At 26.8% G+C, this 54,633-nt stretch overlaps 7 protein-coding genes across 11 annotated transcripts; 6 read left to right on the top strand and 1 right to left on the bottom strand.

Annotated features, from left to right (window-relative positions):
- The first annotated feature begins 1,286 nt into the window (after nucleotides 1-1,286).
- LOC141528573 (clavesin-1) lies at nucleotides 1,287-10,102 on the top strand. Of its 4 annotated transcripts, none has more exons than XM_074244695.1 (5): nucleotides 1,287-1,415; nucleotides 6,860-7,251; nucleotides 8,258-8,568; nucleotides 8,899-8,992; nucleotides 9,407-10,102. In XM_074244695.1, exons 2-5 carry the CDS (start codon nucleotides 6,867-6,869, stop codon nucleotides 9,556-9,558), a joined length of 942 nt encoding a protein of 313 aa, XP_074100796.1. In that variant the 5' UTR covers nucleotides 1,287-1,415; nucleotides 6,860-6,866; the 3' UTR covers nucleotides 9,559-10,102. The 4 variants fall into 4 exon arrangements, with proteins under 4 accessions (XP_074100796.1, XP_074100795.1, XP_074100797.1 ...); XM_074244694.1 differs by lacking the exon at nucleotides 1,287-1,415 and adding an exon at nucleotides 4,122-4,277; XM_074244696.1 differs by lacking the exon at nucleotides 1,287-1,415 and adding an exon at nucleotides 4,129-4,268.
- Nucleotides 10,103-10,353: 251 nt separating this feature from the next.
- Nucleotides 10,354-13,537, top strand: LOC141528761 (clavesin-1-like). The gene is made up of 5 exons (XM_074244976.1): nucleotides 10,354-10,519; nucleotides 11,241-11,632; nucleotides 11,722-12,032; nucleotides 12,922-13,015; nucleotides 13,091-13,537. Exons 2-5 carry the CDS (start codon nucleotides 11,248-11,250, stop codon nucleotides 13,240-13,242), a joined length of 942 nt encoding a protein of 313 aa, XP_074101077.1. The 5' UTR covers nucleotides 10,354-10,519; nucleotides 11,241-11,247; the 3' UTR covers nucleotides 13,243-13,537.
- Nucleotides 13,538-14,169: 632 nt separating this feature from the next.
- On the top strand, nucleotides 14,170-17,286 carry LOC141528656 (clavesin-1-like). The gene is made up of 4 exons (XM_074244815.1): nucleotides 14,170-14,554; nucleotides 15,560-15,870; nucleotides 16,521-16,614; nucleotides 17,037-17,286. Exons 1-4 carry the CDS (start codon nucleotides 14,170-14,172, stop codon nucleotides 17,186-17,188), a joined length of 942 nt encoding a protein of 313 aa, XP_074100916.1. The 3' UTR covers nucleotides 17,189-17,286.
- Nucleotides 17,287-17,984: 698 nt separating this feature from the next.
- LOC141528655 (clavesin-2-like) lies at nucleotides 17,985-20,246 on the top strand. 2 transcript variants are annotated; one of them, XM_074244813.1, is made up of 5 exons: nucleotides 17,985-18,155; nucleotides 18,874-19,265; nucleotides 19,354-19,664; nucleotides 19,745-19,841; nucleotides 19,997-20,246. In XM_074244813.1, exons 2-5 carry the CDS (start codon nucleotides 18,881-18,883, stop codon nucleotides 20,143-20,145), a joined length of 942 nt encoding a protein of 313 aa, XP_074100914.1. In that variant the 5' UTR covers nucleotides 17,985-18,155; nucleotides 18,874-18,880; the 3' UTR covers nucleotides 20,146-20,246. The 2 variants fall into 2 exon arrangements, with proteins under 2 accessions (XP_074100914.1, XP_074100915.1); XM_074244814.1 differs by lacking the exon at nucleotides 17,985-18,155 and having other exon boundaries at nucleotides 18,832-19,265.
- Nucleotides 20,247-22,223: 1,977 nt separating this feature from the next.
- Nucleotides 22,224-24,717, top strand: LOC141528970 (clavesin-1-like). The gene is made up of 4 exons (XM_074245278.1): nucleotides 22,224-22,608; nucleotides 23,422-23,732; nucleotides 23,799-23,892; nucleotides 24,394-24,717. The coding sequence occupies exons 1-4, from the start codon at nucleotides 22,224-22,226 to the stop codon at nucleotides 24,540-24,542; spliced, it is 939 nt and encodes a 312-aa protein (XP_074101379.1). The 3' UTR covers nucleotides 24,543-24,717.
- A 1,194-nt stretch (nucleotides 24,718-25,911) lies between these two features.
- Nucleotides 25,912-31,591, bottom strand: LOC141528739 (sodium/potassium/calcium exchanger 3). Its single transcript, XM_074244944.1, has 8 exons — nucleotides 31,319-31,591; nucleotides 30,831-31,049; nucleotides 29,616-29,803; nucleotides 29,377-29,524; nucleotides 28,795-28,893; nucleotides 28,327-28,587; nucleotides 27,780-27,881; nucleotides 25,912-27,695 (listed from the first exon to the last, which is right to left on the bottom strand). The coding sequence occupies exons 1-8, from the start codon at nucleotides 31,467-31,469 to the stop codon at nucleotides 27,361-27,363; spliced, it is 1,503 nt and encodes a 500-aa protein (XP_074101045.1). The 5' UTR covers nucleotides 31,470-31,591; the 3' UTR covers nucleotides 25,912-27,360.
- A 5,227-nt stretch (nucleotides 31,592-36,818) lies between these two features.
- On the top strand, nucleotides 36,819-51,692 carry Zyd (sodium/potassium/calcium exchanger zydeco). The gene is made up of 8 exons (XM_074244683.1): nucleotides 36,819-37,124; nucleotides 40,021-40,194; nucleotides 42,384-42,571; nucleotides 43,435-43,672; nucleotides 45,887-46,021; nucleotides 47,708-47,923; nucleotides 49,192-49,293; nucleotides 49,362-51,692. The coding sequence occupies exons 1-8, from the start codon at nucleotides 37,100-37,102 to the stop codon at nucleotides 49,703-49,705; spliced, it is 1,422 nt and encodes a 473-aa protein (XP_074100784.1). The 5' UTR covers nucleotides 36,819-37,099; the 3' UTR covers nucleotides 49,706-51,692.
- Nucleotides 51,693-54,633: the final 2,941 nt, after the last annotated feature.

Consider the following 54,633-nt stretch of genomic DNA (forward strand, 5'->3'; position numbering starts at 1 on the left):
TTGGGTTTTAATTTTAATAATTTATCGAGTTTCTGACGGAATAACTTGATGTTACGAAAATTGCCGAATTAATAGAATTAGATCATTTTAAATAAAGCTGAAAAATTTTTCAACTAAAAAATTGTCCTGAGCTTGAGTAAATTTGTCTTAAACTAAGGATTTTTCGTTGTGGTTTAAAAAAGTTCCCGTGATAATAATTCAAACTGAAAAAATATGTTGAAATATAAAAAATACGTTCAAATGATAAATTTTGATGATAAAAAACAACAGTTAAAAATTTGATGCTACTAAAGGGTTAGTAAATATTTTAAAAATTAAAAAAAGACAGCTTTGTACCTAAATTCGTAATCAGTTGGTTAATTTTACTAAAATAATATAAAGCCTTTTAATTTTTTGGTAGTTCAACTTTGACCTCGAGTGACTTTTGAAAAAGAAAATTTATCAAAAAATAATTGACAACCTTTTTTGTCGAGCGTTTAATTTTCTACAAATATATACTTTGCTTTTGTCATAATGATAAGCCGTCAATTAGTGATAAAATTACAAAGATTGGGAAAAAATCTCATTATCCAAAAATAAAATTGAAATTTGCATTGTGGCACTATTTTATATTAGTATTAACAGTTTAAAAAAAAATTTTGTGGATTTTTTTTAACAGTCTAAAAGAAAATTTTCTATGGAAGATAATTTTTTTCTCAAATCTAGTTGATTTTATTTTTCCGTATAGTTTGGTTTAAATTATGACCAATGCTCAAGTCTAACGTAAATACCAAAAATATTCCAGATTACAAAAAATATAAAGGAAATAATTATCGCTACTGATATTAAAACACAAAATATTAAATATAAAATTTTAAATATTAAACCTTGAGAAATAAATTAAATAATTAGTGTAATTATGTGTTATTGTCTTGAGAAGAGTATGTCAGGGATTTTTCTCTTCACTTAATGCATCATTACAATTCTCAATCATTGTGTTGACAAGAAGACTATTTTTCGGTACTATCGTCTTAATTTTAACGAATCAACCTTGATAAATCCAAAAAATGACGAAAAAAATCGAAATTTCGAGATCAGAAAATCTTGTACGCAGATCTACTGCACATGTGTAGGCACGAATTATATAAGTAGAAAATATAGACAACATTGTACACTGACGGAGAATGTAATCTCGCGCTAGTCTACTGCGCATGCGTGGAAGTGGAAAAATGCACACCATAGCAGTTGTGTGTACCTATAGTACATAGTATACAATATATCACATATATAGAAGAAGAATATACTGGCAGAGGATTGCCGAGAGTTTCAACTTGGCGGTCTTTTCAGTCGCGCGCAGGGTTACTCACGGGAAAAGTCCTGCGCGCGTTCAGCCGTTCACATTTTAAATACTTATTAGTATTGACATCTGTTCTAATGTAAGTCTTTTTGGTTTTTATTCATTTACTTTCAAAGCATTCACTGTTAAACGTTAACATTAGACTACACTGAACTATTATTTGCGGGTTTTTTAACAATAAAAATTAAATATAGGTTTGAAAAGTATTAGTTTTTGCAGGTGACTGTCGTTTGAAAGTAGGACACGTCTAACATAATTTTTTTTACCTTCAATTAATGATACTTGCAATTTTTATTGTTACTAAATGTAGTGTGTAGTATATGATTTATTTATATTCTAGTTTTATTTGTATTTTAAATAATTTTTATGGAGGAAATATGGTACTGAAAGTGAAAGTGTTATCGTGAAATCACTTTTTTCTAATTGCTCGTTGTATCGTAAAAATGAAAGCTACTTTCTGAATAAATGTAACAAATTTATTTAGATTTACTAGATTGTTTGTTAGTTTTTTAAGTACGAGCTAATTATTTACTTTAAATTAATGACACTTGTTGTTTATTTTAATATAATAATTTATGATTCTTTTTTAATAATTTGGCGACTTTTTTAATTGCTGATATTTTTTTTATTGTACATTTTTATTTAAAAAAAAAAAAAAAAACAAAAGTAAAATTTCTTTTGATTAAAATTGAAGAAAAAATTTCGTATAATTGACAAAAGTAAAATTATTTAAATAATAATAATTACAATAATAAATTTTAATTTATTTTTATCTTCAGTGAATCTCACCAAATTTGTTTATCCTGATAACTTTGAAGAAAATTTTCAAGTTTTTTCAGTTAACATGAGATCAATTTTAGTTCGTTGTTTTGATTTGAGATATTTTGTAACGTTTTATAATCCTTTTAATCACTTCTTCACACTGTACTATCTAATAAAAAATTAACACTTGATAAAATTACTTAAAAAATTGCTTAAAAAAATTTGTTGAATTTTTGTGGCGTAGTTACAAATTTTTATAATGGAAATTATGTCTAATAATGATAATAAATGATAATAATAAATAGCATAATAGGATTTTCCGTAAAAATAAACTCTCAAAATTTTTAATTAAATATGGAGATAAATAATAAAAATATTGATTATAAAAAAGAATGTGTTGATATAGTAAGGTGGAAGCATAGGTTTATCAATAATTTGTATGTTGAATAATTGTAAAAAATGAGCATTTTAAAAATACTGCGATTCGAGAAGTGAGGCAAGTCCCGTTATACGCTAACCGGCTTCAGTTGAACTTGTAACATCCTGGAACCAGTCCAACACATTTGTATTTCCGTGATAATAGATTTGGTAAATCTCAACACTTTAAATATTGTAATTATTTGCAAATAATGCCTCATTTATTATAATTTGTAGTTTAAAACGGGTCAATTTTGGTAAATTCATTCATATTTCAACATTATGATTTTTAAATTATAAGTATTGCGCAAATTGAGTTAATGATGTGATGAAAAATTCTTAAATAAAAACGCGGAAGTTCAAGAGTAACTTAATAAACAAGCTTTTGATAACGTGTTTGTTGTAAATAATGATGTTGAATCTTCGATAAGGTAAAATTTTTTTTATCATGTATTTTACACTTTAAAAAAGTTGATCATTTTATCTTTATTTTTTAATTCTTTTGCGGGAGTTACAATTTGTGTATTGAAAATTTGGTAATTATTTTGGGCCATAAATAAGTGAAAAATTAACATTTAAAAATTTTCTTTAAATTCTACTTGTTTTCACGGCGGATTTATGATAAAAAATGCTGTGAAAGAAAAAATAAAGATTTCGATAGCTTTTTTGTCTTCAAAAGTTGGAAAAAATCTTGGCTCTTATATTTTTGGATAAAATTTCTACTTTATCTTTTTTTGATATTTTTGATACATATTTTTTTAAAAAGTACATAAAAAAACGAACAATTTATAACTTTTTTTGGAAATTTGTTAAAATTGTGATAATCAAATTTTTTTTTTAATTGTTCATTTTTTAATATATTAAAAAAAAATATATCAATAAAATCAAATAAAAATTTTGTTCAAAAAATGCAAATTAAAATGGTTGACCTCACTTATAAATATTTACCGGAAATTTTCAAATTTTATTACACAAATTTTTGATCATTTGATTCTATATGTTCAAAAAAATAATAAATTCTTAGTAAAATTAGAACTGAATGAATTTAAAATGATAATTGTGACAATATTCACTTGTAAAATATCTATAATGCTAAAAAAAATTTTTTTCAACTTAATTTTTAGAAATAGGTTGAATTAGAATAATTTTGAGCAATAAAAAAATTTTGCGATGAAAACTTAATTTTACAAGCTTGACAAATTTTTTAAAAGTTAAAGTTCTTCCGGAATATAAAAGATAATTATATTACATATAAAAATGAAATTAAAATTAAAATTTCTCTCGGTGTATAAAAGAATAATGGCTTATTCATCCAAGCATCCAAAGAGAGAAAGTAAAATCAAAACACTAAATCACTAATTGTTAATTGTAATCTCAAAGCATGTATACCATAATTTGTACCAAAACGTACAATTAAATCTTCACACTAAATGTAAATATGCACTAAATAAGTAAAAGTTTTATTGACGTGAAAATAATAGATTGTTATCTCAAATATTAAATACATGAACAAGAGGAAGTGATGTTGCTGGACGATGTTTATTATAGAAATAAAAAGTGGGGTAATGGAGATATTGGTCAGCGGCATGCTCAGGGACGAACTCAGTTGAGTAAAAGCTGTCTTATGGTCAAAACTTGTAATTTAGTAGCTAACTGATCGTTGATCATTGAAGTGACTGGTATCCTGACCGATAGTCTAAGCAATCTATTTTTTTTACATACATATTACAAAATCCGTCAGTTGGGATTACAAGTGCGTACGGTGTGTATTGCTAAATATAGTGATTAATTTTTTTTTATCTATTAACAGTTATAGTAATTTTTATTATTTTAACATCGAAATAAAATAACAAGTTAGTAAATAATTTAAAAATCCAATGAAAAGGATAATTATTCATGATAATAAAAAAAAAACCGCGGGTCAAATTTTATTATTATTATTTTATGATTTATGAATTTTATAAATTTTTTCAGTAACATTTTTTAATTAGTTTTCAAACAGAATGTTTTTGTAAAATTTTAGATAAAAAAATTTTTCAATATTTCTAAACTTCGAAGCTTTTAAGTGACAAATAAATTGATGATAATTACGATTTTAAATTAGTGAGTTTAGAAATAAGTGCTGATCATATACATTTTTTGAGATTTAAATCAACCATTATGGACTATAATGACAGATTCTTCGAAAACTAATGAGCAATATTTAAAAAAATAAGAAAGACGATTGATAAATTTATAAATTCATAATCTTATATTTTTTTACACAAACAAACATTATATTCTAAAAATATATACTTAAATTAACAACAAAATTATGAAATTTATTTATTTGATAAATAAAAATAATTTTTAATTTTTACGATCATCAATTAGAATCGAGAACTCGTTAGTTAACGAAAAAACAAATAAATTGAATAAATGAAACATAAAAACAATAACTCCAGTAAAAATTCGATAGATACTTGATTAAAAAAATTTTTTTTAAATATATGAAACAATTATTAAGCTATCGATTATATTATTACACTATTATCCCCTGCGGAAAAATATAAATGTAAACATATAAGTAAAAATATAAAAAATGTAAATGCTACATACATATACGAAAAAAGTTGGCATTTTATGACAAGAAATTAATTTGTTGGAAATTTAAAAAAATTTCATTTCTTAGCTGGAGAAATCAAAATTTGTCTCACAGTTGTTTTTTTTTAAAAAAAGTTTTCCAAATGTGGAAAAAAAATTTTTGTAGGAAAATTCGTAAGTTCTCTCGATAAAATTTTTTTTTTCTACAAAAAAATTACTGTAAGAAAAAATTCGATTTTTTCAATCAAGAAATAAATTTAGTGAAAATTTTTAACGAACTAATTTTTTTTAAAAGAAATTAAAAAAAAAAATTTCAGTGTATAAGTTGTATATATATATGTTTGTAAATTTTTAAAAGTTATCCGATTAAAAAATTAGCATAAAAATCACAACAATCTACAATAAAAAATTGCTATTAATAAATAAACGTATAAATGAATCGATATTATAATTCTTTATTAACCTTGAGTTTTCGGAACGAGCCAGAAATTGCCAAGTATAACTTGTATATTTATAAATTCACCTTTACATGAGCCAGAAAAGTCGTAAATTATTTTCTGCTATTAAGAATTTAAAATAAATATTTGATCAATATTTTCGTCAATAAAAAAACAATAACTCTTTAATGTTTAAGAGTAAAATTACCTAAGAAAGTAAAGTAGAAAGTTTAGTCGAAAATATGAATAAAAATAATAATAATAACACTACTAAAGCATAAGCATTCGCTAAGCATAAACTTTCGTTCAGACTTCTCGAGGCCATGGCCAAATTATTTTGAAATAAATAATTAGCATCGTCACTCACCTCGCCACCTCTAATAAATATAATACAAGTTGTCCGTATCCAAGAAAGAGGATATAATTATAATAATAAATAAATAAAAAGCACCATGCCGTAAATTATCGAGCTGACATAACTCAAAAACTCTATTTCTGTAAAATTACGCAAATCCCAATTATTTGACTAGTTTTAAATTATGATATTTAATTATCAACAACTAATTATTTTCCAAGCAGCTTTAGCCTCTGAATATTTTATTAAAAACATTTGATCACTTTCCTTTTTATGTGACATAAAGTACTTTCTACAACTTATCCAATCGTGGACAGTCTTACCATACATACATAATAAAAGAACAGATAATAACGTAGTCTCAACTTGGAGGTTCTAAGACGCAACTTTGGAAGTGCGCGTCTTGTTCTATAGGTACATAATAATAAGAATAATGATCACTTTCTGGGTTAAAGGACTTCACCAAGTTAACAATTGTTGGACCTCTATCGCTGTGATATAATAAAGTGTGCTTAGATATTCTGGCTGCGTATCTTTGTAACAAATCCGCTGTGCTTAACATGACAACTAGTTTGCCAACGATTACCATAACGTAATAATTCATAATAATGTATATTACATTATACTCATCGCTTTATTTGTTCCTTTTATTTGTATTTATTCTTTAAAAAGATGACAAGTCGTGTTTATTTTGAAAATTATGATGTTAATATTTATGCGATTTGTAAGCAACGTTGTTTAAATATTCAGTTGACATTGAGAATTGAGTTTTTTTATATACGAATTCATTTCACACCGGAGACTCAGTTCTCCTCTTTTAGAGTTATTGCGGAAATTTATTGATAAAAAAATTAGGGCAAATGGCGGTGAAAAAAATTTTTTAAGCGGAAAATGAATAATTTTTGTATAAAAGTATATTTCTTTTGGTGCGTTTGGATGAGAGTGAAATTAGTATTATTTTGATTTTAGATAAAAAATGGGTATGGGCAATGAATTCGATTATAAATGTGGTCTCAGCGAAGATCTACAAACAGTTGCCTTCGAAGAATTGCGTGAAGATGAAAACGTAAGAAGCCAGGCGATGGAGCAATTTCGATCCTGGATACTGAAACACCCTTCAATAAAACGGTGTCGTACTGATCCGATATTTTTGCTCCGATTTTTGAGAACCAAGAAATTCAGTTTACCTATGGCACAAGAAATGCTGGAACGTTACTTAACGATCAGACAACTGTACTCCGACTGGTTCCAAAATCTGGACATCAACGACCCTGACTTGGAAGCTATTATTAACAACGGTTATATCGTCCCGTTGTTAGAGAAAGATGAACATGGAAGACAAGTCATTCTGACTTGTGCTGGTAAGTTTTGTTTGTTTTACACCGAGAAGCTGAAAAAATATGAGTTATGTAATAAATATTAATGACTTTTTCCGTTATTCTCTATTAAACACTTCTTGGCTGTAAGTTACGTTATTATTATTTTTGAAAGCCACGAATGAGTTTTTTTTTAGTTAATTTTTTGTCGAATTATTTTAAGTTTTTAAAAACTAGACGTGTTTTTTTTTTACCATAAATTTTTAGTTATTAAAACAAAAATAATTGTCGCATTTTCTGGAACAAGTAACATTATATAAAAAGTTCAAATTTGTAATTTTGTCAAAACAGCGAAATTTTTTAGTATTGATTACAAACAAAAAATTATTTTTTTTCAAATATTTATAAGATTGGAATATTTCTTTTAAATTATTTTTATAAAAACTGTCAGGTTATTCTTTTTTTTTAAACATTTTCAATTCAAACTTGAATAAAATCATAAAAATACGCATATTTTAAATAAAAATACATGTTATGATAAAATGTAAGATAGACGATAAATGGAAGAAATAATTGAAGATATCCTTCAACTGATAATGTGATCAAGCAAAATATTAAAAAGGAAACACGAGTTTACATTTAAAATAAGAAAGTATTTTATAAACAAATCGAGAACTTGTTAAACAGTCACATTCTATTGATTAATTATTAATATAAAAAAAAATGTTTTTACTGAAGACAATTATCAAAACATGTTAAATATAACTTTATCACTAAACTTGATTTACTTGATAAGAAAGAGCAAAGTTTAATGACTAGTATATCGTAATAAATGTCAAGATATTATAACAGTTTCGATGCTGCTGTGACGCTAGTGCTGCGTCGAACGATTATCGATATGAATTATTGATTCAGGGTACATTTTACCCTGTTACAATATTCAAGAATTATTTTTAAAAGTTGTACAAATTATTTTTATCGTAACCTTTTTTTATGATTACAAGCAAATAATTTTGATGCGTGATTAATTGTTCCATAAATAAAATTATAGGTCGATTTGATCCATACAAGTACACCTCTGCACAAATGGTCCGAGCGCACAGCTTGGTATCCGAAGTATTGATGGACGATGAAGAAAATCAAGTCCGCGGTTACACCCATGTAAATGACGAGTCTGGACTAACCATGGGCCACGTTAGTGCTTTTTCATTTACGGATATTCGGAACTTGCTCAGATGGATACAAAGCAGCACACCGATGCGGCATAAGCAAACGCATTTCATTAATATCCCGAATTATGCCACTAAAGTTATTGATTTTGCGCTGTCGCTTCTTAATGACAAGCTCAGAGCGAGAATTATGGTAAGGATTATTACATATTTTCTTCTTCAAAGGTGTTTTTGTTTGTATGGTAAGATCTTTTTTAATCCCTTACCAACGTTAAAAATTCAAATACCAAGTCAAAGCTCATGTTTTCCTCAATTGGAGAAAAATATGCGAAAAATTGAAGCTTAGAAAATCAAAATTTTTCTCAAAGTAATTTTCTTTTATTATTTGATTGAGATATTATGTGCAATATTTGCACGAATCGACGAGTTAATTATAAATTACGAAGTCACGGTTTTAATTTAGTAACAATTATTTTATTTGAGATTGCGTGTAAATGTTTAATTTTTTTTTCTTCATTATTAGGTTCACACAAGTATGGAAGATTTAAAGGAAGCAATAAATCCTAAAATTCTACCTAAAGAATATGGTGGTAGTGTCCCACTCGCTGATATGATCGGTAATTATTTATGGTAATTATTTACCAGTGGGGTCAAACATATTTTTGGCCATATCTAAATGAAAAATTAACATTTTTTAATTTTTTTTATTCTGCTGATTTTTACGGTGGGTTTATGGTGGTGATATCGAAAATATCAAAAAATTAATAGTTCGATGGCTCACAATTTTTGAGAAATTTCTAAATTTTTTTAATTTGTTAAAATTGTGGTAATCAAATTTTTATTTTTTTATTGTATATTTTTCAACAAAAAAACAATACATTTAAATTAAAAAAAAATTTTGTTCAAAAAAATGAAAATTAAAATTGTAGACCCCACTTGTAAATAATTACCTTATTTATTTATGTATATTTTATATTTTTATGTCTTACTAATCGATAATTAATCTATGAAAATAATTTGTCATTTTTTAGCTGTATTAAAAAAAAAATTGCGTGAAAAGCGTGACGAGATAAAGGCTCTTGATGATATGTACATAGAAGTATCACCAAAAGACACGTGTTCATCAGTTTCAGACGGTCTCTGTGGTATATCTGGATCATTCCGAAAGCTCGAAGTTGATTAAGAATTGTAATTTTGATAAATTTATATGTTCATTTATTCGCGATAGTTTTTTTTATTAAGGATTGTTGTGTTGTTTATACTAATTTTTTAATAGATCAACTTTTACAGATTTATATTGATAAATAGTATTTTTAATGTATAATAATCAGCATATAGTTCAAAACTGTTGCGTTGGTGGTGTCAGTTACCAAGATGACGATGAACAAATAAAATCACAATGATGATTTTTTTTTCCTTTTTTATAATAGTGTTATTACTTAACCGATAGCTTAATAATTGTTTAAAATTTTTCGAAATATTTTTTTCAGTAAAATATCTATCGAATGTATCCTGGAATTATTATTTTAAGATTGTGATAATTAAATAGTTATTTCATTGAATTTATTTTTATTTTTTTGTTACTAACGAGTTATCGATTCTGATTTATGATCGTAAAGATAAAAAGTTCTTTTTATTTATCAAGTATCTCGTAGTTTTATTGTTAATTTAAGTATATATGTTGATAAATATATTTTTAAAATATAATGTTTGTATGTGTAAGAAAATTAAAAATTATGAATTTATAAATTTATTAATCGTTTTTTTTATTTTTTTAACTACCGCTCATAAATTTTTAAGGATCTATCACACTAATCGTTAATTTTTTTTTATTTATTTAATTTGCATAAAAATGTCTATCTAATCTAATCTAATCTAATTTTAAATTCATTCTGGTCAATTGAAATTCTTACATAATAAGAAAGGTATACTGTACAAATAAAAAGTGGGGTAATGAAGATATTGGTCAGCGGTATGCTCAAAAAACGAACTCAGTTGACTAAAAGTCTTAATTTATCATAATAGATTTTAGTTTTAAAAATAAAGTGTTCGTCTATGATTGATCGTGAATCATTGATGAGACTGGTATTCTGATAAATAGTTAACCACACCTTTGTATTCTGAATTGTACTGTAGTGTTAACGGTGAGTATTGTTAAGTAAAGCAATTATCATTAAAAATTTTTAAATTAATCTATTAATTATACAAATTTATTCTGAATTTTAATCATGCGCTTCGAGTGATTAATTATGAATTAAAATTTTTTGAAACAATTTCAACGATTAGAGAACCACGTTGCACGGGTATTTAACAAAAATTTGAAAATATTACATAGCCTATACAGAAATAAAAATGTTCTTGAATCAAGTATATATTTTTGAAGAGCTTAATATTTTTGATTTGAGGAGAAAAATTCTTGATTTAAGGAAATTTTTCTTGATTTAAGGGATTTTTACTTGTTTCAAGAATTTTTCGTCTTGATTGAAGACAATTACTCTCTTCAAAATTATATTTTTGGTTCAAGAATTTTTCTCTTGAATCAAGTTAATTTTTTTTTTCTGTGCATGTCAGCCAGGGATAGTGTGGCTTTCAAACAGTGAAAGAATTTTTCAAATCCGTTAAATAGTTTCGGATCCTATTAAACGCAAACAAACCATCAAATTTTTTTTTCTTTATAATATCAGTATAGATTTGAGTTATATACATTAGAAATAAACTTTCTTTGTTGCTGTAAGATGAACAGCGGAGTTGACGATCTACCTCACTTTAACCCCCTGGTAAACTTATGAAGTTTACCATGTAACATTTGATGGAATTGTTTGAAATAATCTTTTACTTATTTTTCTTCTTAATTACAAATTGCAGATTGAATATGGGCGAGGACAATAAAATAGACTATAAATGTACTCTCAGCAAAGAAACCCAAGCGATTGCCTTGGCAGAATTACGGGAAGATGAGAACATGAGAAGTCAGGCGTTGGAACAATTTCGAGCCTGGATACTGAAGCACCCTTCAATAAAACGGTGTCGTACTGATCCTGAATTTTTGCTCCGATTTTTGAGAACCAATAAGTTTAGTTTGCCCATGGCAGAAGACATGCTGAAATATTACTTACAGTCCAGACAATTATCTTCCGATTGGTTCCAAAATTTGGACATTGATGATCCTGCTATTAAAGCAATTATTGACGGCGGTTATATGCTTCCGTTGCTTGAAAGGGATCAGTACGGAAGACAAGTTATTATGTCGTCTATTGGTAAGCTTCATTCATACTTCATGCATTAAAAAAAAAAAAAAAAAAAAACAACTTAATGCATTTTACTGACAAACAAACGATATAATTAGGTCGATTTGATGCACATAAATACACCGGCTCACAATTGATGAGATCTCAGACTTTAGCATTTGAAGCAGTTATTGACGATGAAGAAAATCAAGTGCGGGGTTACACATATGTGTATGACTTTTCTGGGATGACTATGAACCATTTGGGCTTGTTGTCAATATCGGAGATTCGAAAACTGGTTAGTTGGATTCAAAATGGAATTCCGATGCAGCAGAAAATGGCGTATTTATTCAATGTTCCGAAGAATGCCACTAAAGTTATCGATTTTTGTGTGTCACTTCTTAATGATAAATTCAAGGACAGTATTATGGTAAAGATTATTTTTATAAATGATGAAATTACCCGTAAAAAAATTTTTTAATACGATCTAATCTGACTCTGTAGAATTTAGAATTTTAGAATTTTGTTTATTAATGCCAAAGCTCAGGCCAAATGACAAATTTCATTACATCGTAAATACATTTGTTACATAACTAAACATATTTGTAAGTACATAGAACAATTATACAAGTAAGAATATTTCAAATAAATTTAGGTAAATTTGATTTAGAATTACATCGGTATTCATTTGGTAAATAATTATTTAAAAGGAGAATCAAGGATTTAAGGTCTTAATTTCACTTTTACTTATAATTAGTTCATTTATAATTTTATGTATTACACTAAATTTATCCTTATCACAGTCACATTAAAGATCAATGAATAAAGAAAATCATTTAAAAAAATCTATAAGGCTATAAATAAAAATAAAAAAATAACTTATGACAAATTTTCAAGTTTTTATTTGTCTAGCAATTTTTACATCAGTTATATTATGTCTAGCAATGTTTATAACAATTTAAGAATTGTCTTATTAAGAAAAAAGTAGTTTGGTCGTTGATTAAACAAAATCTAATGTGAGATAAATTTTTTAGAAAATTAAAAAAAAATTATTTTTATTACATGCTCTAACACCTTATAATTAACTCTCTTTAAAGAAGATAATTCTGCGACCATGCGCCCTCCGTTGGAGATTTTCAACACTACATTTGATCAAAAAATTATATATGACCACATTTTACAATTTAATCTTTACATGGCCATCTCAAGTCATGATAGGATATATTAGGCCATATCAAAAAATTTTTTTATGAATATAATCTTAATTTTATTAAAAATCATCTCTCGACTGATATCATTTTATTTTTCATAATTAATAGGTTTATAAAAATATAGAAAAGTTAAAAAAAGTAATCAATCCTAAAATTCTGCCCAAAGAATACGGTGGTGATGTTCCACTTACTGACATGATTGGTACATATTTATTACTTTTTTTTTTTTAGTCACGAAAAATTTACAAGAATAATACATTAGTTTTTTAATTTTTAGCTGCATTTAAGAAAAAATTGCGTGAAAAACATGAAGAGTTAAAAGCCCTTGATGATATGCACATTGAAATATCACCAGAAGAACGTAAGTCTTTACTTACAGATATTTCCGAAGGTGTTTCTGGCTCGTTCCGAAAACTTGAAGATGAATAAAATATCTGTCAACTATTTCTTCTATATCTTGTTTATGCTAAGAAAACCCACTCAAAAAAATTTTTTTGACATCAATAAGTATGTATGTGTCGATTTATATATGTATTAAGTCAATCAATAAATATTAATCTGCATCAAATAGGAAATTGTGTTTATTCCGAATTAAATATGTTAAAAGTGTACATTAATTTCGAGTAGAGTGTTAATGTTCGCTGTAATGGAATAGTATATTACACCCCTTGGGAAGGAAAAGAAGAAAAACCTCAGATCACATGTAATTGTTGGCCGAGGCGAAAATCACGGTCTAAAATTCAATGTAGTTTATTTATAATTAGGAATAAACTAAAAAATCCACTAATCGTTTGCATATCTATATCTATGTAAATAAGGTTCGTTTACAATACATACACAGTACCTTTTCTTTTCTGGGTGGACAATGGAGCAAAAAATTTAAAAGTCCTTTTTGTATTTTATAATAATCAATTTAAAATTATGAGGCGTGCACTTTTGGATTTTCCAAATTTTTTTCATAAACAATAATAAAAATTTTTATGCAAAGCGAAGAAATTAGTAATTGAATTGTGAAAAATATAAATTTTGATACAAATAAAAATCATACTCATTTATTTCCAATTTTGCAAAATTATCAAAAATTCAAAATTTTTAAATCATTAAATTTTAAATACAGCTGAAAGTGTGACAAAAAAAATTTTTTTACTTATCCGTTGAACTCAAACTCGTTTACACATATCATTTGTGTCTTTTTATATCACATTAAAATATTATTTCAAATAATTGATGATAAATTCTTTTAATAGCAATAATTCAGTGAACTGATTCTCAAATACAGTTGTTTAAATTCAAACTTCTGACTGCAAAATTTGCTGATTAAAAAAAGTTTTTTTAACTTGTAACAGTAGATACAAGATGGGTGTGCAAAACGAAATAAATTACAAGTGTAGTCTCAGTAAAGAAACACAAAAAATTGCCATGGAGGAATTGCGCGAAGATGAGAACATTAGAAACCAGGCATTGGAGCAATTTCGAGACTGGATACTGAAGCACCCTTCAATAAAACGGTGTCGTACTGATCCTGGATTTTTGCTCCGATTTTTGAGAACCAAGAAGTTTAGTTTGCCCATAGCACAAGCCATGCTGGAACGCTACTTACACGCCAGACAACTGTACTCTGACTGGTTCCAAAATCTGGACATCAACGACCCTGACATGGAAGCTATTATTGACAACGGTTATATCGTCCCGTTGTTAGAGAAAGATGAACATGGAAGACAAGTCATTCTGACTAGTGCTGGTAAGTATTGTTTGTTTTACAACGAGAAGCTAAAAAAATGTGAGTTATGTAATAAATATTAATGACTTTTTCTGTTATTCTCTATTAAACACTTCTTTGCTGTGAGTTACGTTATTATTATTTTTGAAAGCCACGAATGAGTTTTTTTATTAGTTAATTTTTTGTCGAATTATTTTAAGTTTTTAAAAACTAGACGTGTTTTTTTTACCATAAATTTTTAGTTACTAAAACAAAAATAATTGTCGTATTTTCTGGAACAAGTAACATTATATAAAAAGTTCAAATTTGTAATTTTGTCAAAACAGCGAAATTTTTTAGTATTGATTACAAACAAAAAATTATTTTTTTAAATATTTATAAGATTGGAGTATTTCTTTTAAATTATTTTTATAAAAACTGTCAGGTTATTCTTTTTTTTTAAACATTTTCAATTCAAACTTGAATAAAATCATAAAAATACGCATATTTTAAATAAAAATACATGTTATGATAAAATGTAAGATAGACGATAAATGGAAGAAATAATTGAAGATATCCTTCAACTGATAATGTGATCAAGCAAAATATTAAAAAGGAAACACGAGTTTACATTTAAAATAAGAAAGTATTTTATAAACAAATCGAGAACTTGTTAAACAGTCACATTCTATTGATTAATTATTAATATAAAAAAAAAAATGTTTTTACTGAAGACAATTATCAAAAAATGTTAAATATAACTTTATCACTAAACGTGATTTACTTGAAAAGAAAGAGCAAAGTTTAATGACTAGTATATCGTAATAAATATCAGGATATTGTAACAGTTTCGATGCTGCTGTGACGCTAGTGCTGCGTCGAACGATTATCGATATGAATTATTGATTCAGGGTACATTTTACCCTGTTACAATATTCAAGAATTATTTTTAAAAGTTGTACAAATTATTTTTATCGTAACCTTTTTTTATGATTACAAGCAAATAATTTTGATGCGTGATTAATTGTTCCATAAATAAAATTATAGGTCGATTTGATCCATACAAGTACACCTCTGCACAAATGGTCCGAGCGCACAGCTTGGTATCCGAAGTATTGATGGACGATGAAGAAAATCAAGTCCGCGGTTACACCCATGTAAATGACGAGTCTGGACTAACCATGGGCCACGTTAGTGCTTTTTCATTTACGGATATTCGGAACTTGCTCAGATGGATACAAAGCAGCACACCGATGCGGCATAAGCAAACGCATTTCATTAATATCCCGAATTATGCAACTAAAGTTATTGATTTTGCGTTGTCGCTTCTTAATGACAAGCTCAGAGCGAGAATTATGGTAAGGATTTTTACATATTTTCTTCTTCAAAGGTGTTAAATTTTTTTTTAATCTTTTACCAACTTTAAAAATTCAAATACCAAGTTAAAGCTCATGTTTTTCTCAATTGAAGAAAAATAGACAAAAATTTAAGCTCGAAAAATCAAAATTTTTCTCACAGTAAATTTCTTGTTGAAAAAAAAAAATTATTTTGATTTGGAAAAAAACAATTTTAGATAGACAGCTTGCGAATTTTCATCAAAATCATTTTTTCTCAAACCTTCCCCTTTTTCTTTAACAAAAAAGTTACTTTGAGAAAAATTTTGATTTCTTTAGCTAAGAATTAAAATTATTTAAAATTTTCAACAAATTAATTTTTTATTACAACATTGCTCATTGCTCATATATTTTAAAAGAAATTTTTTCTGCGTGAATTTAACAGGGTTAAAAGTTAATTAAGGAAAAATATTTTATTTATAAAAATTGTAATGAATATCAATTTTATTTTCACTTATAATGTAGCCATTTATTATTTGATCGAGATATTATGTCCAATATTCGCACGAATCGACCAGTTACTTATAAATAACGAAGTCATGGTTTTAATTTATTAAAAATGATTTAATTTCTGATTGCGTGTAAATGTTTAATTTTTTTTTCTTCATTATTAGGTTCACACAAGTACGGAAGATTTAAAGGAAGCAATAAATCCTAAAATTCTACCTAAAGAATATGGTGGTAGTGTCCCACTCGCTGATATGATCGGTAATTATTTATGGTAATTATTTACCAGTGGGGTCAAACATATTTTTGGCCATATCTAAATGAAAAATTAACATTTTTTAGTTTTTTTTATTCTGCTGATTTTTACGGTGGGTTTATGGTGGTGATATCGAAAATATCAAAAAATTAATAGTTCGATGGCTCACAATTTTTTGAGAAATTTCTAAATTTTTTTTTAAATTTGTTAAAATTGTGGTAATCAAATTTTTTAATTTTTTTATTGTATATTTTTCAACAAAAAAACAATACATTTAAATTAAAAAAAAAAATTTTGTTCAAAAAAATGAAAATTAAAATTGTAGACCCCACTTGTAAATAATTACCTTATTTATTTATGTATATTTTATATTTTTATGTCTTACTAATCGATAATTAATCTATGAAAATAATTTGTCATTTTTTAGCTGTATTAAAAAAAAAATTGCGTGAAAAGCGTGACGAGACAAAGGCTCTTGATGATATGTACATAGAAGTATCACCAAAAGACACGTGTTCATCAGTTTCAGACGGTCTCTGTGGTATATCTGGATCATTCCGAAAGCTCGAAGTTGATTAAGAATTGTAATTTTGATAAATTTATATGTTCATTTATTCGCGATAGTTTTTTTTATTAAGGATTGTTGTGTTGTTTATACTAATTTTTTAATAGATCAACTTTTACAGATTTATATTGATAAATAATAGTATTTTTAATGTATAATAATCAGCATATAGTTAAAAACTGTTGCGTTGGTGGTGTCAGTTACCAAGATGACGATGAACAAATAAAATCACAATGATGATTTTTTTTTCCTTTTTTATAATAGTGTTATTACTTAACCGATAGCTTAATGATTGTTTAAAATTTTTCGAAATATTTTTTTCAGTAAAATATCTATCGAATGTATCCTGGAATTATTATTTTAAGATTGTGATAATTAAATAGTTATTTCATTGAATTTATTTTTATTTTTTTGTTACTAACGAGTTATCGATTCTGATTTATGATCGTAAAGATAAAAAGTTCTTTTTATTTATCAAGTATCTCGTAGTTTTATTGTTAATTTAAGTATATATGTTGATAAATATATTTTTAAAATATAATGTTTGTATGTGTAAGAAAATTAAAAATTATGAATTTATAAATTTATTAATCGTTTTTTTTTATTTTTTTAACTACCGCTCATAAATTTTTAAGGATCTATCACACTAATCGTTAATTTTTTTTTTATTTATTTAATTTGCATAAAAAATGTCTATCTAATCTAATCTAATCTAATTTTAAATTCATTCTGGTCAATTGAAATTCTTACATAATAAGAAAGGTATACTGTACAAATAAAAAGTGGGGTAATGAAGATATTGGTCAGCGGTATGCTCAAAAAACGAACTCAGTTGACTAAAAGTCTTAATTTATCATAATAGATTTTAGTTTTAAAAATAAAGTGTTCGTCTATGATTGATCGTGAATCATTGATGAGACTGGTATTCTGATAAATAGTTAACCACACCTTTGTATTCTGAATTGTACTGTAGTGTTAACGGTGAGTATTGTTAAGTAAAGCAATTATCATTAAAAATTTTTAAATTAATCTATTAATTATACAAATTTATTCTGAATTTTAATCATGCGCTTCGAGTGATTAATTATGAATTAAAATTTTTGAAACAATTTCAACGATTAGAGAACCACGTTGCACGGGTATTTAACAAAAATTTGAAAATATTACATAGCCTATACAGAAATAAAAATGTTCTTGAATCAAGTATATATTTTTGAAGAGCTTAATATTTTTGATTTGAGGAGAAAAATTCTTGATTTAAGGAAATTTTTCTTGATTTAAGGGATTTTTACTTGTTTCAAGAATTTTTCGTCTTGATTGAAGACAATTACTCTCTTCAAAATTATATTTTTGGTTCAAGAATTTTCTCTTGAATCAAGTTAATTTTTTTTTCTGTGCATGTCAGCCAGGGATAGTGTGGCTTTCAAACAGTGAAAGAATTTTTCAAATCCGTTAAATAGTTTCGGATCCTATTAAACGCAAACAAACCATCAAATTTTTTTTTCTTTATAATATCAGTATAGATTTGAGTTATATACATTAGAAATAAACTTTCTTTGTTGCTGTAAGATGAACAGCGGAGTTGACGATCTACCTCACTTTAACCCCCTGGTAAACTTATGAAGTTTACCATGTAACATTTGATGGAATTGTTTGAAATAATCTTTTACTTATTTTTCTTCTTAATTACAAATTGCAGATTGAATATGGGCGAGGACAATAAAATAGACTATAAATGTACTCTCAGCAAAGAAACCCAAGCGATTGCCTTGGCAGAATTACGGGAAGATGAGAACATGAGAAGTCAGGCGTTGGAACAATTTCGAGCCTGGATACTGAAGCACCCTTCAATAAAACGGTGTCGTACTGATCCTGAATTTTTGCTCCGATTTTTGAGAACCAATAAGTTTAGTTTGCCCATAGCACAAGCCATGCTGGAACGCTACTTACACGCCAGACAATTGTCCTCCGAATGGTTTCCAAATTTAGATATCAAAGATCCTGTTATGGAAGCGATTATTGACTGCGGATATATCTTTTCGTTGCTCGAAAGGGATCAGTATGGAAGAAAAGTCGTTTTGATGCGTACTGGTAAAGTTAATTTTTGTTTCATACACTGAAAAAGAAACCACTTGATATATTCAGGTATATTTTAATGATAAATAATCAAAATTATCAGCTCAAATTGATCCACACAAATACACGAGTCATCAAGTAGTAAGAGCTCATACTTTGGCATTTGAAGCATTGATAACCGATGAAGAGAATCAAGTACGAGGATACACGTATATTTACGACGATGCTGGAATGACTATGAGCCACGTAACCATGTTATTATTCACAGAGATTCGAAACTTACTTAGCTGGATTCAAAATGGGATTCCCATGCGACACAAAATGTCATGCATGGTCAATGTTCCGAATTACGCCACTAAAGTAACTGAATTTTGTGTGTCGCTTTTCACTAACAAACATCAAGAGAGAATCACGGTAAGAATTATTTTTATAAGGCTGAATAATTAAACTCGTTAGTCTTTATTTTATTTTTATTCTTTTCATTCAATTGCTAGCTTTGTACAGAAGTAGAGGAATTGAAAAAAAAAAAACTCGATCCTAAAATTCTGCCCAAAGAATACGGTGGTGATGTACCAATCGCTGATATGATTGGTGAGTATTTGATACCCTATCTATGATAATTGAACTGAGAAAAAATTTTTCTTTTGAAAAAATGGGGTTTGTTGAGACAAGAAATTAATTTGTTGATAGTTTTTACTAACTTTTTTTTTCTGCTGATTTATAAATAATAATTTACTAATTTTTAGCTGCATTTAAAGTAAAATTGCATGAAAAACGAGAAGAGTTAATAGCTCTTGATGATATGTACATAGATGTGTCACAAAAAAACGCGTGTTCACTTACGGATATTTTCGGCAGTGTCTCTGGCTCATTTCGAAAACTTGAAGTTGATTAGAATATTAATTAACTATGTATTGAATGTTTATGTAAAAAATCTGTTAAAAATTACAAGTGTATATTTAAATTAATGGAAAATAAATTAAAAAATTTATCCAATTTTTTTTCCACATCCTGCTTATTATGTAAATAACTTACTGAAAAATTTTGTTTCAATATCAGTAAGCTTGTATACGTCGATTTATATACTTATTAAATCAATGAATAAACAAATCTGTAATAAATTCGAAATTGTATCAGCTGTATTAAAATTACTTCTCGAATTAAATGTACCGACGGTATACTAAATAACAAATTTGAATGTTTTGAACCGTGATCGAAAGATTATTACATGTGTTTATCATAATACTAGTATCAATATTTTTTGGACAAACGTCACCTACACAAATGCTCAAGTTGTTACTATTAAAATTTGTACACTGATAAAAAATTTAACTTGGTTCAAAAAAAAATTTTTAATTCAAAAATACTATTTTGAAGAAAATAATTTTCTTTAGTCAAGAGGAAAAATTCTTGAATTGAGAATAATATCTTGACTTAGGATTTTTTTCTTGTGACTGAAGAAAATGATTTCCTTAAAAATAGTACTTTTGGTTTAAGATCTTTTTTTTTGAATCAAGTTAAGTTTTTTATCAGTGTGTAGATCAACAGAAAGTATTATTATCATAATTTATAATTATAATCATCAAGACATTCCGGACACTTGCGAATGTTAACGTCCTTCTTCATTACTTCTACTCCATTAATTGTATTTTACATTTATTACTTCCAAGTCTTTTATTGTTATCAATCGCTATTACCTCCAGCGCCTTAGTCTCTTTATCATCTTTAATGTCTAAAGGTATGTTGTAAAATGCATGGTCGTCGAATTTGTCGAGATTTAGCATAACTTTATCAACATTCATCTAAATTACTTCAGTTAATATTTCATGAAAATGTTTCTACAGTTATGTCGAATAAAGTGCGCAGAAAATTTTATGACGTATGTTTTTTTTACCGCAACATTTTGTTGATATATATTCTGTGTACTGCGAAGAAAGTGTTGTAGCTAGTCGTAATTTTATGAAGATATTAAGAAGTGGGGTACTGCATAATGATAACGGGCGAAATCAGTTTAATAAAAGCTGCTTTATGATCGAATCTTGAAATTTAGTCACAAACTGGACGTTCATCATCAAGGTAATGTATTTTGACTAATAATCTAACTACTAATTATTTCTCTTGCGTATCATTTGTATGTTACTTAATATATTGATTATTTTTTTATCGACTTTAAGTTTGATCAATTTAACAATCTGCATGCGTATACTGATAAAACAACTTTTTAACTGATAAATTTGTTTGTTTGGAAACAATTTATTTATTGATTAAATTAAATCAATTATTCAACGTCCATAAATAAATAATAATACAGAATTTTATAAAAATATACAGTACCCTAATAATATTAACTTAAAAAAAAAATTTTGTAATTTATAGCAACTATTATTTGTCAAATTTATGAAATTATAAAAAGTGTCAAAACAAAATTTTTGAACTTACTTTTTATTAAAATATCTAAACAAATATTCACTAACAGTTAATAAATATTTCTTACCACTTAATAAATAATTTAATAACTTTTAATAAATATTTCCTACATAATATAATGTTAAGTAATCATTTATCACTAATTTTTGACTATATGTATATAATAAAATTAAAAAGTGAGATTACATTAATGTCAAAGGTGAACCTGAAATAAAAAACGTTTTAAAAGACATTAAAATAATCATAATTCGTAAATACAGTTGCTTAAATATTAACTTGACATTGGAAAATATATTTAAATAATTTATTTTAGCAACAATATTTAATTTCTTATTATTTACATTTATTGCGAAAATTTTAAATGACCCAAATTTGAGACACTGTGACATAAAAAAGATTTCAATGATACTTAAATTATCATTTACAGAATTTTCGCTAATCAACAAATTTTACTAATACTTGTCATTTCTGTAGAGATGTAAATTTGATAGAACAGATTTAAATCATTTTTTACTTTTTTTTTTAATTAAAAATTGCAGATTGAACATGGGCGTGGACAGTAAAATAGACTACAAATGTACCCTCAGCAAAGAAACCCAAGTGATTGCCTTGACAGAATTAAGGGAAGATGAGAACATGAGAAATCAAGCGTTGGAGAAATTCCGAGCCTGGATACTAAAGCACCCTTTAATAAAAAGTTGTCGTACTGATTCTTTATTTCTGCTCCGATTCTTGAGAACTAAGAAGTTCAGTTTGCCCATGGCGCAAGACATGCTAGTACGTTATTTGCAAGCCAAACAATTGTATCCCGAATGGTTTCAAAATTTGGACTTCGATGATCCTGAAATGCAAGGGATAATTGACAGCGGATTTGTCGTTCCGTTGTTGGAAAAAGATAAGCATGGAAGACAAGTTCTTTTTAGTTTCTATAGTAAGTTTTATTGCCTCTGAATCTTAAATAATTTATATAATTTAGTGAATCGGGAAAATCTCATCTGTTAATTTCTTGATGCAATGACAAAAATTTTTTTTATTTTTTATATCTTACTGTGTTCTGTTTAAATGGATTTCTAAGGAAAATGTAATATTATCAGAGAAGTCGTAACCTTAATTTATATCATTTCACGATTTAATATTTTTTTCAATGATGGAAAATTTATGATCTAAAAAATCAATAGAATAAGCAAAATTTTGTAGCTAACTAATTTTTATTTTCAAATGAATTTTTATATTTAAATTTGTTAACAGAAAAATTTTAACTTAAATTTGTACTTTTTTTTAATTTTCCATTTTTTTTTGTGATTGTTAATTTTTTATGTAACGTTTTTGGAAAAGTTTTTGATACTTTGTTAGTTCTACACGGAAAGAACAAGATGACACTGGATATCATCCCAGATTATACTGAGTGAAAACAAATTTCAGATAGTAACTAGTATAATCCAGATTACAATGAGTATAATCCAGATTACAATGAGTATAATCCAGATTACAATTAGTATAATCCAGATATCACGCAGTGTAACCTGGGTATTTTTAGCTACTATCTGAAAATTTTTTTCACCACAGATATCACTGAATATTATCTGAGATGATATTTATGACATTTTTCATTTAATTATTAATAATTGGTCTAGTTAATGCAACATTACTTTTTAAATTTATATCAATAGAACCCTAACTACAACATTGATTAGAAATAATAATGACTGCAGGTTGCTAGTTAATTTATAACTATGATTAACAGATCGAGTTGACCCATCTAAATATGGATCCAGGGAAGTAAGTCGAGTCTTCGCTTTAACGTTTGAAATGTTAATGGATGATGAAGAGAATCAAGTACGCGGTTACAAGCACGTGACTGACGCTTCTGGTATAAGCTTAGCCCACATGAGTGCTTGGTCATTGACAGATATACGGATATTGTTTAGATGGCTCCAGAATAGCACACCGATGCGACATAGAGAAATGTGTTTCATCGGTGTTCCCAGCTTCGCCTTTAAGCTTTTTGAGTTTGCTTTATCGCTCTTGAGTGAAAAACTCAGGCGTAGAGTATCGGTAATATTTTAAACCATATTTTTTTATCTTCATTACTATTGTAGATTTTTTTTTTATTTTTTTTAGATTTTTAAACATATCGACAATTTCAAGAAAACAATCGATCCTAAAATTCTACCGAAGGAGTACGGTGGTACCGTACCACTTGCTGATATGATTGGTATGTAATTATATCATCACATATCTTATTTATCAAAATTACCCTGATAGCCATGCTAACTAGACGTTGAAAAAATAAAAATTTCACTTAAGTTGGCTGAAAGTTGCTCTGTAATTTGACTTCAAATTAACGTAATTTATATAATATGTTGCAAAATGCCGTAATCAAAAAATAAATGGTCATCCTATAATCTCATTTCAACTTTATGATGTTACTACACTGAAAAAAAAAAAAAATACTTGACTGGAGGGTAAATTTTCTTGGCTCAAAAAAATATTGAGGAAAATTAAAAATTTCGTGCATGAAGTCGAAGTTTCTTGAGCCAAAAAAATTGACTTGAACCAAGAAAATTTCTTCTTTCTCCAAAAAAATTTTTGTCTTCCTTAAAAGTTTTTTTTTTCTATGTATTTGTTATTTAATCATGATAATGTGCCAAATACTCACACAGATCCACTAGCTATTGATAATTTACTTACAACAATTATATGTATGATTTTTTAGCGGTGTACAAAGAGAAGTTGCGTAAAAAAAATGAAGAAATAAAAGCCCTTGATGATATGTTCATCGAAATATCATCAAAAGAAAAGTGTTCAATTTCAGATAACTTCGGCGGCGTTTCTGGCTCGTTCCGAAAACTCGAGATTGATTAGTTGGTTGTAGACTTCTGCATAAGAAGCGCCAGTCATCATGATGGTATGAAAATAAATTAAATGATGAGGTATCGTTTGATTAAGATAAAATGATGGTAACTTATTGTGATTATTTGTGAAAGATAGTTTTTGTAAAAGAAATTTTAAATAGCAAAAATATTTCAATTTGGTGGTATTATAACTAATGTTTTGAATTTTAATTTTAATAAAAGTGACAAACCTCAAAGTGTACTTGTATTCTAGCTGTTTTTCCATGCATCAGATGGCGACATCCTTACTGAAAAACAAACCTACTGAGCAGACGCGGGTTCGAATCCCTGCGACTGCCAAAAAAATTCTTACAGAAAACTACGCTTATTTTTGACTTGATATTATGTTTTTCTTAATCTGTTACAAAGTATTTCTCTACGCAATGAATAAGGAGACGTTGCTAAGTATTTTTAACAATGGTGAACTGAAAAAATTATAAAATAATGTAAAAAAAAAATTAATATGCAAAAACTTCATACAATATTGACTATAATTAAGACAATTCTTAGTTTAAGAATTTTTCTACTCAAATTAAGAACATGAAATTCTTCAAAATTATTTACTTGATTCAAGTAATTTTTTTTCTGTGTAATCACATAAGTACTAAAAACTATTTCAAATTTTCCAGCAACTTTTTCTAAATAATTTCTCGACAAAAATAAATCTCTCTTTATTCATTATATTTCATAAGCTATCGCATGACTCCTTAAAAGAATATACGAATATTATGAATTCTCCACTTTTGTTAAATGTTTATCTGATTGTTTTTTTTAGTTCTATGACAGTATAGAAGACTACAAACAAAATATCGATCCTAAAATTTTGCCTAGAGAGGTGACGTACCTGCCGCTGATATGATTGGTATTTTTCGTTTATTTATTATTATTTGTATACAAATATTGTTAAGCAAAAATTAATTGTATTTATAAAATTGATAAAAAAATTTTTGCAGCTATTTTTAAGAAAAAGTTGCGTAAAAAACGTGAAGCATTACTGGCCCTTGATGAAATGTACATAGGAGTATCGGTAGAAACCAGGGGTTCATTGTCTTCGGATGGTTTCGGTAATGTTTCTGGCTCGTTCCGAAAACTCGAAGTTGATTGAAAATAAGATTTACATACATTTTTTTAGATGATAATTAACATTGATAGCGTGTACTCGTTATTAAAATGTTGATTTTTAATTCTATAAAAATAATTTCTAAAATTCAGAACGTTATAATTTTGTAGTATTTATTTTTTATTAATTAATCAATTAATCAGACATTTTCCTAAACTTATCTACAATTATAAAACAATTATTTATTAAATAACAAAAAATCTGTAAAATATCACAAATGTACATTATTTGTCTATAATTTTAATTTAAAAAATATTTACTCCATTAAAAGTAACAATGCTGATAAGTTAACTCTCCAAGGTAAGATTGATATCAATGATATCTACACTGGAATAAAAATGGTTCTGTTTTTTTCACGAGGTGATAACGCTAATCTCATCTACTAATTCTTATCCCTCATCAGGTGCAAATAAAGATATAATCAACTGTTCATAATAATTAATAATTAATAATGAGTACACAATTTTTACAGCTTGTAAGAAAATTCATTTTTTCTATTAATCAAAATTAAAATATTTTTTGTTTGATTATTACTATTAATATTATTGTACAAAACTTCATAATAAGATAATAAGATAATTATTACTAATTCATGTCACTAATTTAGTACAAAGTTAGTATCGTAAAGAAATAGAATTAGTAATCTTCTTAATATATACTTCTTAATCATGTTAACTATCAAAAACAGTTTGCAAAGTTATACTGATCCAACTTTTAATATCTATTATTTTCGGAAGAAAAGTACATTTATCAACTATTAATAAGTATTTATGAAGAATCAATATCTTGTGTTTAATAAATAAGTTTTTAACTGTTAATCAATATTTTCTAACTATTGAAAAACATTTATTTACTGTTAAAAAATTTTTTTTAAATCATCTAATGCTAAAAAATCATTTATTAACAATTAATTAATTTATTAATTATTAAAAAATTTTTTATCACTATACTTAAAGAAAAAACTAATTTTTTAACTAAAAAAACGCCATTTTCAAGTATAGTCTTAGTGTCGAGTTACTACTGTCACCGTCTGTCGGAAATTTCGAAAAACATTTTGTACGAATTAAGTCGATAAGAAAAATAATAGTTTTCGTAGTGATCTATGATTGGAGATTACTCCATAAGACCAATGTTAAATTGCTCAACTTCAAAGTTAATTATTTATTTAATTAGTTGAGTAATCTTCTTCAAATTTTCGGAATTTATTTAGATATATTTGAACTTCATATTTAAAAAAATCAAGTCTTTTATACAAAGTTGCCTTGGTGCTCGTACTACCTTAAAAAATTTTCATTAAAATTCCTCTAAAACAGTAAAATTTTTCTGCTATTAGATTTTGTATCCTATGAAATCTTACAAAAACTCAAACTTCCTGTGCAAAAAAAAAATTTGATTCCGAATGAATTTAAGATCGGAAGTTCTACAGGTGTGCTAATTTCTGCCTACAAATCAATTTCAAATTTAGATTGATCTCAAAACTAATTCATGTTTGTGTCAAAATCTGAATTTCAATATTAAATTCATATTGAATCAGAATTTTTTTTGTACAAGCTTATTGAATTATGTCTGTTGTACTCACTAACCATGGTTTTACTAATTAATTTCATTAAATACTATAATTAACAATTAGCCTATAGTTTAAAAAGCGGCACTAAGCCGCTTAGATTTGTCAGTGAACACATGTAGGAAGATTTACTTGGAAAAAAACATTGAGTTCAGTGAGTGAAGCTATCACAAGGAAACATGCGTACATGAACAAACAAGTAAAACCAACTTTACGGTCAAGTCTGAATTTGTTGCATGCAAAAGCTACGTAAAGTAAGATTAATGTTGAAAAGAGTGATATTGAACTGTAAACAAGTCCTTCGGAGTTTATTTGAACGTAATGTAGTCCCGGATTCTTTGGTACAAATGCCGCTTTTATAAACCAAGGCAATCCCAGGCATAGAAGTATATCAAAGACATTCGAGCCAATCGAGTTACTGATTCCCATGGTACCGTGTCCTGAAGATTCATTAATCATTTTAAAATTTACTTCTTAGTTATTATAATTAGCTTATTGATTATCGATTATTGATTTCTGATTACCTTGATTTGTTACTATGACGCTGGAAACTGCTTCGGGAACACTCATCCCAGCGGCAAGAAAGGTTAAACCCATTACTGAGTCTGGAATCTCCAGAGTATCGCCTATAATTGACAACGAAGTTAGGTTTTCGCTTTATATTTATTGGGGATTTTATTTCTGTTTTATAGCACGACTTATAATGCTAAGGTCTATGATTAATAAAAAAAAAAAAAAAAAAAATTATATTAATTTGAATTTGAAATTTTTTATAAAAACAAATCATTTCATATTTGATTAGTAATTTGAAAAATAAATTGACTAAATGAGGTCATTTCACTTCTGGATATAAAATGCAATCATAAAAAAAATTTCTTACTGATTGCATTGACAGATTGACCTTCAAGCTCTACCGTCCATCTTACGGCGTTGAACAAATTTTATTATTTTTAGATTTTAAACTTAACGAAAAATCAAATTATGTTTTTCTCTTTTATGCAACTATTTTTATTGGCCAATTTAGTTTAAATAAATTTGTATTTTATTTAAGCAAATGTTTATAATATTTACCTATAATTGTAATATCCCAACCAACGATGAATGACATAGAAGCAATCCATACGATGCACATTAAAAATGTCACAGGATACCAAGATTTAAGCGATTTCCTTCGACAATCTGGGATCGTTATCAACAATACAAAGTTTATCGGCCACGTTAGCATCCACCACAGCTTTTCCCAAAACGAGTCCGGCCAATTGGTCATGCTGACGATTCCAAGATCCTCATCTTCGATTGGCTCGAAACTGTTAACCTTTCCGTTCTCAAAATCTATGAATTGTATTGAAAAAATTTCAATTTATGTACGCAGTAAAAAATTTTAATGTTGAATATTTAACACTTTTTTGTGTTGATTTAACAGATTTTAACATAAAAGTGTTAAATATTTGTCATAAAAATTTTTAACATAAAATTTTTTGACGCAATGACGCAAAATTTTTTACTGTGTAACATTATCAATTTTTGGCAAACACTTACGTTTTGGTAACAAAGGACTGTTATCTAAATTTTTATACTCCTTTCTTTTGGACACCATTGAGCCCATACACTTGCTAATACGTTTGTTGAAGTACATTGCTAATTTATAAGCCAAAAAATTATTAAAGTTTAAATAATCCATCTAACCATTTATTCTCATTGGAATCAATGGTAAAGTCTCGAACCAATGTGACCACAACTCAAAAGCATGTCCTCTATAATGATGCAAAAAGAGACTACATGCTATATCGTCACTCTCAAATGAAACTAATTGAGACTAAACTAACATTTAATGTTGTATGGATCTCTCAAATTACATTCATACAGTAAATGTTGGCTTAGTCCCAATTAGCTTTATCAAAAGCTTGAGTAGCTTTGTAACGTACAAATATAATTATAATTGTAATTAGTAATAATTTATTATAATAATTATTACACTAAAAAAAAAAAATCCTGATTCAAGAGAAATATTTTTGATTCAATATGAAATTACAGATCGAGACTTAAATGATTTCAATAAGAGTCAATCAAAGCTAGAGATAACGTTTTGACTGAAGTAAAAAAAATTCAATTGAAGCTTACTCAAAATATACAACACATAAGTGATAACAAGGATCAACCCTTCATACCATTCGACTCGCCCGTCACGAAACACTAAAATAAGCAAACCAACGGTGATTGCATAAGCCAGAGAATCTCGACTTACTGGCCACCAATCGAGCTCCAGCGCCTGGATAAACCATGCATAAATAAATGTTGAGTTTGTTCGATAAATGGAATTTTTAAAAATAAAATTTTTGCTTGAAAATCATAAATATCACCTGGCTGGCAAAAAGGCCACAGCATGCTGGAACCGCGAGAATATTAAACACCGCAGAGCCAACAATTGTACCAATTCCTATGTCACCTTGAGTTACAAATGTTCCCACGACATTTATAAATAATTCGGGGCTGGATGATGCTGCTGCCATAAATGTTGCGCCAGCTACGTCTTCTGATACATTTAATTCTTTAAAAAGTAAGTAAATAGATCATTTGAACAATTATTTTTCCTTTGAGGGCTTATATTATAAATAATAGAGAAACCTGGGCACGGTCTCTTGGTCTTCCTAAAATTTGAACTCACTATACGACACAGTTCAAACTCAACCTAGCATCTGCTTTTAGAAAAAATCTGAATTCATTTTCATATAAAATTGAATTTGTATTTTTTGAAGTGAAACTTCTTTATCGACGTATGAGAGAAATTTATAACAATGTAAAAAAAAATCGTCACAATTTTCAGTTACGAGCCATCTTGTTTTTTTTTTATATCAAAGTTCAGTGTAGCGACGTAAAGGATAAATCTAGTAAACATTATTAATTCTAAAAACAATGCATAGAAATGATGAAAAAATTTTTTTTCAAATTTGAAGATAACTTTAATCAAAATTTTTTGGAATTTGAAATTTGTGATAATTTTTTTATTTAATTTAAAAAATTTTTCATCATTTCTATGCATTTAACTTATCTATCTAAATACAAAGTAATAAATTATTAATAATTTTCCTTTTAATAAAATAAAATGGATTACTTTCATATTATTGAAATTAACTGACACATAATAATTTTTAAGATTTTTTAAAAATATTTTCATAAAGAAAACTTCTTAAAAAATACTCCGTATTAATTTTTAAAATTTCCAAATACGCATTGTGTAATTTTTTACCGTTCAACAACCTTTTTTTTTTATTTTTATCTAATAAAGAAAAGTAAAAAATTAAATTCGTGAATTTCACTCCGAAAAGCACTCTTAAAAGCTTCGCGTTATTGGTTGTGTAATACTGTAATATTATAACTTTAAAACACCACAAAAATCATGTCCAATAATGGATTCTGATGTTTTGTGATAAAAGCGAGTGCTATGTTAATGGCGCTACAGCAGTACAAATATAAATTGCGTATATAATTAAAATCAACAAGAATAAATTATTCCCGTAAATAATGTCCGCGCCCGAATTTATCTTGGAGGAAAAAAAAAATAAAAAAATACTTACTCTCGCATATTTTCGTAATCGAAGGAACAAAAAAGTCATCACAAACTACTGCTAGCAACAAAAATAAATAAATCGCAAGAACAATATGAATTACTATGAATCCAGAGCGTCTTTGTTCGGCAGTAAAACCGTCCGATGGAAATTCATCGATCGCTGGCGCAATACATTGATTACTTCTGTTTACCTCTGGCTCTTCAACTTGCATTAATTTACGTAATCCTAAAAATAAATCACTTTCAGTCGGACAAAAATTTTAGTCGAAAAAAAAAATTATTTTTTTTTTTTTTTTTTTTTTTTATAAATCTAGTAGAAATAAAAAAAATAAAAACAATATCTACTTAAACACCTTACGTATTCAGATATCAGCGATATTTTTTTTATATCACTTATCGATAAAATTATTTATCTCTATTTAGCATGAAAACAAAACTTTCCGATACTTTTACTGCAGATAAATAAATAAAAAAAAATTAATTTTTTGAACTTACGTATTTCATTTCTGTCAAAAACTTCAGGGTCAAATTCCGTACTTTTGACCTTAAAAAATCCACTGAGACTAATGCATGTAAAATAAATCGTATGAATACCGATAACTAATAGCATGCGGTAGAATATCAAATGTTTATGGCGTTTTGTCATATCTTTCGATGCTTCAGCGGCCCAACAAAGGGAATTTTAAAAATTGAAAAAAAAAAAAATTTACTAATTAAAAATTTTATATTTTTTTTTTTGACTGTCAACACCTTGAAGTTCTAGCAGCTACTGATGGAAGAAGGGAAGTTCGTGAATAATTCTTTTAAATATCGACTCATTATCTTTACGATAAGATAAACCAGAGTAAGAGGCGTCAGACAAACTATCCCTTGATCGATTCTGTCAGAAAAACAATCCTACGTCTGCCGTCTACCGTATCGTTGATTTTTAACATTAAATATTTATCTTCTATCAATACTACGGAAAACAACAATAAATAAATAAATAAGCAAATATCTTGACGGATATATCATTTTTTTTTTTTTTAAATAATATATATTACTTAAGAACTTGAACGCGTTCTTTTTGTGCTTTCTGTGCTTCAGAATAAACGAGGAGATGGAAGCTTGCCAACGCACTTTTGACCGCAATGCACCATTTTTTTACAGCGACCTTGGGTTGTAAATAATACACTAGTTTTGGGTTTATGTAAATATGTTTAACATAATGAACATAAATGTAATTAAATTTTCCCTTTGATTAACTTTTCCATTTGTGCTTTGTTTATTATTGATTTTATTTTTATTTTTATTTTGTGCAATCGGTTTTTGGCCTTTGAAATGTAGATCAAAGAAGACGGAGTTTAAAGGAGTGTCGAATAAAGTTGAGAATATAATTGAAGTCGGTCAACGCCCCAGCAATTAGATTAACCTAGCGCACCGTCAATCACTATCAATTGTGTAGGTATTTTGTTGAAAGAATTTTTTATTCATAAGATTCTATAAAAATATATAATAATATAATATTTATTTATTGTATTTAAAGGATGTTATCCTATATACAAGAAAAAAGGAGCGGTGAAGTAGTACATATATAATACAATTAAAAGAGATTAAATAACTAATAGCTAGTTCAGTACAAATAACTTGCATTAAATTCAATAAAGTTAAAAATTAGAAAATAGTATTAATTCGGATTATTAGTAAAAGTCACCGTCCAGCCTCAATGTTTACTTATTTCGGACTTATTCAAGTTTTTTATTTATTTAACTCATTCATAGTGCCTCTGCATTACGTGTTAGAAGTAAGATTTTCGGAGTGTGAGGCCGTTGTGGAAAAAATCAAGCAGCTTTCTCAGATCAGGCTTTGAAGTGATTCCTAGGATTACTCCCAGCTTGTCATAGTCCGGTCTTTGAGCTCTTCCTTCCAAAACTGCTGTTTGAATTCTATAAAAATGTATTAAACTATTGATTAAATTTAGTGAAAATTTTTTTTATTTTTTTTTTTATTTATTTAATTTATTTGCCAAGGCAATGAGCCTAATGGCAAGTACAAAAAATGTAACAGTTTTATTCAATCATGTAAGTAGTATAATGTAAATTCAGAACATTAAGAGAAATAATTTTATGTTCAGTGAAAAGAAAGAAAAATAACGTAATATTTTTTTTATTTTTATTAAAAAATATTTATTTATTAAAAAATTTTTTATTTTCATGGCGAGATTAAAAATTCTAAGTGTAAAATTTATTACAGCTCTCCAGGAATTTTAACGGAAGCTGGGAAAAATTTTTTCATATTTTTATACATGACCAGTTCAAGCCATATATGTGAAAAAAATAAATTAGCTATATATGACCGTATTAGTTAATTTTTTCATGACACTGAAGGTTAGCACACGTCTAAAAATTTTTGATTTTTTTTATTAATTAAATTGAAACTAAAAAGATATTTATAAAAAATTGCACTTATAGTTTTTCAAATTTTATACATGTGACATTTTTTTTTTTAATTTAAATTTTTTTAATAAAAAATTTCTAAAAATTTTGAAATGTCGGCTAACTTCATTTTCATATTTTTTCACAGATAGAAATTACCTTGAGTATCTCTTCTTTAATTTCTACCTAATTGAAATTTTTAGTAGCTTCATGGAAGTTCAAAATTATTGCAATAGCATGATAAAATAGTGACTGTACCATTCTAAACTAATTTTGACGAAAAAGCACTTATTTTTATAACCTTTTTTATAAATTAAAAAATGAGGATAATCAATTATTTAATTGAAAAAGTTTTCAAAAGAAATGAAAAATGTTTTTATTATTTAATAAATTCATTTTAATTGTATCCTAACAAAATCTTTATCTCTATATCGAATAGTTTTTGTACATATAAAATTTTCTTTTATTACTGATTTACATTTGTATAAATCATCACTCGCTTTACATTCCCGCTGCATTGTTCACTTTTATGCCGCTATTTATGATGGAAATATATATTATACACAACATGTATAAAATACGCCACACTTTTGATATTTATGCGACTTTGTTAACTTTTACTTACACTTTTCTTCTTTCTTTTATATTATTTTATTATTGATAAGACAATGTGATATTCTTTAAAGAAAAAAGTGAATACAATGTGACGTTGCAATAAACATATATATATAGGATCGTGGAAAATGAAATTTTTCCGACGGGGGTTCTCGGAAAACTTGAAGGTATGAACGTATTATGTTTTCAATGGGCAAACATCTACCAATCTGTTATCTTATTACTATTGTTATATATATATATATATATAATGCACCGTATAGATCATTGATTACCGCTGATAATTAAACTGAAATTGAATTTCGGAGGAGTGTAAAATTATTTACTTAAGTGATTTATTGTAAAAGTGATTAAAATTAAAATTTTAAATAAAACTCATTTGAATACCAATTATATTAATTCGTTAATCAGTTTTAATTTTTTTTTATAAAATTTATTGTACTTAAAAATTAATTTTATTAATTATAAAACTAAAGGTTTTTTTTTTACTGTAATTTCTGGGCTATTATTTTTGCTAAGTTTCGCAATATTTTAAGCTGACTATAAAAAAAATGCATACAAAAATTTCGGACTAAAACTATCTAATGATGTCCGTGCGTTTGACTTTTACTGCAATGTATTTATCGGTTAAAAGTTTTAAAAAGCTGAGTAAAAACGGTTGCTGTAAATACGTCACATAATTCTATTTTTATGACCTACTTTACGTATTGTTTTTATATTTGTCATAACTGTTTACGGTTTTGAGCGAAAATAGTGAAAAACGTAATGTAAAATGTCGATTTAATGAATAAACGAAAAATTCCACACAGTAAAAAATTTTGCGTCATTGCGTCAAAAAACTTAGTGTTAAAAATTTTTGTATTAAATATTTAACACTTTTTTGGGTTGATTAATCATTTATTTTGTTAAATCCACATAAAAAAGTATGAAAAATTTTTGACACAAATTTTTTTGACGCAATAACACAAAATTTTTTACTGTGCAATTATATTTGTTTGTAACTGAAGTTTTTTTTTTTTTTTTATTAACATATGTAATTATTTAATGAAATTAATAAAAACACTAGGCATGAAATATGATTTGAAGTATTGCTTGAGCTCGTCACTAATTAATATCAATAAATGTCATATTTGTAGGCAGAGCATGCAGCTCTGATAAAATACAAACAGAAAAACTCATAAATTAGAGACATTTAATTTTAATCAAACTGCCACAGAATAAACAGCTTTCAAACTTAATAAAAACTTTCAGCGCATCTATGATTTTCGGTGAAAATACGCTTTTATCTTTCAAAATAAACCTTTATCGCTATTATTATTATTTTTAATTTTACAAACGCTTCAACTTATTAGATTCAATGTAGCGTATGTAATTTAATTTATTAAAAATTTATAAACTAACTGAATAATTAAATTCAACTGACCGTTCTTTTGTTATTATTTTAAATTTACTTTTGCATAAATATAAACTTGCTAACAACCTATCGATTATTTACAACCTTTTTATAAGTTATATAAATATAACTCTGAGTAAAATAATAATAATATGCTGTTGTTTTCCTCGGAAAAAATATATATATTTTAATTTTTCTAGAAGTTTGTACTTGTTTTAATAAGTAAGATTTTTGATACGTAGTTAATAATTCTATTGACTAATTTAATTATTACAAAATTTTTTGAATTGCTACTTTAGCAAAAATTACATTAGTAAGATCGTAATCCTGGACCAGACTTTCAATAAGGTCACTTTGATAATTTTATATTTAAAATTTACGATCTTACATCGTAAAAATTCGGATATTTACTCCTTTTGTGACATTTTTGCAACATAAATTTAGTTAGTTAAATATTATTTGTAAGAATGTACTGCAATGAAATTCATGATATATTTTTACTAGAATAACTAGCTATTGTTCCATATGTATCATCTAATAAAATATCCTAAAAAAATAAACTAAGTAAACATTTTATTTTATTAAATTAAAGTTAATTTTTTTTAAATAAATAATCTATAAAATTTATAACAATAATATTTCATTGATAACAATATCGCATTCCAGATGCTATAAGGGCGTATACCGGCAAAAGTTCCCGGTGAAAAGTCATAAGGGCGTATAAAAAAATTTTTTTTTCGGAAATCAACTTATTTTTATATGAAACGTGCAGAAATGTACAAAATAATTTTATCTAAATTTTTTGGACTCGAAAAAAAAAATACGATTTTTATCATATGCCCTTATGGCATTTGTAACGCGATATATTCAATAATAATTCTATTTTATGTGTGGTAAGTATAAACTTTACAAGGTTTGGCTGTTACTAAATAATGGTAGTAAAGCAGCGTCCTAGCGTTCCACGATTACAGTCCAGTAATTTTTCTCCTTAATTTAAAAGTAAATTTCAAAGAAAATTCCTTTTTCGTGTAGGTCAATGAATTATATGTTGGAATATCAGGGCATATATGGATGCAAAACATTTTCTGATAAAGACATATGAAGCCGTACCAGAAAATTTTTTTACGGCTGTATTAAGATAATTTTCTTACACAATTGCCTACATATAAAACACATAAATTTTTTCCGTGAAGCTTTCTCTGAATTTATGAGTATTAGGAGGATCTAAAACAAATATTAATAAATCTAAAAGATGTTCCTAAAGCATCGGTGTCCGTAAAATGCACTTTACATAAGTACATAACGCAGTAAATCATAAGGCAAATTGTCAAAGTGGAATGGTCAAAGTTAAATGGGTTCGACTGAGTGCAATAGATAAAGTGTACATCTCTAAGTCAATGCAGTGCACTCGGTAGCTTCACTGATCGTCTCTCAGTAATCGCTCCACACTCGTCGCTTAGTTGTCTCTGACAAATTCAACAACCGTCAAAAAAATAAACTATCTATTAATTTTAAATCCAACTTAACTTTTGAGACTTTACAAAAAAAAAAAAAAATACTTTCCAAAGGCCAATCCGATAATTTAAATTCGGCTCGTGGACTTGATCGCGTATTGGCAGAGACAAAAAAGTAAGAAAGACACTTGCAGCTAAATAAAATAAAGCTAGAGCAAACCTAAGGCCAATATTAGAGAGACGAAAAGCGAGATAATAGTGTAAAAAAAAATATTTTTTCAAGCGATCGAAACGCTCAACTGGTAAACCACTCAAAGGGAGGGGCATGCAATTTAACAAACGATGTCGGACTTCGGAGTAGTTGTTAATGTAGTATGTGTGTGACAACGAGATTGACAACATGGATACGTCTGACCTAGGAGGAGGTTCGTGTTTTTATAAATTTCATTTTTTTTTATCCTTTATCGCTCCTTTCTTTTCCGGCATTTCAAAAATTTTTTTCACTTCATCGAACAAATCATAAATTAACCTGCTTGCGAAATTTTTTTACCCCCTGAAACATAAACTTTTTTCTCCAGATAAAAGGAAATAAGTTTTAAAAAAAATGCAAACTTTGCAAAAATGATTTTTGAAAAAAAAAAAAAAAAAAAAAAAAATTTTGAAAAAAAAAACTCAAAAATAAATTTTTTATTGTTCAATTAATGTACAAAGTTTACTCGTGACCGTGTCAGTTAATCTTTAATGAGAGAAACGGATTACAATTAATTGAGGGCACAAAGTCGGCATAGTGTCAAAGGAAATGATTGAAGAAGCTTGCACGTGATGAATTGAGTGGGTTATTAAAATTAATAAGATTATTGTAATTAATAAATAGCATGAGTGCAAAGTACACGAGACCTTAGTAATTATACAGTTTATCTATTTTTACTTTTTTTTTTTTTTTTTATTTTATTTGCTTGATTTTTTAATCATTTTTGAGGGCAGTAATTTTTTTCTAGGTCCATTTTTTTTAAACTATTGTAATAACTTCTTAACATATTGGTCTTTGGATGAGCACGTCGTGGTCGGTCTAACCAAGTTGTTGAGTCGTGTTATACCCAGTTTATACGACGTACATTAGGCATGAATGGCATCTACTCTGGTCAGTTGAATGAGAGCAATTTAACTTCTTTAGGTTGCTTAATCGGTAGGAAGTCACATCAGCCACATAGGTATATAAACTTTGCACTGACCACCTTCACATTCACAACTTGTCTGTCTCTAAGTATTTTTATAAAAATAATAAATAATATCTTGTATTTAATTCTACTAATAAAAATAAAAATAATAATAATAATAATAATAATAATCATAATAATAAAAATAATAAAAATTAAATTTTGAGAGCTGAATTTTTTTTCTTAATTCAAAATCGATATTAAGATGTAATTATTATTAATGTTAATATTAATTTTAGTATGAAAAGGGTCGAACATAAAAAAAAATGGAACAAAAAACATTAAAGTTAATTATTTTTTACCTTTAGTCTCTTGAGCTTAAGGAGTTTCTGGGTCACCGCGAAAATTATTAGCACGCTTTGCGCCTCCAGGCCATGCGTCAACCTATTAAGAATGTAATAGTGTCCTCTCTTCCCTTAACGTACTTTAAATAGAATAAAAATGACATTAAAGATGATCAAGCTTGAGAAAAAAATGATAAACTTTTGTATTTATTGAATCACTTGGTTATCTTTGAGCTTTTAGGCTCAAACAGGCAGAAGAATGTTAACCAATTTGCAGAATGCCTGATAATTTGAAGATCTATGTGTTTGGTGTAGTATTACGTAAAACGGAATTCCACGGCTTCCGTTTCTGGGAGTGGAGCATCCGCGAGAACAGAATTGAATAGCGGTGATAATAATTATCTGACTAGTAAACTCCCGCGACTGTGTCTAATGATTGACCCGATTTCATGTATCATCTTTCACAGGCACAAGAGTGTTTTTTATTTTAGTTTATTTTATTTGGGCAAGATACTATGAGTATGGTATCGTGCCTGATGCAATATTTTTCGGGTGTAATTGTCGTTAAATATTTGATAAATCTTTGGAAATTTATAGTAGCGGTTATGACAAGGAAAAATTGTATGAATTAAAAATTTTATCTGTAGATACATGAGATTTGTGTTGATAAAAATGTTTTCATTTTTTTAACACGTGTTAGTTACATCAATAAATATATTAAAAAATTTTTTTTGTTAATAATTTAAAAATAATCTCACAAAATTTATAAAAAATCGGTATAAATTATTTTTAACTTTTATTCGAGAATTTTAAAAATATTTTTTTTCCCAAAAAAAAATTTTTCTCTAATCTGATGTTGGGAAATTTAGGTTCCGATAAATTTGTGTGTTTTTAGACGAATTATAAGTAAGAATATTTGCCACAAATGTCGATATATAAGGATGTCTCAAAGAAATCCACATTTTTAAATTCCCACTAAGAAAAATTGAAAATTTTTTAAAATTTGAGAATTTATTCGTTTTACCCCGTTTCGCAAAAATTAAGTTTTTATCAAATCTCGATGTTTTAAGGTCACAGGAAGCTTTCCTGACTATTTCCAAATGAACTCTAAAAAATTTTCCAAATCGGAATTTTCATCGAATAAAAAATCATTTGACTAAAAAAATAATTTATTATTACTGAGTATTCTAATAGAATTTGCATATTTTTTAAAATTAATCAACGACTTAAATCTGCAAAATAAAGGAAAATCTTAACCCTGCAAAACTTTAATTTATGAATTAATTAACATGGCTTAATGTACGGAACAAAGGAGCTCTCTATTTTGTATGTTTACCAAACTTTTAATACAAGCTACGTTTTAATAAAGCTGGTAATTATTTTCAAATCCAAAGAAAAAAGCTAACTAATACCAACTCAAAGAATTACCTTGATCACTTATATATTATCATTATCAATTTTAATTGTTAATGAATTGCCAATATTTTTCATCACCACCAAAAAAATAATTATGGCAAAAAAAAAAAAAATGTTGATATCGATACTGTCGAAATTTAGTATTTGACAGGGTGTAATACATTTATCTATTGAATATTAATGGCCTCATTGACCTGAGTATCATCCGTACACACTGTTAACGCGTAAAATTCGATGATATTATTTGTATTGGATTTTTATCAAACGGTAGGTTGGGTTCGAATGGGAAAGTGTGAAATGTTTATAATTTATTAAATTTCATTTTATATAAATGTATGACACAATGTTAAAATAATTTGATGTTTTATAAATAAAATAAATTTACATTTATACAAAAATTGTAGGGGTTAATTGTACACCACCGGCAATTGAGGACTTTCCACATGACCTGTTTGATGAGAAACAACGACAAGAAGGGGCCGTGGTTGTTCACGTCATCGTCTCTCTTTACTTGTTCATCGCTTTAGCAGTAGTATGCGATAAATTCTTTGTACCTGCAGTAGAAAAAATATGTCATGGTAAGATTATTTTCTTTTTTAGTTCTTACAATAAAATAATTCATTACATCAAATTCGAAAAAATTTTAATTTTAAAAATTCACACATTAAATTAAAGAGTTACGAAAAATCAAACACACTGAAAAAAAATATCGCTAGTCGAGAATTTTATGAATTCAAAAATTTTAAAAATTAAAAAAAAAGCCAAATTTTACTATTAAATTTTCTAATTGGCGTTATTAACTTTAACAAATACACTCGTTAATATTTTTTAATTGAAAAGACGAAAAAAATGTATTTAATATTTTTTTAATAAAACAAAATCTTATTTTTAAATTCTAATTCATGCTTCAATATATAGACTTTAAATAAAATTTAAAAAATTTATAAATTAAATAAAAAAAATAAAATTCGAGGATTAAGATAAAAATTTCTTCTTTCAAGAATTTTAAAAATTCTACGAAACAACAATATCTTTTTTTTGAATTCAAATACATTATAACATTGATTAAAAATTTATTTATAAAACATTTAATTTCTATATCATTCAAAATAAGTCTTAAATATTTTTCAGAATGAGTTTAGATAACAAAAAACTTTTTGCTGTTTTGAATGAAAGATTTTTTTCTCCATCTAAAAATAAAAAATTCTTTCAAAAAAAAGGAATTGCAGTCAGTTAAAAAAAATGATATTTTTGGATAAAGAATTCGATTTTAATTTTTTCTTCAAAATCATTTTTTCGAATTAAAAATATTTCTTTTGAATCAAGCAGTATTTATTCGGGGTTGAATTAAATTATCATTAAAAAATGAGAAAAAAGAATATGTTAAAAAAATTTTAATTAATTAGCGGTTTTTAAATTGATTGTAACGGCGCTTTGTTTTTAAATGCGTAAATTATGTATAAATATAAATGCAATCAAGAACAGAGATTATTTAAATTTCAATTATTTATTCAATTAAGTTTTCGACGGTAAAATAATACTGTAATTAACTTGGATTATATTTTTAATCATATAATATTTTTTAGTGCACATGCATACAAAGTTATTATGAAGTACACAAGCTTGATTAATTAAAAATACAAAAAACAAAAAAACTACCATAAATCTTTGCAAAAAACGAATAAATCACACGTAATTTTAAATAAATATAAAAATAAATACTTTTAGAATTAAAAAAAAAACGTCTTAAAATTTGTTAATTTTAATCGCTAAATTTCTGTTACGAATTGAAAAATAACTCTTAGAAATTTTAGAAGATACGAATGCAAGTGAATAGAAAACAAAGTATAAAGTATAATAATGAAAGCTAGAAAATTCTCAACAGCAAAAAGAAAAAAAATTTCTAGACTTTTTTTTTAGAAAGAATGTCAAAGGATATCGAGGACAGAGAAGCCTTTGATGTATAAAACAATTTAAAATAAGCATCGTTTCAAGAAAACGTTAGCATGTCGAAGATTAATAACAAAATCTAAAGTTTCCGTCCTACTAAATTGTGCAATTTTATTTAATTGCTTGTGTCAACACCTCACTGGCCTTTATCCGTTTATCTAATAATTCTAATTATTAATAATGATAATAGTTGACTCACTCTTTTAAATTTCAGTCGTTCATTAAGAAAGTGGAAATTTTAAAACTTTACAAAATTATATATTTATAAATTCACAAAAATTTTTTTTAATTCATAAATTTTGTAAATTATTTTTTCAAACGAACAAATTGTAGTTTAACTATATGAGTTTTTGTAAAAAAATTTTTTTTTTTTTTTTTTTTTTTTTTTCAAAAATTCTGAACACTTGCACGAAAAAAATATTTTAATAATTTCTTATTTCAAAAATAAAATTATCTCAAAAAATTTCAAAATAATCAAAGGAGAAAAAATTTTAAGTAATCAATTTTTTTTTTTATCATCAATTATAATCAAAAAACAAAGAATTAAGTAATGATTTTTAATACGGTCCTTCATATTGACAAAACAAATCTAAAAAAAAAAATTGACTTAATTGAATGATGTTTCTTCGAGTTATTGCGTTTACAAATTCCACACAATTGACAGGGAAAAATTTTTCGTGTTTTTTTTCGTTTTATAATTTTTTTTAGCTAAAAAATGGATCTTTATCTAATTATATTTTATTTTTATTTTACAATAAGATTTATTGCATATTCGACCAAGTAATAAAAATATAATAATAATAATTCATTTTACTAGCATTATCAATGTCAAAAGATGTAGCTGGTGCGACATTTATGGCAGCTGCAACATCCGCACCAGAATTATTTGTCAACGCGATTGGGACTTTTATTACCGAAGGTGACATCGGTGTAGGAACGATAGTAGGATCAGCAGTCTTTAATATCCTAGCAGTTCCTGCTTGCTGTGGGATCGGCGCCGGAATGGTGAATGTATTTTATTTTTGTTTTTTTTTTTTTTTTAAACCATTTCATTATTTAGGAAATCGAGTGTTTTATCATAAAACAAAATTATTTTTATAAATTTTCTAAATAGTAGCAACAAAATTTATCGTATTATCATTAGTTACTCGCTCTTGAATACTCAACACCTTTTACTGAGTATTTACACGAGCCTCAACTATTTAGTTGTTATGTCACAAGAACGGTACTCAAGGATCGTTATATTACCGGCACGGTGGCGAGATTTAAGTACAAGTTCAAGCTCTAACTCACAACACCACAGTTTTCAAATTAATCTTTAATATTTTTATTAAATACATGCTCTTAAACTTTAACCCTTTCATTACACTCTATAATTACTTCATTAACTCCAAAGCCATTTAAAATGCCAGGCTAATTGTAAATTTCAAAGTTATATATTTTACTTTGTTAACTGCATATATGGTATAGTAATAATAATATTCATGCCATGATAATTAACATTATACAGTTGAACTTTATCGACTTATCGCTCTTCTTTTGCATGCCTTATAAGCGAAGCAGATGAGGTTGTGCTCTACACTCGCCTTACAAAAATCAAGCCACTTTTTGAATTAAAATTGTTTCTATTTATTTTCTATTGTACTTGTAGAAAAATATTTACACATAAATTTTATGGAAAAACCCTCGTTTTAACACTTATGATATTAATTTGTTACTATAAATATAATTTTTAAAATTTGACAAATAATTTTCTCAACTGATATTATTGAAATAAAATATTGTTAATTTAAAAACCAAAGAAGAATTAAATTAAGATTAAATTTTAAGAAATAAAAGAAAATAAAATAAATAAAAATTGTAATTAGGTGGTTCCGCTGGATTGGTGGCCTGTAAGCAGAGATTGCTTAGCTTACGGCGTAACAGTTGCTATCTTAATCTGCATTATTCACGATGAGAGAGTGGAATGGTACGAGGCATTGTGCCTTGTTCTTCTGTACATCGTATACATTGCAGTAATGTACTGGGACAAATCATTCCAGCGTTGTACACGTTTTCGGACAAAGACAAGCGTGTCGTCTGCCGAAGATGTCCATATTGGACCAGGTAAGTTTATCTAATTAATTAATTTATTAATTAGTTGACTTGATAACGTATGAGCTAGTTTACATGATGAATAAACTCATATAGCTTGATATATTCAACTACTAGATTAAAGTCTGTCGATTCATTCAAGAGATTTTATTAACAAAAAATTGATTCTTCTAAATTATCTTTTGAATTTTTATATCAATTAAAATTTTTCATACTTAATTTGATCACAAAAAATTGAAAATATCAAGTTGTAGACAATTATTATAAATTGATGAAAATAATTTAAAAGAATTCAATTTTTAATTGATTTTCATTATTACTTTTTTTAACTCTCTTTAATTTATCTCTGTAAATCATATTTTTAAAAATCTATTTTTTTTTTTTTTTTGGAAATGTCAATTCGTTGAAAGATTATTCTGGTTCATAGTAAAATGCTAAAAATAGGCTATATTTATAAATTTTTAAGGAAGCATGATTATACACAGAAAAAAAAATGTACTTGAATCAAGTAAATAATTTTGAAGCATTTATTTTTTTTTTATTTAAGTAGACAAATTCTTAAACTAAGACAATGAAACTCTTCAAAATTATTTTTTTGGTTCAAAAATTTTTCTCTTAATTCAAGTTAATTTTTTTTTCAGTGTAGATATTGTTATAAAGTTTATTGAGATAATACGAGCACCAAGGTAACTTTTGATAAAAGGCTTAATTTTTGTTAAATATGAAGTTTAAATATGTCTTAATAAATTCCGAAAATTTGAAGAAGATTGCTCGATTATTTAAATAAATAATTAACTTTGAAATTGAGCAATTTAAAATTGGTCTTTTGGAATAATCTTCAAACATTGATACGTTTCTGTATTTTTCTCGTAAAACTGTGGGTGAATATTTTTTAAAAACTTATGGATGGAAGTAAATGTATCAGTGAAAAATTTAATTCAAAAAAATTTACACTTGCCCGACTAATTAAAGTGTATTAATTAAAAAAAAAGAAATGCCACCTTTAGCCAATGTTAAATGTATATCTATATATTGAGAAAAATCATATGGTTACTGCTCTCCCTTTACCGCGCTAGAGTCGATACCTATCCCCACCCCGCCTAGCGCTCGTACTACCTTAAGCTCAACAAACGCACTCGAAATACATATAAAAATTTTTTCTCTATTTTTTTAACATTTACTAACTATAATATTTACAAACAATCGTAAGTTCTCATCCAATACGAAAAATCCAAATATATTTAAATTTAGTATGATAGTAGCTCCTGCACACTCTATGGATATTTATTGGCAAATAAAAACTGTCAGAGATTAAAAAAAAAAAGTTTTTTTTTTTCTAGTTTTTGCCAAAAAGAAAAAAAAATTAAAAGCATGCTAAATTTTTATTATTCTTAATTATCATATAGATTGTTCGATTTTTATCGCTTTAATTATTAAAGAAATTATCTAATACTCTAAATCAAATTATTTTGTGTTTACCGCACATCAATCGTACCATTCAAATTTTTGATTTACATTCTACTTCTGAGATAAAAAATATGCATCCTTGAATTTTCTCGGAATCGATATTTTTAAAATTGTATGAGTTACTTGATTAATTAACCAGAATAAGTTAATTCTAAAAAATGTAAATCTTAAACAAAACTCAAATAGAAAATCGCTTTCATTCGTGAAAAAAAAAGTTCAATAGCTTATTATTAATATCGACCTATAAGCTAAACAAAGTAAACTTATAAATAGTACAAACGCAAATAAATAACAAAACAATAATTACAAAAGTTCTTAAAATAGCAGCTCACATTGAGCAGATGGATCTGTAAATAAAAAAATAAATATAATATTGTTAAAAGTTTATCCACGATTTTGGATAATTGATCTCCCGTGACCTGGTCACGAGAGGTATCGATCGGCCTTTGGAACTCTGCTGACTTTTCCTATTGTATATAACACCGTTGAATAATGCAGGGGTGCATGTTGCGCATGGAAAAACGATAAAAAATATTAAACATCCCCCACAAGATATTTTTCATATTTTTACCAGTATTTTTATCCGCACTTTGATTAATTAATTTTTAACTTACTCTTCTTTTTTTTCCTACTTTTAAATTATTTAGCCCATGTTTCTTCATTATCTCCGTTATTTTTTTTTTTTTATTATTATTGTTATTATTATTATTATTATTAATCTTGCATTTTGCTTTCCTTTTAAAATTATTTTTGCCACAGGAGACGCCGGCGAAATTCACTTATCAAGATCCGATAAATTGCAATCGTCCGGCGATAGAGTTGAGCAAATTGCGACAATCGACGTGCAACTGCAGAATGGAGGGACGAAAAGTCAAGAGGAAAATCACGAGGCTGGTAAGCTTTTATTCATCGGGGTTAAATTTTTTTATTGGAAATAAAATTATTTAATCATAAGACGGAAGACGTGAATAAGTACTTTTATAAGCTTCCAAGAATTGTAATATTCAAATTCAATCATCCTTGAATTAAAGTAACAATTATCGGTTTTAAGTAGATGATTCTATTCTTCGATTTTGACCCACCAATCATAAGAGATTGCGGTATGCTGAGCACCCTTTCATGAAGGCAAAAAAAATTATATTTCAATTCAATCAGCTTATGTTGAACTGTAATTCTAGTTTTGCTGCTTAATTCAATTTTTTTCTGAGAAAATTCGTGAGAAAGCTTCCTCGTCAATAAATTCTGACGTATATAATTTTATTAATGTTACAAATTAATCTGTGTAATTTGATTAAAACCATAAATATTAAATTTAATTTTTAAAATGATCAGATAAAATATCATGAAATTTTGTAGCTTCCAAAAATTTATAGAGTTCTATAAAATTTTAATTTTTATGAAATTCTTGAAATTTTGATCTTTCACTGAGAGAAAAAAAATATTAGATAAATAATTTGTAAATTTTCATCAAAAAAATTTTTTTTTCTAAATCTAGAAAACGTTTTTTCAAAAATAAAGTTACTGTGCTCGGAAAAAAAAAATGGAGTAAATGCAACTACACTTGGAGTAGCATTTACTACAGGATGGATTAAAGTACATAAACTAGGGTGTACTAAAATTCAATTTCCGTGGAGGACCTTTTAAAATTGAAATTTTGAGTTCTGCTTTCAACAGGAGCTTTGTTTGGGCATTTCCTGAGATATTTTAGCGTGAGACGATTTATTTGTTTTTTACAGAATTTTTACAAGAGCTTTAGTTGGGCTTTAGAAATATTTTAATCTCTTCAGCTACACAGAAAGAGCAAGATGACACTGAATATCATTCCAGATTATACTGAGTGAAAAAAATTTCAGATAGTAGCTAGATAATCCAGATTACAATGAGTATAATCCAGATATCACCCAGTATAATCTGGATTATACTAGCTACAATCTAAAAAAAATTTTCACCACAGATATCACTGAGTATAATCTGGGATGATATCCAGTGCCATCTTGTTCTTTCCGTGTAAGAAATAAAATTGTTTAAAATTTTTAAAAAATTAATTTCTTATTTTTACAATGCCATTTTTTTTTCAAAAAAAATTTTTTCTCTCAGTGTATTATAAATAAATATTTCATATAATTTTTTATAAAATACTAAAGTTCATGAAATTTTACTTGGCGTGAAGCACTACCGTGTTACTGGATAGAAGCAAATATTTTTGTACTTGATTGTTAATAATTTCTTCAAATTTTGAGTGATTAGTCATGTCAAAAAATCATCTTTATTTTAAATTCATTGAAAGAAAATTAAAAAAAAAATTATTTTAAGATCAAAATAGTTACTTTCGATACATTAGAGTGAAATGAGAGTTTTCGGTAATTTTTTTTGGTCTTACTTATAGTAAAATCATTGTCGCAATATCTCTAATCTAGGAATTAAAAAATGGTCTACAGTGTTAAATTTGAATTAGTTTAATCGCAAGAATTTTAGAAAGAATAGTTGTTTAAAAAAAAAAAAATAAATAACAAAATTTTAAATTTTGAATAAATAAAAAAAAATGTTTTTTTTTTTCCTTTTCTTTTTCGGCTGTTATAGAATACGAGTATGAGTTATTGGTGTGGCCAGCGAGAGGAGGATGGATACGTAAAACAGCGTGGGTACTTACTTGGCCAATTCATTTGGTTTTTATGTGTACAATACCAGATTGTGAGAAACCTAGATTTAAAAGATGGTTCCCAGTAACGTTTCTCATGTGTATTGTGTGGATTGGATCACTTAGTTATGTTGTAGCATGGATGATTACAATTATCGGTATGTATCCTCGAATTTTTTTTTCCTCACTTAAAAAATATTAACACAAATAATTATCCAACAATAATCATATTTATAATTGTAGTTATAAATAAGTAACAATGTAGGCACTCAAAATAGTAGATCCGTTTAATTAACACAAGCTGTTTTGTGAATTTACGCGAATCCGTTAATAATTGTATAACGTGCGCAGGGATAAGAGAGTTTAATGTTCATAATTGGATTGTAATTACAAAAGATTAATAAAAACAGTCCACAAATAACAGTCCATCAATTGATAAAGAAAATATTAATTTTTTAATGTAATATTTAAAGAACGTTATTTTATTGCGTACGTATGTACATAAAAACGCATAGTATATTTACAGAACTCTAGTATTTCAGAGAGCGAATTTTTTATAACTTTTTTCTAATTGTAAATAGAACATTTTAATTTGAGTTTCATAACGCTTGAAATTTTTTATTGGAAAAAATGTTTACTTTTAATTTATGAGTCAGCAAAATTCTTCTCTATGCATATAAAATATAATTTTAGGTTGCAATATATTGACACATGTGTGAAATAAGCGAAAATTGTGACTGTATTTACATACTCATGCAAAAGTTCTTGTGCAAATATTTGAGTTAATTAGTAATAAAATTTTCGTGTCACACACTGAGAGAAAAAAATTGTTTTGAAAAAAAATAGAGATTGGTGTGCAGACTAGTGACTGCAAGTTTACAAACTAGCAAACTTGCAGTCACTAATAAATAAATAAAATTTTGCTTTATTAAATAATAAGTTTTGTTAAATTGCACTGTACTTTTTTAACTATTGACGTTTTTAAAGATATAAGCTCATTCCGATATTACACTCATCAAGAGCTTTCATTTGAGTACCCACATGCATTTTTATATATTTTTCATATATACATATATATAAAGTATATAAATATATGAAAAATTGATGTGGGTACTTAAATGAAAGATCTTGATGAGTGAAACATCGGGATGAGCTTATATCTTCAAAAATGTCAATAGTTCACAAGATACAAGGTCATTTCGTAATTATGTATCTAGAGATAGAGTATTTTCGAATACAGCCTAAATACTTATCATCATAAATTGATTTTTGGTGAAAATGATATGAAACTATGAAAAGGCACAACTCCAGGTCAAGACTTTTCCAACGATACCAAATTTAACCATAAAAATCCATTTCATCACACAAATACACTGGCCAGAAAATTTTGCTTATTCTTGTAATAAGATAGATAATCGATTTTTAGGTGACACGCTGAAAATACCAGACTCTGTAATGGGTATAACATTTTTGGCCGCCGGAACAAGTGTACCAGAAGCTGTATCAAGTGTAATTGTAGCTAAACAAGGTAAATTAATATTCAATGAAAAATAAATGAAGAAACAAATAAATAAATAAAAAATGATAAATGTACAGGTCACGGCTCGATGGGTATCAGTAACTCAATTGGCTCAAACACATTCGACATACTCCTTTGTCTAGGTCTGCCCTGGTTAATAAAATCATCTTTTTCACCGACGCAGCCTGGACGTCACTACATAAGTATAAATTCAGGTGGTCTTGAATACAGCGCAATATCGCTTCTATCAACATTGCTGCTACTTTACATAGCATTCGCTTCGAATAAATTTCAACTTGATTTAAAAGTCGGGCGTGCTTGTCTTTGTATGTACGCAGTATTTCTCATTCTTGCCTCGCTTATCGAGCTCAACGTATTCTTCAGGGTAAATTTACCCACCTGTCAGAGGACAGTTAAGTGATAAAAAAAAAAAAAAAAACCACAACACAAACACTTTATTATATATATATTATATATATTAATATAAATATAAATATATTGATATTGATACAATATAATGCTTGTAAAATTCATTAAAATAATTATCACATTAAAATTACTAAATTTTACAATCATTGTAAGTCGACACATTATTCTTTCATTTTAAAATATAATAAATATACTTTTTCTAATTTTAAAAATTTTTAATCAACATGCATTCAATTACTAATTTTATGGTAATATTTTAAATTGCGTTACTAAAGTCATAAAATAGATAGAATAATTTATTGCAAATCAACGAAGAAATTTTAACAATTTCAAAAATCATAAAAAAAAATTACATTTTGTAAGCCCTTGTAATTTAAAAAAAAAATTTTTTTAGCGCCAAAATTGGAAAAAAAAAAATTACAAAAAATAAAGGCACCTTAAGTTGATGAATTTTATTTCATCTTCGTAAAAATAAAAATAAAATAGCCTGTAAAATAAATTACAGACAATGGTTGCTGTTATTATTATGACTAGCAAACTGCAGTCATCATGCGACTGTAGAAATTTACGTACTATGAATGAGAAAAATTTGGCTCATTACTTCTTTGATATTTCTTATCACATACATAGTTTGGATACTTTTTAAATAAATTTTAAAAATAATAGTGCTATCACAGGATCAATTACAAATAATTTCATAGACAAATGTGACCAAACAAATTTATAAAACCAAAAAACTATTAAAAACTCCTTCAAATACTTGGCATAAAAAATTGACCATCACTGAAAAATTTATAAGACCGTGAAAATGCACCTATTCTTGTCTCGACCTTTCTGATGATACTAAATTAAACTATAAAAATTCCTTTAAAAATAATAATATGCTCGTCAAAAAATTTTCCTTACTCTCTTTTACTGCTGGGAATTAAAATTTTGAAATTATGAAATTTGAAAAACAATTACAAGTATTAGAATAAAGCTCAAATTAATTTCTATTTTATTATTTTTTTTTTTTTATTTACAGGAATATCTTTAAAAATTGATCAAGCTATAGTTGTCATGTTTTCTACACACAAAAAACAAATTTCTTGCGCCAAAAAAATTTTAAGAAAAACAAAAGTTATTTTGGAGCAAGAATAAATTTTCTTGGCTCAAGAGACTTTGACTTCATTCAACAAATTTTCAATCTTCTTTGATATTTTCTCGAGCCAAGAAAATTTACACTCCAGTCAAGAATTTTGTTTTTCAGTGTACATTTTTACAATTAATTTATAAGTGAAAAAAAAAAACCCAATGCGCCCTTTTAATTAAAAAAATTTTCAAACCAAACTTGCAGAAAGAAAATTCAATTTTGAATTTTTTCAATCGATTTTCACATTTGTTAAAATTTCCAAGTTTGTTGGCAAAAAAATTGTATGCACGCTATGGCTTCAGTAACGCAATATTTTATCACTTAGATATGTTTTTTAATCGTATGTTTTTTTTTTCAATGCAGCCTTTGATATCAAAAAAATTATTTCATCTTATTTCCTTATAATTATATTTACAATAAGAGCAATAATAATGATAATAATAACAATAATAATAAAATATTATTATTGTTGCTGTTATTAAAATTCATTATTTGATTGTCCGTGATTTTTCATTATCTCGTTAATATTAAGACATATTATAATTATTATTATTGTTATATGTTATATTATATCTAATCAGATTATGTTTAATTAAAAATCATTTTGGCACCTGTGCGTTAAAACAACGAACATATTATTGAATATAATAAATTAAAAATTTCCAGTCAAATGTATACTTGAGATCTAATTACTTGAGCCTAAACCGGAAAATGCTCGAAATGTGTGGAAAAAATGATTACAAAAAAATTTAAAAATTAAAGTAATTAAAACCAATAATTAACTAGTATTATAAATATAAATTTGTAATTTAAGATTAAGGATTTCCATAATAAATTATTATTATTAAAAGTATAAATTTTTTTGTTAGTATTGATTCATTTATTTGCTTGTTTGTGTCGAGTTGTTGATAATTAATATTTGTTTGTGGTACAGTTGTTTTTTTGTAAGTGTAAATCGATTTGTGAGCGACCTTGGCACGAAATTCGGAAGTGGCGCCAGTAATCTAAATCTCGAGATCCTCTAGTATGTTTACTTGCGACGCTCGTGAAGAGAAAGAGAAACGGAATAAATAGAAGAGAATTGTACTCGAGAAAGATGAGGATGACAAAACTGAAAAATAATATTGTGTACTTGAAAATTTATCGAACTTTCAATTTATTACAGCAATTGTATTATTTTCTTTTTTGGACTGTTATCTGAATTTTTTTATTATCTTGCTTTAGATTCTTTGGAAACATTTCTGAAATTTTTTATTTTATGTATTATAAATTTAGATTTCATTGTTTTTCAATCCATATGATGTCATGTACTGAGAAAAATAAAAAATCTGATTTCTTCTTCAGTTTACCGTTTCACATAAAAATATTTAAGATTATATACGTTCATATGTGATGAAAAATATTGTTTTTAATGATAACGATCGTTCGAATGATGCAAAGATTCATATATGTTTACTTGCGGTTATTCATGATCATTGATTATATGGTTCCATGATTATTGATCCCTGGACAAAATATCCCCAACAATTGATACCAAACAGACAGAATTTATTAATAAAACCATATTGTAATCGTGTTGCGCCCTTTTAACATGGTTTTTGTGTGTGTTTATTCGATATTAGACAAACACATACGCTTTTAACCATGCTGTGCCCTTGAATTTTTTTTTTAACTTTCAAAAATTATAACGGATCCGAAGGATAACTTGTCGGGGATATTTTGTCCAGGGATCAATAAGCCTGATACCGATTATATAAGATCTCATTTGGATCAACAAGCCCATATATGACAGAGTAAAATTCATGAATTGTTTGTTACTTGAACTTAAAGTATAAATCAGACTATTGTATATACTTGTTTACTAAAAATTATTCGACCCCAATGATATTCCAATCCGTATATGTATAATTCCAACTAATCAGTATGTAAGTTTGAAAGGTAATCCGCTCACCAGTCGGGTGTTTCTATCTAGTTTCGGTTGCGGTAGCTCAGAAAGTTTAGTTCTGGAAGCGCTACAGTAGATGGCTGCTTATTTTCATAGATAGAAATATATAATCTACCTACTTAACACTGTCTGAACCTCAAGATACAAATAAATTTCATCAATCATTATATTCGACATGTAAGTAAATACCTTCGCCTAATTACCTTAATTAATTATTCTCATTGCTAACATTGAGTATAGTGTTAATTATCAAACATGACAGAACGCTAAATAATTTCATCGATACTTTAAAATTGGGTTTTTTTTTAATTCTACAAAAAAAATCTTGAAATGAGAATTTTTTTCGTGGTTAAAATATTTCTATTTATTTATTTATTTATTTATTAGATTTAAATGTCAAAGCGCGAAGTTATACTAAGTATAAAGTTATACTTCAGATAAGTATGGCCAGTACACACATATTAAAATATAAAACTTACATTATAGCTTGAAATATAAAATTTTACATAATAATTAAATGTACATACTGTTTTTGAATATTTAAAAATAAACATTTTTATATGAAATATATTTTGTACTGAAAGAAAAAAATTAAAAAAAAAAAAAATGAGCAATGTATACGGAAAAAAGAAAAATAGAAAAATTGCATTCGTAACGTACATTACATAATGTAACGTGACGTTCCATGATGAAAACTGGAAAAATTACAGTTTCAGATTGTAATTATTACAAATTTCATAAGAATTACATTGTAGAATGTAATATTTACATTTGAATACGACGGGACACTTATTACTGTATAAAATATAATTTTTCGAGTTTTCTTTTTTCCGTGTAATAAGAAATTACCTTGTTGAAAATTTTTAACAGATCAATTTTTTGGTACATCAAGTCCACTTTTTTCTTTTAAAGAAATTTTTGCTCTCCGTGTACATACTCTCGTAAAAAATTTTCTAATACGGCCTGAAAATGAAAATACCATGTGAAAAACTAATGAACCATATAAAATTATACCAGGAAATATATAGACACATAAAATTTCCTGATATAACTAAATGTCATAAATGACTGTATAAAATTTCTTACACGGCCATGGAAAAAAAAAAACTTTTTACAAGAATGAAAGAAATCATTATATTATTTACAAAAAACTTTTTTTTAAAAATGCCATCTTGAGATAACAAATAAAGCTGTAGTGGATGGCTGAAGTATAAAAGAAAGAAGACGTAAAACACATTTAATCTCGAAAACATATATGAGCCCTTAACACTGATCTCGATGATCTCGAGTAGGATATTCGAACAATAGATCACACTCCTCTCAGAATCCCATTGACTCTTTTATCTCCCTCACTTTTTTAGTTGGCTTCATTCATCTAGACCTAGGCTATCCTCGTCTCACTCTATCTTCAGTGAAGTATCGTATAATGCCATACTGACTGAAGAGTCCTGTATGATATGAGTGTTGGTTGTCTTTATACATATATATATATATATATATATATATATATATATATATATATATATATATATATATATATATATATATATATATATATATATATATATATATATGTATATGTATATAACACAAGGACAAGACAGGGGATAGGAATAGGGAAGACATAGCAGGAAAAGCGTCTCATCGTATGAGGCAGAAGCAGACAGCTTGGAGCCAAGCAGAGCCGGCAACCCTCATCGACTCACCCTCAGCTCGCACTTTTGCTCTTGCAGTATTTTATATATATAAACTACATAGTCATACTATCCTTCCGTAACCCCTAGACCGCATCCATTTCATTCTCCGTATACCATTCGCAGCTATAAAGGGAAGAATTTCGTTC

The sequence above is a fragment of the Cotesia typhae genome, unplaced genomic scaffold (genome assembly GCF_013202065.1).
Source record: "Cotesia typhae breed Kobodo isofemale line unplaced genomic scaffold, CoteBio_Ctyphae contig_44, whole genome shotgun sequence".
Taxonomy (NCBI): domain Eukaryota; kingdom Metazoa; phylum Arthropoda; class Insecta; order Hymenoptera; family Braconidae; genus Cotesia; species Cotesia typhae.

Excerpts from the sequence above, each read along its gene's own strand:
- LOC141528573 (XM_074244695.1), top strand. The coding sequence starts at position 6,867 with ATGGGTATGGGCAATGAATTCGATTATAAATGTGGTCTCAGCGAAGAT. Across the intron at positions 8,569-8,898 it reads AGCTCAGAGCGAGAATTATG|GTTCACACAAGTATGGAAGA; the intron begins GTAAGGATTATT and ends CTTCATTATTAG. Across the intron at positions 8,993-9,406 it reads CCCACTCGCTGATATGATCG|CTGTATTAAAAAAAAAATTG; the intron begins GTAATTATTTAT and ends GTCATTTTTTAG.
- LOC141528761 (XM_074244976.1), top strand. The coding sequence starts at position 11,248 with ATGGGCGAGGACAATAAAATAGACTATAAATGTACTCTCAGCAAAGAA. Across the intron at positions 11,633-11,721 it reads AGTTATTATGTCGTCTATTG|GTCGATTTGATGCACATAAA; the intron begins GTAAGCTTCATT and ends CGATATAATTAG. Across the intron at positions 13,016-13,090 it reads TCCACTTACTGACATGATTG|CTGCATTTAAGAAAAAATTG; the intron begins GTACATATTTAT and ends TTTAATTTTTAG.
- LOC141528656 (XM_074244815.1), top strand. The coding sequence starts at position 14,170 with ATGGGTGTGCAAAACGAAATAAATTACAAGTGTAGTCTCAGTAAAGAA. Across the intron at positions 14,555-15,559 it reads AGTCATTCTGACTAGTGCTG|GTCGATTTGATCCATACAAG; the intron begins GTAAGTATTGTT and ends ATAAAATTATAG. Across the intron at positions 15,871-16,520 it reads AGCTCAGAGCGAGAATTATG|GTTCACACAAGTACGGAAGA; the intron begins GTAAGGATTTTT and ends CTTCATTATTAG.
- LOC141528655 (XM_074244813.1), top strand. The coding sequence starts at position 18,881 with ATGGGCGAGGACAATAAAATAGACTATAAATGTACTCTCAGCAAAGAA. Across the intron at positions 19,266-19,353 it reads AGTCGTTTTGATGCGTACTG|CTCAAATTGATCCACACAAA; the intron begins GTAAAGTTAATT and ends CAAAATTATCAG. Across the intron at positions 19,665-19,744 it reads AACATCAAGAGAGAATCACG|CTTTGTACAGAAGTAGAGGA; the intron begins GTAAGAATTATT and ends TTCAATTGCTAG.
- LOC141528970 (XM_074245278.1), top strand. The coding sequence starts at position 22,224 with ATGGGCGTGGACAGTAAAATAGACTACAAATGTACCCTCAGCAAAGAA. Across the intron at positions 22,609-23,421 it reads AGTTCTTTTTAGTTTCTATA|ATCGAGTTGACCCATCTAAA; the intron begins GTAAGTTTTATT and ends TATGATTAACAG. Across the intron at positions 23,893-24,393 it reads ACCACTTGCTGATATGATTG|CGGTGTACAAAGAGAAGTTG; the intron begins GTATGTAATTAT and ends ATGATTTTTTAG.
- LOC141528739 (XM_074244944.1), bottom strand. The coding sequence starts at position 31,469 with ATGACAAAACGCCATAAACATTTGATATTCTACCGCATGCTATTAGTT. Across the intron at positions 29,804-30,830 it reads GATTACGAAAATATGCGAGA|AATTAAATGTATCAGAAGAC; the intron begins GTAAGTATTTTT and ends TACTTTTTAAAG. Across the intron at positions 28,894-29,376 it reads TTATGTGTTGTATATTTTGA|CAATGTACTTCAACAAACGT; the intron begins GTAAGCTTCAAT and ends CTTATAAATTAG.
- Zyd (XM_074244683.1), top strand. The coding sequence starts at position 37,100 with ATGGATACGTCTGACCTAGGAGGAG. Across the intron at positions 37,125-40,020 it reads TACGTCTGACCTAGGAGGAG|GGGTTAATTGTACACCACCG; the intron begins GTTCGTGTTTTT and ends CAAAAATTGTAG. Across the intron at positions 47,924-49,191 it reads ATGGATGATTACAATTATCG|GTGACACGCTGAAAATACCA; the intron begins GTATGTATCCTC and ends ATCGATTTTTAG.